This window comes from Lactuca saligna, chromosome 7, assembly GCF_052625555.1.
Source record: "Lactuca saligna cultivar CGN05327 chromosome 7, ASM5262555v1, whole genome shotgun sequence".
In the NCBI taxonomy this organism is placed as follows: domain Eukaryota; kingdom Viridiplantae; phylum Streptophyta; class Magnoliopsida; order Asterales; family Asteraceae; genus Lactuca; species Lactuca saligna.
Window position 1 is genome coordinate 178883346 of NC_136423.1, and position 68107 is coordinate 178951452.

General features: G+C 36.8%; 2 protein-coding genes and 1 pseudogene across 2 annotated transcripts; 2 read left to right on the forward strand and 1 right to left on the reverse strand.

Moving 5' to 3' along the window:
* Window positions 1–6715: 6715 nt before the first annotated feature.
* LOC145004497 (putative LRR receptor-like serine/threonine-protein kinase At1g56140) lies at window positions 6716–17590 on the forward strand. The gene is made up of 26 exons (XM_078963432.1): window positions 6716–7135; window positions 7534–7726; window positions 7847–7918; window positions 8053–8124; window positions 8210–8281; window positions 8393–8464; window positions 8653–8724; window positions 8821–8892; window positions 8976–9047; window positions 9158–9223; window positions 9308–9379; window positions 9507–9578; window positions 9671–9736; window positions 9815–9880; window positions 10030–10074; window positions 10824–10888; window positions 12998–13365; window positions 13943–14141; window positions 14243–14398; window positions 14497–14615; window positions 15317–15527; window positions 15599–15830; window positions 15895–16045; window positions 16478–16793; window positions 17029–17184; window positions 17289–17590. Exons 1-25 carry the CDS (start codon window positions 7051–7053, stop codon window positions 17115–17117), a joined length of 3075 nt encoding a protein of 1024 aa, XP_078819558.1. The 5' UTR covers window positions 6716–7050; the 3' UTR covers window positions 17118–17184; window positions 17289–17590.
* LOC145007644 (U4 spliceosomal RNA) lies at window positions 11554–11668 on the reverse strand (annotated as a pseudogene).
* Window positions 17591–21026: 3436 nt separating the features above from the next.
* Window positions 21027–50580, forward strand: LOC145004500 (putative LRR receptor-like serine/threonine-protein kinase At1g56140). The gene is made up of 23 exons (XM_078963434.1): window positions 21027–21246; window positions 31896–32091; window positions 32243–32314; window positions 38074–38145; window positions 38258–38329; window positions 38439–38510; window positions 38654–38725; window positions 39129–39200; window positions 39280–39351; window positions 39435–39500; window positions 39606–39677; window positions 39750–39821; window positions 39908–39973; window positions 40074–40139; window positions 44645–44733; window positions 45067–45470; window positions 46180–46378; window positions 46518–46691; window positions 46782–46903; window positions 48953–49163; window positions 49252–49483; window positions 49576–49726; window positions 50151–50580. The coding sequence occupies exons 1-23, from the start codon at window positions 21156–21158 to the stop codon at window positions 50424–50426; spliced, it is 2991 nt and encodes a 996-aa protein (XP_078819560.1). The 5' UTR covers window positions 21027–21155; the 3' UTR covers window positions 50427–50580.
* The last annotated feature ends 17527 nt before the right edge of the window (window positions 50581–68107 follow it).

A 68107-nucleotide genomic window follows, 5' to 3' on the forward strand; every position in this document is an offset into this window, starting at 1 on the left:
GGCACGCATGAGCCGATATTTGAGCGTTCTGAGGAGGGATATTGGGAGTTCGTATCGAACTCGACATACCGGACATTTGCTGAGCTACAGGAATTTTTCCGGAAGAGGGAGATTAAGTTGGAGACTCAGGCCATGGAGGAGGCTGAGTCTCAGGGGATGGATCGACAGCCGACACAGTCTTAGTTGGCAACCAAGCGGGCAAAGCCCGCCGATGCAAGATCTGGAGGCCAGAAGGGTAGCACTTACGGGAAGTGCGGAAAGGGACATAACGGGGTTTGTCAATCGGGTGCTTGCTATAAATATGGCAAGGAGGGGCATATAGGCAAGGATTGCCCCAAGGGGTTCATGATTTGCTTTCATTGCAACCAAACGGACCATCGAAAGGTCGAGTATCCGCAGCTACGGGGGATAGCATAGGGAGCACTGCAAGGATCTGCCCCTGCTATCGTGCTAGCTACTGAGGTTTGGCCGGTGAAGGCTGAGGCACCGAAGGCTCGCGGGAGAGCCTTCTAATTAACAACGGAGGAGGTCCGCGTAGCGCTCGATGTCGTGGATGGTACGTATTCTTTCATTTATTTATGTTGAGTTATGATATGATGCTTATTCTTTCATCAAAAAAGTCATTGATGCCAGGCCGCTCCAGTTCAGAGTCTGAGGTTATGTTACCATTGTGATTAGGTTGGCCATTTAAAGGCCAACTGCCCGTTACTCGCCGCCAAGCCGGCGCAGGCTCCAACGTCGGCTACCTTGAGGATCACGGATGGGAGACCAGTCAGGACTGAGCCTCCAAAGGCTCAGGGTCGCGCCTTCCAGCTTACGGCGGAGGAGGCCAGAGCAGCACCGGATGTGGTTGCTGGTATGTTTCTATCGTTATCTGGTTATTTTTATATCTGTTGTATTCTTATCTGTGGCACCTATGGTTAGGTACGTTTTTAGTGAACTCCTTGCCTGCTTTGGTTTTATTTGACTCGGGGACGAGTCGTTCTTTCGTATCTCATTCATTTAGTAGGGGGTTTAGTGCACCAGTGGACGAGTTAGAGTGTCCGTTGCGAGTGTCTATCGCCAACGAACAAGGGGTTTCTGCTTATTCAGTTTATCGAGGGTGTGACTTGGAAATTTTCGGGGTGTCATTTCCAATAGATTTGATTCCGATTCCCATGGGGGAGGTATGCGTGATTGTAGGCATGGATTGGCTCAATCGATTCGGTGCCATCATCGACTGTGAGGGGCAGCGTGTGGTAGTTCGAACCCCAAGTGGGGGAGAACTGATTGTTTATGGCGAGGGCACCAGAGTGGGATCAGGGTTTTGCTCAGCTGCCAGGGCATGGCAGTACCTTTAGCATGGGTGTACAGGTTATCTAGCGTACGTGGTAGATACACGAGCCAGGGACCAGATTTCAGTTTCTGACGTGCCGGTGGTCAGGGAATTTGCAAATGTATTCCCGGAGGAACTACCAAGGATACCTCCGGAAAGGCAGGTCGAGTTCAGGATTGACATGGTGCCAGGTGCCGCCCATATTGCTAAGGCGCGATTCCGGTTGGCACCGCCTGAGATGCAGGAGTTGTCATCGCAGCTGCAGGAACTGCTGGGCAAGAAGTTCATTCGGCCTAGCAGTTCTCCATGGGGAGCACCGATACTTTTCATCCGGAAAAAGGATAGGTCACACCGGATGCGTATCGACTACCGGGAGTTGAATAAGTTAACGGTGAAGAATCATTACCCGCTTCCGAGGATAGATGATCTCTTCGACCAATTACAGGGTGCATCTTGGTTTTCTGTGACATCCCCAAAATCTCGGCTAGAAAAGACCGATTTTCATTTATGCTTTTAAAATAAATTCAAAGTAAATCCTTTTTGAACTCGATGAGTGAGAAGGAGACCTCGGCGTGCAGGTCGAGGATTCCACGAATTCTCGAACTCAGGAAGAACTCGGCGAGTCGGAGACCTGCACTCAGCGAGTCAAGTCAACATGGACTGTTGACTCTAACTGTGGACTTTGACTTGGACCAAGGGGTTGACCAATTGAATTCTGTGGGATTGGGAGATTTATGAAAAAGGTTGTGTGGTACTTTTAGGTGGTGAAGTTCGTGTTGGACCCGGGAGTTGAGCTTTCTTATTTCCGATGACAGTTGCGAGGTGAGTTATCCTCACTATACTAAGGGGTCTAAGGCACCAAGGCCGACCCATTGGATTTGATATCCTAGTAGTTATTGTTATGTAGAGTTTGAGTTAGTAATGCATGCCAGTTGATGTGCTAGTCGGGTAGATCTGTAGGACTGCCTGTGATACTGATTGATTACCTTTGTGCGCATTTATCTGTTACATGTTGACATGTAATGTGGGGTGGGTTGAGTTTGTACTGCTCCGTGTGGTAGCCAACAAACCCGAGAGCATTCCAGATACGAGCTGAGGGCCCGGTAGGCATTCCAGACTCGTACTGAGGGCTCGATGGCATTCCAGATACGAGCTAAGGGCCCGGTAGGCATTCCAGACTCGTACTGAGGGCCCAGGGGTAGTCTAGCTTGTAAAGTTGTGGACCCAGTGCACGCTATTATGTTTTGATTGATATGATATGCTAATGTTGATATTGCTATGTGAACTGTATGTGTATTGGTATTTTGGGGGTAACTCACTAAGCTCTCGGGCTTACAGTTTCAGTTTATTGTTTCAGGTACCTCTGGGGATCCCGGCAAAGCTAAGGCTTGATCGTACAGCTCCTCCTATTGTGTTATGTTTTGGGAAAACTCTGATATAAATATATTTTGAAAACAAAGTTGTAATGTTTTGATGAATTTGTCGTGTTTTTAAAAAAAAAAATTAAATTTGGGTTAAATATTGAGCGTCACAATTTTTGAAAATTCACAATGTGAATCCGGATTCACATGGTGGATCCGAAAAATAATTTTCACATTCAAAATGTTAATATATGAATTTAGATATTTTTAGATTTTTTTTCGATAAAGAATAAGCTCTAGAAACTGAAAAAAAGATTTGGTTCCTTAAAGAACCAATAATTATGGTTCTCTATTGTACTTTTCCCTATATATATATATATATATATATATATATATATATATATATATATATATATATATATAGGTTCAAATGTTTTTGACAACTATTGTGTGCCTGTGTGCACCAATAGGAATTTAGGAATAATTAAATAATTAAAAATTGTAATAAGGGTAATTATGTAACTTTAGCATGCTAATTAAAATAAAATCCCTTAATTCATGGAAATTGCCATAAAAATCTGTTTGACCAACTATTTAACCCTAGCCTTCTATATCATACGTAATATGCCTCCTCCAATTTTCTTATGGACGAATGAACATCGTCTGATCAAAAGAGGTAGTCAAACCTCTTGCTGGAAATCTGTTTCCCCATTCCATTGATTAAGAAGATGTTATTCTCGGTGGCTCCATCTCCAATCGAAGCTAGCTTCAACATCAAGGCAATTTGGGAGTCACAAGAAGCCGGTGTATGTTTCTGCATCATTGTTACAGCTCCTTCGATGATCGGTTCTTTAGAGCTTTTCCAAATCGAGCAAACTTCATATGCCCTTATTTATCCGGTAACAACTCTTCAATTCTCATTAATTATGGATCGTTAACTTGTGATTCAAATTATCTATTTCTATTGTTTGCTGAATTGGATGGTTAAGTAAGGGAAAAGATAACGTGTTCAAGAAGAACGAGCTATGCATATAAGGTGCTCGACTAAATTCCTGAAAGAAGGACCAAATTGATGTCTTAGTGAACTGTTGGTGGAATTGAAAATATTCTGATTTGCACACCAACTGTTTGTTAAAATGTCTCAGTGAACTTCAGTTACTTATTCCAAAATTTGTTCTTTCTTGCTTAATGAGTCACTTTCAGTTAGAAGGAAGCATAGAAAAAGATGTTAGTTCGTATGGTTCCAGCTCTTGCATCAAGACCTTATAGTGTAAGTAACATTCTTTATTCATGTGTTCAAGTTGATGAGTTTCAATTTCTTTTATGTGGATGCTCTTCTTTCTTACAAAATAATTTTTTCAAATCTTATATGAAAACCACGTTTCTATGCTTTAATGGGTCTGCCATATATTTTGTTTTTCTTTCGGTTATGGAATACAATTCTAGGTTGTTTGTGCCTTTTTATTTTTCATCAACACAAATTAATTTACTCTTTGAACCTTGTGGTATGCATTCTAAATCATGTTGCTGGAAATTATGTTTATATGTAAACTATTGCATGTAAATCAAATATGGTTTTTGGCTTGTTTGATGATAATATCTAACAAGTGTTTGTTGAAATGCCTGAAAGAGTATTTAAAGAATTTAACCTTGTGGTATGCATTCTATCAGAATTACTAGCTGTAAATACAATACCTTTGAATGTATCCTATATATTCTATCAGAATTTATTCTATCAGAATAAAATCGATATATTCTGCCATAATGTATTATATGTATTATATCATATTCTATGTATTCTACCAGAATATATTAAGTGATAGATAATTGTAAGTAACATGTTTTTAACAAGTATTAGTTTTTGTTGTATTTGTGATAGGAATGGCTGGAAGAAGGCGTTGAAGACCTTGATATTTTTTTAGAATATGTATAATTATATTGAAAATGTAAGAATATGTATGAATTTGTATTAAATTTGGATGTATAAGAATATATTAGAATTGATTCAAAAATTTTGTTTTTCTTCAATAATATTCTATTAGAATAAAATTCTGAAAGAGCATCATTCTAACAAATAATATTCTGACAGAATAAAATCGGTAAAAAATTGAAATTGAATTAATTAAAAAATTCAGATTTTTTTTTTAAATTAGGAGAATTAATCATCCCTAAAAATCCGAAAATTTCCTTTTATAAATGTAGTTAATTGTCCAAAATACCCTTTTACTTAAAATTATGTGATTATATGCTACATGTTACCCCATTGTAATATCATACACCCTCAAATCATATCCATTGATTAATTTCATCCATTGGTCCAGATTTGTGCATTGTGGCACACAATACTTAGTAAAAACAAAATAACCTAAGCCTATATATATATATATATATATATATATATATATATATATATATATATATATATATATATATATATATAAGGAAAAGTGAATATACCCTTAAGTGTATATAAGCTTAGGTACCCAAAGTCACTATACTACATCGTTTTGTATCATTTATATACATTTTAATTGTCCAATGTTTTTATAATTCAACTTCTAACTTGATCGTACAGCTCCTCCTATTGTGTTATGTTTTGGGAAAACTCTGATATAAATATATTTTGAAAACAAAGTTGTAATGTTTTGATAAATTTGTCGTGTTTTAAAAAAAAAATTAAATTTGGCTTAAATATTGAGCGTCACAATTTTTGAAAATTCACAATGTGAATCCGGATTCACATGGTGGATCCGAAAAATAATTTTCACATTCACAATGTTAATATATGGATTTAGATATTTTTTAGATTTTTTTTTCGATAAAGAATAAACTCTAGAAACTGAAAAAAAAGATTTGGTTCCTTAAAGAACCAATAATTATGGTTCTCTATTGTACATATATATATATATATATATATATATATATATATATATATATATATATATATATATATATATATATATATATATATATATATATATATATATATATATATATATATATATAGGGAAAAGTGAATATACCCTTAAGTGTATATAAGCTTAGGTACCCAAAGTCACTATACTACATCGTTTTGTATCATTTATATACATTTTAATTGTCCAATGTTTTTATAATTCAACTTCTAACTTGATTTACTTCCAAGATGTTTATCAATTTCATATTTATATTCTTATTATATAATTTCATTTTCAACTATAATATATATAGCCGAGTAGGTGTTCGGAAAAAAGATGTGATGTAAGAGAGAGATAATAATGAAATTTCGAAAATTTTGAAAGTAAATCAAGTCAAGGATTGAAGCTTAAGAACATTATAATGAATATATTAAACAAAATGACGTATTATAATGGATTTGGGTATCTAAGCTTATAAACCCTTGAGGTATATTCACTTTTCCCATATATATATATATATATATATATATATATATATATATATATATATATATATATATATATATATATATATATATATATAGTTTTAATGTATTTTTTATTTAATGAAGTATTTGAATTATGCTAAATTTTATATTAAATTTGTTTTATTAGTTGTATTAAAAAATAATAAAAAGGGATAAAATGTGAAAAGAGGTATAAAATTTTGACCACTTCATGACCTACAAATGTTGAAAGTCCAAAGAGATATACCACCTAGGAAACGTACGAGAAGGCTTCCATAATTCCATTTTTAAGATGTCCAGTAGACTTTTGAGGTTATGGCATATCGTTCAAGCTATTTGCAATCCCACTTGTTCCACATGTCACATGGCATCTTTCAACGTGTTTGCAAGACCACTAGCTTGTATAGTATCTATATACCATGTCCATTTATTATTATTATTATTATCTTTTAAGTTTTGAAAGCCTTGAAAAATGTGTAGTCGACATGTATCGGTAGTTAATTACTTTATTTATTCAAATGCTTACGTGTATCGGTAGTTAATTGCTTTATTTATTCAAATGTTTTATATGATATTTTTTTGCAAGTTTTTAATGGGTGCTCTTAGTGGCTAAATTTCTTTGCAAACAATCTTTTATTCTAAAAACTTTGAACGAATTCCTACTTAACATGATTAATTTAGATTTTAAATTTATTTAAATCTGAAATTTAACATACATAAGTAGTTTAAAACATTCCGAAATCGCTTCAAAACATATTTGTAAATGAATAGTCAAAAAAGTCATAGTATTATCCGGTAAATGATAAAAACATTATTTTGAGTTGGGAAGAAGAAAAAATTCTGCTTACTGACAAGGACTCGACTTAAGTTGGTCGTTACAATATTACGCTGTGTATGCATTTATATATAATCTAAATTTAAATTAATGGTATTCTGAAACGAAGCAACACAGACGGAGGAGGATTTGTGCGATGGCATCACGATTGTGGTTGTGCTTCTGCTTGATGATCACCGCCGCCTTAACTCGAGCTCAAAACACCACCGATCCAGCTGAAGGTACTGCTCTCTCTCTCTCTCTCTCTCTCTCTCTCTCTCTCTCTCTCGCTCGCTCTCTCTCTCTCTCTCTCCGTGTTGAAGAGAGAGAACGTCGTCCTCTCATTATTCAGATTTCCATTTGAGTTTCATGTTCATTGAGTGACCAAATAAGATGCTCTAACACATCCAGCTTTTATCAAAATCTGCGAATGAAAAAATGGTTATTTTTCGTATTATCTTTTCGAACCATATGCAATATATAAAGGGAGTGGCTCGGATTCGACTTAACTTACTCAAATTGACCATTATTGAGCTCTTAAGCTGTACTTATTTCGATTATGGTACTTTAACGTCACTAGTAACAATGATTATGATCTCGGTGATGAATGAAACTGAAGAAAATTATATTGGTGATGCAGCGCGAGTTATAAATGCAATGTTCAGTCAATGGGGGATACCAGAAAGTTCAGCAACAGAGATGGGATGGAACATAAGCGGAGAATTATGCAGCGGCGCCGCCCTGAACTCTACGGCCTTCAATTCCCGGGCTTACAATACCGCCATCAGATGCGACTGTAATTTCACCGATTCCACTTGCCATATCACTGGACTGTGAGTCATGTTCTTTCCCCTTCCGTTATAGAAATCATCTTTTGGTCGTTTCCATTGTTACTCATTAATTTGCATTCTATTTTATCTTCTAACAATCATTATCTCCCTGCAAATCATCAGAAGAGTTGGTGGACTTGATGTTGTGGGGCCAATCCCAGAAGGACTCTGGACTTTGACTTACTTAACCCATCTGTACGTATGTTTGCAGCTATTTCTTCACTAAAGAAAGTTAATTAAAACCTAATTAAAAATATACTTACATCCGTGTTATGGATATCTATGCTTGTAATGATCATGCTAAATAATTAACTGCATGTTTGCTACAGTAACTTGTCCAAGAACTGCTTGACAGGTCCCTTGTCACCTTCCATTGGCAATTTAACCCGTATGCAGGTCATGTAAGTCATCCCTTTGTGCTACTTTAAGCTCAAATAATGATTTTGACATCTATAACGATGAATCTTAACTTAATTTTTTTTATAGGATTTTCCGCATTAATGCATTATCAGGGCAGGTTCCACGAGAGATAGGACAACTTACTGACCTTAGATATCTGTATAGTGTGTTTTATACTTTCTTTGTCTTTCTTCTTCCATCAAACAACAACTTTAGTTTAATTTTTTTTGTTGATTACATTCGTGTTTTCTATATTCTTTTATGTTGCAGGGCATTTGGCACAAACAATTTCAGTGGTTCCCTGCCATCTGAACTTGGAAATTTGAGAAATTTACAGTGGCTGTAAGAACACTCATCTTGGTTACTATCGTACCCACTATTACCTTTTGTTATATATGCATTGATTAAATCATCTAATATCATCTTTTTGTATCTATTTATATATGTTGTCTATTATCTTGCCCTCATGTACGTATTTTTTCCAATGTTGAATGCAAATCTTATTATGGGAAAATATCGATTACCTTCAGTTACATGGATAGTGCTGGAGTTGGTGGTCCTATACCTTCTACGTTTGCTAATTTACAGAACCTGGTGATAGTGTAAGAGCATTTAATTATCTTTAATGATGTTTCAAAGTTGCATTTTATCCATCATATAAGAATCGTGATAATTTCTTTTTTATAACGAATTCACAGATGGGCTTCTGATAATCCATTCACTGGAAGAATACCAGACTTTATAGGGAATTGGTCTCAGTTAGAAGCCTTGTAAGCAAGCATCCAAATTATTTACATGCTTTTCTTCATTATGAACTTTTAAAATATAAGTTACATGCTTAATATTCTCATAGGTGGTTAGAGGGGAACTCTTTTAAAGGTTCAATACCACCTTCATTTTCTAGACTGACCTCTTTGCAGAGATTGTAAGCCTTTATTCTCCTAATAATTTATACTTATACATTGCAAGTTGTTATTTTGATCTTTTAATCTGCATTCAATGAAATCAAACTGCTCGGGATCTATAATGTTACAGGGGAATAAGTGGTTTATCTAATGGAACTCTGGATTTTATTAGTGGTTTGACATCCCTGACTGAATTGTAAGCAAACACATTGATATTATATTAATTTATTGTTTTATCAAGTATTTGAATATAAGTTATAACAGATGTCATCTCTTGCAGAAAGTTGAGGAATAACAGAATTTCTGGCTCCATTCCGAATGACATAGGAGAACTTGCAAGCTTGACACAACTGTGAGTAATCTGGATTTTCATTGAAGTATTTGAATACATAGATTAACCTATAATTATAAGTCAAGCATGGATATTAAGTATTATATAACTACTATTAAAGAAAAGCTCCCTAATGTTATTTTCTCAGGGATTTGAGTTTCAACAATTTGAGTGGGGAGATTCCAAGAGGATTATTCAGCTTGAGACGAATGTCTTTATTGTAATATCCATATTCTCCTTTTATGATAAATAATAGTATTTTGCATGCAATTTGGTCAATAAATTTCAATGTTGACCAAATATACATGTCAGGTTTCTTGGAAACAATAGTTTAACCGGTACTCTTCCCGATGTAAAGAGCACAACTCTCCGGATTATGTAAGTAGTTATATATAGGCTAGTTAACTAAGAGAAATTGTGTCTTTTAATAATGTCCATACAATTTTCTTCATGCAGTGATGTGTCACACAATGGATTATCTGGGACACTTCCTTCTTGGGTCGATGACTCAGACTTACAACTGTACGTGCATGCTTCATTTTGGATATTGCTTCTAAATTCTCATTTGTACCTTGTATTTGAAATTTGTTCTCTATCAAAAATTACCAAAAATACTTAAGTTTTCTAGAATAGCTTTTGGAGCTAATACCATATTTCCAACATGTGTGCAGTAACATAGTCGTGAATAACTTCCCTGTAGACAGTTTTGAAAGCAGGTAATTATATTGAAGCCGCAACCGCAACTTACTTCTATATTTCTTTCTACACTAATTATCACAAAAATGACAAAAAATGGGAGGGATGTATCACAAATGACTAACTTTTTATCATTTATTACAAAATCGCCCCCTGATTTCAGAAAAAAAAAAACATCACGATATTGCTTTTTCAGCCCACCACAATATTTCATGATTTTTTTTCCCAAGGATTACATTTTTTACGCTGGGATATTCCTTTTCAATGTTTTTTCGGAAAAAAAGTACGATAAAAAAGGTTCACGAAATTGGCTAATATAAATATTTCTTTCAATGTAAACAAAATTAAGTTGAGCAAAATATGTGAAAAGGCGATCTGGCTCAAACCAGCATGCTTCGTTGAGAAGCCAAACATCTTAACCAATTTTGTTGCATATAATTTTGTTTGCATTTCAAGAAATACTTAAGTTGCCTAATTTCCATGAAAATAAAGTTTCTCAAAAATGGCATTTTTTGCGGAATAGAATAAAAATTCGCTAAATATGGTGTCAAAAAAAGTAATTTCTCTAATTTTCGAACTTCGATAGCAAAATAGGTGTGAAAAAGAAATTTCTCATATAAAGGAACCTTTTTATTCGAAATATGTGATTATTTTGTGATAAATTTTTAAAATGTGGTCATGTTGTGATACAAACATTCCCATTTTTGTGATGAACTCATTTATTTATCTGTTTATTTCTAATTATAATGCAATGTTTTTTTTGTCCAAGAGGTTTGCCTTCAGGAGTGATTTGTCTCCAAAGAGATTTCTCTTGTAATCGTGGATCACCGATATGTAAGTAAAAAACATGAAGATTCTTTTTTTACTACGTGGTAAATTCTATAAAAACAGTATATTTTAGATTTTTTTTCCTGTCTTTTTAACTAGCTAAAGATAATATTTAAATGTAACCACTAAAGTTTTTTTTTTTTTTTTTTTTTTTTTTTTTTTTTTTGGGGGGGGGCGGATTTTTTGAAAAATCCCTATATTATGGGTTAATTAACTGAAAAAGACAAAAATCCCTACATTTTATAATTTTTTTCCCTATTTAACCAGCTAAAGAAAATGTTTTTACATATTTTGGATTTTAGCTGACATTCTTTATAAAACTACCTATCTTTTGGGATCGTTATGATAAAATCATGTCTTTTTGACAAAAGATATTATCTTACTGCATTCTCTTTGTCAGACAGTGTGTCCTGTTTTGTCTTAATTACTATAACTTGTGAGACAGAAAGAATAAATTAAGATTGGAGTACTATAATATTATGCATAAAGAATATAGTTTCATAATATTCTTTGTTAGTCAGAAAATAGAGAAAATGCAGTAAGATAATAGTTTGTGTCATTGTCTGTTAAAAATCATGGCTTTATCATTAATGGTCCTTGAATATATAGAGAATTTTCTAAAGATTACCAAGTAAAATAAAAATATATAAACGATTGTCGGTTTCTTGTTCTTTTCTATAAAAATATAAATTCCTGGCTTTATCATTTGGAAAAAGTTTTCAACCATCAATTGATGTGCCTTGGTTATTACCTCATTAGTTGTTTCATTGCCCCAAGCACAAAGATAGTATTTTCTAAAGATTTCCCTTTTTCAGAAAGAAAAAAAAAAAAAAACAAAAAAAAACACCTTAACCAGGTATAAGGGATTAAGGGTTTCTCGGAAACCATAAAATTTTGAATTCTATAAAAACCACTATAGTTTGAAATTTTTTTTATTTAACCCGAAGAACTCTTTCGGTTCAATCACTAGAGTAATTATTTTTATAAATTAACCACAAAAAAGTTGAAAATTTTTATTTAAAAAATGCAACCTTAACCGGGTATGATAACTAATATAAAAATGCACTATCGGTGAATCACTCATTCTTTCTTTCCAATATCTGATTTGCATTTGAGCGTGTTTTCCTAATTGAATCCTCATCATTTTGAAATTATGTGCTCCACAACCCTAGATTTTGAATGGATACTTCATCAAATATTCAGTTTTTTGATATTTGATTATAGTTTTAAATGGACACTTCATTATATACTCAAATTTTATTTTAAATTTAGTTGTGTATTAAATTTGTTCATCCAAAATGTTACAATACTTTTATGTACGATTAGATTTTAATTGTATGTGTTACTAAAAGGATATTTAATGTTATATTAATAATCAAATATCCTTTTAGTAACATTAAACACCATCAATTAATATAAGGGTATTCACAATGCATTGAGCTTCATAGAGTTCAATGGATTTCCACATTATCTTTCTACAATCCATATACCTTTATAATTTTTTCCTACAATGCATTGAACTCTACAAAGTTCAATAAAATGTAATTTATAGTAAATATTTAAGATTTAAAAACTTTCATTTTTCCTATTGAAGAGTTTAATGGTCATTGAACTCCAAATCTTTTGAATGTCAATGTGGCATCTTACAATGGTAGAATTTCATCCATTAAATGACACATAAACTTGTCACCTCATTCAACTCTTCTTTGAATTCACCATTGTGGATGTTCTAAGTGGAAAAACTTCTTAGTTAAAGTTGTTTTAGAAAAAAAACAAATAGAAGTTTTGGTGGTAAAATTATTAAAAATATTTTTCGGGTATTTAAACATATATATATTTTCATGTGGTTAAACCAAAAAATTTAATATCATAGTGACTGTTATATATATATATATATATATATATATATATATATATATATATATATATATATATATATATATATATATATATATATATATATATATATATATATATATAAGTCATGTGGTTAGATAAAGAAAAATATTTTTGAAAAAATTTCAAAGTGCACTAATTAATAATGGTTTTCATGTAATATGGGGTTTATTATAACATCTCAAATTTGGCATCTTTTCACGATTTTTTTTTTTTCAGATGGTAGCATTGGAATCAACTGTGGTGGTCCACAAGTTAGATCCTCTGGAGGAATAGTCCACGAGCAAGACGATGCACTTGTTGGACCAGCAACATATTCTTTGACTACCGATAGGAGGTGGGGTGTCAGCAATGTGGGACTAAGCGAGTACCCCAGATACAGAAGCTTCACTAATCGCGACTTCACAAACACTTCAGATCCACAACTCTTCCAAACAGCAAGAATCTCTGCTGGATCTTTAAGATATTATGGTTTAGGCCTTGAAAATGGTAACTACACTGTAAACCTTCGCTTTGCAGAACTTGAGATACAAGATGGTCCCACTTGGAGAAGTCTTGGAAGACGTGTATTTGACATTTATATCCAGGTCTGTGTTAAAATACACATTCATAATTACAATATTGGTCCCTGTGGTATATTGTTTTACACTTTTACTGGGTTGTTGTTAAGTTGTTAGATTGAACGACATAGGGACTAAGTTTGCAACATCAGTTGAAATTTGACTGAACCAACTATCTCAACTAGCCCATTTCTGTAACTTACATTTTGGCCCCTGATTATAGCCGATATCTGCAATTTTGGTCCTAAAAAATTCTCTCTTGCAATTTTAGTCCTTGTTTAAGGTATTCATATTGTTATTGTTTTGGTTCCTGTAACAAGTAACATGATGACTCTATTTGTGGGACCAAGTTTTCAAAAATCAGTTCTACTTAGGGGCCAAAAGTAATTGGTTTAGTTGTAACATGGAGTAAAATGATATAAAAAACCTCAAATAAGGACCAAAGTTGCAAGAGAAAACTAATTGGAACCAAAAATTAAAAAAATCAACCGACCAAAAACATAACATCTTCAAATTAGAGTAATTTACATTTTTGGTCTCGGAGTACAACGGACTGTATGCTGTAACTTCTTTAACTTTGTTTCTGAAATTTTGTGTTTTTTAGGGAATTCGGGTGTTTGAAGATTTTGATATAAAAAGGGAAGCAGGGGGAGCTTCATTTAGTCCTGTTTCAAAGGAAGTAACAGTCCAGGTGTCAAATAACTACCTAGAGATAAATTTTTTATGGTCTGGAAAAGGGACTTGGGCTGTACCTAATGATGGAAGTTTTGGACCTCTTATCTCAGCAATCACTGCCACCCCAAGTAAATATTTTTTCATCAAAAAAAAAAAAATTTCTCTTCATTTTCATGACAAAATGACACGACCGCCCTTTACCTTTTTTTTTTTTTTTTTTTTCCTACAGATTTCGTCAACCCTAGCGCGAGCAACAATCAGAATGCTGGTTTGATTGTGGGGATTTTGGTTCCAATTTCAGTTGTGAGCTTTTTGATATTATTAGCTTTGTATATTCTTCGTCAGCGCAGGAAAAGGAGGGATACATATGGAAATCATGATGAAGGTGGTTTTTCTGGATCTTTCTTTATGACGGAGGAAAAATGTATTCCATTTTGATTTTTTTTTATTTTTTTATTTTTTTTTACACTTGCTTATTTGAAGAGTTTCTGGGAATTGACCCCAAGCCATGTACTTTTGGTTATGGAGAATTGAGAGATGCAACAGATGATTTTAGTCCTGCAAATAAACTTGGCGAGGGTGGTTTTGGACCTGTTTACAAGGTAGTTTTTACTTCTTTTTTTTTTGTTTTTTTTATCAAGAATCCATTTTTTCTACTTAGGTAGCGTTTGGTATGCAGACTTCAAAGTAGGAATGGAGTGGAACATTAAGGGGGAATGAAAAAAAAATCATGTTTTGTTGTGAATAAAGAATGGAATGGAGCATTTCTCTGTGAATGTGATTCCTTCTCTTGGGTTGATTCCCATTCCATGGGGAAGAGAGCTTTTTTTTTTTTTTTATTTCTTTAGGGAGTGGAATGATATATACTATAAATTTAAATTACTTTTATTCATATAATCTTCAATAATTATTGATCTTTTTAAAATTTTCGAACCTTCAATTAAATATATCTTATAGTTTTATAAAATAAATAAAACTATTTTAATTATAATTTTCATGTTATATAGTTCTTTTTATTTTGTAATTTTCTTTAAATTATATATAATTATTTTTTTTAACTAGTATAATATATATTTTGAATGGAATGAAATATGTTTATATGGAGTTTACATAACGATTTATCTTTATCTTTATTCAATGAAAATTTATTTTTATAAAATAACACTTTTTTCTTTATTTATCATTTTTACATTATTTCTTTTCTATTTAATAATAACAAACAAAATGTTTGAATGATTCATTCCATCGTACCAAACAGACCCTTAAAGTCGAACTGAATCTCTTTGATGACAAACACAAACAGGGAAAACTTGCTGATGGGAGACTAATAGCCGTTAAACAACTATCCATAGCCTCCCAACACGGTAAGCGTCAATTTGTGGCAGAGATTGCTACAGTATCTGCTGTCCAACACCGTAACCTCGTGAAACTCTACGGATGTTGCATCGATGGAGAAAAACGACTCCTTGTCTATGAGTATCATGAAAACAACAGTCTTGACCAAGCATTATTCGGTGAGAAATTACATATTTTGACATGATCAAAGTACAATGTTATAATGTTACGTTTCGGTTCTGTGATGCAGGAAGCAAAAGATTATCACTTAAATGGTCCACTCGTTTTGATATATGCTTGGGAATAGCAAGGGGTCTCGCGTATCTCCATGAGGAATCACGGATAAGGATTATACATCGAGATGTGAAATCTAGCAATGTTTTACTTGATTCTGAATTGACCCCAAAAATATCGGATTTCGGTCTGGCGAAACTTTATGATGACAAGAAAACACACATGAGTACTCGTGTTGCTGGCACAGTGTAAGATTGCTTTGTCGACATTTGAACTTGTTCTCATTTAAGTCTTTACTGATTCACTGTGTAGTGGGTATCTTGCACCAGAGTATGCACTGTGGGGACACCTTACGGAGAAGGCTGATGTGTTTGGGTTTGGAGTTGTGGCTCTAGAGATTATCAGTGGGAGGCCCAATTCTGATTCAAGTTTGGAAGATGAGAAAAAATATCTTCTTAATTGGGTATGTTTTATCTTCTTCTTGTTCTTGTTGTTCTTTTTCTTCTTCATAAATGAATTTATACTCTCGATCTACTCTTACCAAGCCAAAAGAAGGAATTACATAATAAACAACTAGTTAACGAGAAAATTGTATAGAAAGGTAATCTAACTTTGGTAATAATTGTTTTAAAGTATGGAACTTCTTTTGATAAACTTTTAAAAAAGTTATATCTATGTATCGAACTTCTAAAATTTTCTCAATTAAGGTAACCAACTTTTATGTATCATGTATGTATATATGTATGCATGTGTACATGTGCGTGTGTGTTTTTGTCTCTATCCCTATCTGCATCTGTCCTGTTGCTGCTGAATAAGAAAATTGAAGATGTTGAAAATTGATGACCGACCGATGATGCAAAATTTATAATTTTTATTGGCCTTTGTATAAACTTAGGCATGGAAGTTACATGAAGCTAATCGTGAAGTAGAGTTGGTGCATGAAGAATTGTCTGAATTTGATGAGACCGAAGTGAAAAGGATGATCAGAGTTGCTCTTTTATCCACTCAAACCTCAACACAACGACCATCAATGTCACGTGTCGTGGCAATGCTTTCAGGAGACATAGAAGTAACCGGTGTCATTACTCGACCTAAATACCTGACTAATTTCGAGTTTGACGATTCTACGACATGTATGAGTGCTAGTCCAATTACAATAGTTTCACCACATGATTCTTCCCTACCGATGCTTCACAATATCATGGGAGAAGGTATGTGACTTCGTCACTTGAATGACCTTCATGATCTATTTGTAAAGTCACTCGATTTTGACTAATTTACTTTATTTATTTGGAAAATGGTTGAACGCAAATGTAATTGTTATAATTGTTGATGGTATAAATTTAGAAGTGAGTTTTCCTTCATTGTATCCGTAAGTCGAAGGCAGCAATGTCGGCCGACTAGTTTATGATGTAATGTGATGATTGTCTTTGTGTCAATTTTCAGTTATGCATGTATTTCTTGATGACTCTAATATTCTTGTAACGATATTACGTGGTAGTAGTAAGGGTGAAATAGACTCAGTATCCGGCTAAGATAAACCGAATAGGATTGCAAGCACCCAGATATACTTAACAATATCCGGTTGAAATAGACCGAAGGGTAGGCAAGAACGCATATATGATTAGCTATATGTTTGTTTAGTATGTGGTATTTTGGGGGAACTCAATAAACTTTGTGCTTACAGTTTTCGGTTTATGTTTTAGGTACTTCCAGTTTGAAGGGGAAGGGTCCGGCCTGATCACATCGCATCACCCTATGGTTTTCCGTATTTAGAGATGTTGGGAATTTGTACTCTGATAACATGTTACTATGATACTCTTTTGAATATTTTGATATTAGTATCATATGATTTGACATGGAGTTTGAAAGTTAAGAACCCGTAAGGGCAGTCAGTTTATAAGGTAGGTGGTTGTGAGATCAACTTCACCCCAGAAGTGTTTGGGAACTTGAGTAGAAAACATGAGAGATCAACCAACTTTAAGGAGATGTATTTTTCTTTCAACAATTCCATTTTGCTCAGGGGTGTTTACACAGGATCTTAAGTGTAGGATACCGTGTTGAGTGAGATAAGGACTAAGAATAGAATTGAAGAATTCTTTGTTGTTATCCGTCTTAAGGATTTGAATCTTGGTGTGAAATTGAGTTTGAATCATAGAATTAAAGTTTTTGAAAATTTCACCCACTTCTGATTTAGAATTCATGAGATAAACCCAAGTTAACCTAGTGTGATCGTCGATAAAAGTTACAAACCTTTTTTTTCGATTATAGTATTAACTCGTGAGGGACCCCCACACGTTGCTATGAATTAATAAAATTGGTTTGGAAGGTGTATATGGTATACTATGATAAGTTTTTCGAGTATGTTTTGCGAGTTGGCAAATTTCACAGCAAAGAGAATCAGGACGTTTATTAATAAACAATGAGGGAAACATTTTTGACAAATAGCAAAAGTTCGAATGACCGAGACGATAGTGCCACCACATGATATCACTATTTTTATTGGAAACGAGACTGGTTATCTAAAGAGAACAAGCTAAATTTTTTAGATGTCCCGACAGAAAGAGCGTCATTTTGTAAGACATAGAGCTCATAACACGTCTTAGCACTGCCAATCATCTTCCTTAAACCCAAGTCCCGAAACACACAAATATCTAGGTAAAACGTATCCATATAATTGAGTGCACGTGCAAATTTACGAACATATCATATATTATTTTCCAATTTGGGTACATAAAGAATATATTTGAGGGTTATATTTGGGTTTACTTTGATTGAACCCACACCCGCTACTTTGGAGGATGTGCGATCTGCAATTTTTACTGTTTGATGTTCTGAAGTTGCATGAAACTCATAAATAATGCTTGAATTTCCTATCATATGATCTGATGCTCTAGAATCAAGAACCTAAGGGTTAATATTCTTTTTATTGACCATAAGGGCTAATGAATGGTTACCTTTAGTGGTCAACAACCCTATACTAAGAGTTGTTCTTGGTTGAATGGACCGACTTAGAATTTTTTGAAGTGCCTCCAATTGCTCTTTGGTGAAAGGAGGTGAATTAGATGTGTCCCCTTTTCCTTCTGCAACATTTGAAAGAGTAACAACCATATTTCCATGAGTTTCTTTTGTCTTTACATGATTTTGGTTTCTAATCAACAAGTTTTCCATGAAGTTTCCAACATGTTTCTCGATAATGTCCAGATTTACAACAATGTTTACACCAAGGTTGTCCTTTTTGTTGTCCTCGGGCAGCAAGAGTAGAAGAATATTGAGTTGATGGATTAAGGGAAGCACCAAGCATGGACTTTTTCTTGCTATCTTCTTATCGAACCTCTGAGAATGCTTCTTTGGCATGAGGAAGAGGCTTGATACTCATGATCCTACTCATGACTGCATCAAGTTCTTTATTGAGTACATGAAGAAACTTGAAAGTTCTCCTTTTCTTAACGATATTCTAGTATAGAGTAATGTTATTAGTACACTTCTAGGAATATGGTTCAAATAGATCTAACTTATGCTAATACCGAGTAAGAGTGTTAAATTATTGTGTGATAGAGGTGTCTTCTTGGTGGAGGTCATAAAGGGCGACTTTAATATCGAAAAATTCTGATGTATTCTTAGAATTGGAGTAGGATTCTTTGATAACATCCCAAAGCTCTTTTGCAGACACACACACACACACACACACACACACACATATATATATATATATATATATATATATATATATATAAGAAAGTTTTCTCCTAAGTCATTATTTATAGAATTAATCAACCATGAAATAATCATGTGATTATCGGCCTTCCATGTTTTGTACTTTGGATCATCTGACTTTGGAGTCTCGATCTCTCCGATAAGATATTCCTCTTTTCCTTTTCCACCAATATACATCATCACAGATTCTGACCATTAAAGAAAGTTATGGCAATTAAACTTGTGACTGATAACAAGAGATACTGCTTCATTATCGTGAGAGGATGAACCAGATATGTTGAGGTTATTGAGGGTAGAAGGATGTGAAGAAGCATCTAATGTGAGACTGATTTTGTCATTAGCCATGAGATCTGTTGAAGAAAGTGAAGGCTAGAACAAAGATTACTAGAAGAGATGAAGGTGAAAAATAGGCTTCTAATACTAATACCGTGAAGCTTTTGGAATGAACTGATACTTTATTCACCAGAGGAAAAATGCCTATTTATAGACTAATTCCATAGGATATCCTAGTTGTACAATCAATGTTAATTACTATAAATTAATGATTCTACTTATAATTCAAGGATTTATAATAATTAAGATTATTCTTTAATTAATACTCATAAATCATTCTACAACTTCACCATCCTTGGTGCAAATGGATGGAAAAAAACTAGGGTTCACTATTTGGATAAAACAGAATTGTCTAATTAGACAATTTAGATTGAACTATTTGGTTCGGATATTTGGATTAGTTTTCAACAAACCAAATTATTATTTTACATTTCGTATTGATTTTGGTTTATAAAATAATAACTGAATAGTTCAAAAAAACCGAATAACAATTTATTATTTATTTAATATATCTATAATTATTTATTAATTTTATAATTTATTTTTTTCAAATAGGTTCAAAAAGTACCGTCTAATAAAAAACATAAATATGTATTTTCTCTCAATAGTTTTTTTTTTTTTTTTTTTTTTTTTTTTTTATCTATAGTATATTAAATTATAATATTACTTCTTAGTAGCTGTTTATAAATTTCAAATCAAAACTAAATAATTTGTTTTTGTTTCTTCTATAAAATGTTCCGGTTTTTGAAAACCTAATTTTAAAGTTCGATCCAGCCGAAATTTAATTGGATCGAATCAGATCAAATTTGAATTTGATTTGGACTATTTGGATCTATGTTTTGAAAACCAAAATTATTTTGGGTCGACTTGATTGGATTGGTTCAAATCGATCCATCCAAACGAAGATTCATACAAAAAAACCATCATACTCAATGGGAAACCCGAAACCTACACCCGGTTTGACCGGGAAATCCCCAAATTGACCGGGGATAAGTATGGGGGTAGTCCCCGTTCCTCGACAATGCCCCGGTAGATATTAATATATAAAAACCATACAAAATATACATTTATTGTAAAATATATAATACCTAAAATTTAAACAAAGTCACCTTAAAAACCTGATAGTAGTATCCTCTTAAATCTACCACACGAAATATCATTTAATTCAAACAATTATAATACTATTTTAATAGTTTATATATTTTTTTTATTTAATGAAATATTTTGATTATGTTAAATATTATATTAAACTTATTTTTATTATTATTTGTATTATACCATAATAAAAAAGGAACGAAATATGAAAGAGGTATAAAATATCGAGTGAGAATTAAATGACGACTGCATGACATACAAATGTTGAAAGTTCAAAGATATATAACACCTATCTTACTAGCTAGAAGGCTTCCGTACTTCCATTCCCCAGATATCGGATGACTTTTCAAATTAGTGGTTAGATTTCTTTGCAAACAGTCTTTTATTCTAAAAACTTTGAAACGGAACACAGACGGAGGTTTTGTGCGATGGCATCACGGTTGTGGTTGTGCTTCTTCTTCGGCTTGATGATCACCGACGCCCTAACTCGAGCTCAAAACACCACCGATCCAGCTGAAGGTACTCTCTCTCTCTCTCTCTCTCTCTCTCTCTCTCTCTCTCTGTGCTTACGTTTTCATCCGTTCAGTACTTCAGTTATCTTATGATCTCCGATTATGCACAGCTGCCATAGCTTTCTGCTCAGTGTGTGTTTGTGTGTGTTTTGTAGGAAGAGAACATCGTTCTCTCATTATTCAGATTTCGTTTTGAGTTTTATGTTCATTCGTATTAAAAGAACTTACTCAGTAGATTACCTAACAAATCCAGCTTTTATCAAAACTTTCGAATGGGAAATTGATTACTTTTAGTATTATCTTTTTTCGAACCTTATAGGCAAATATATAAATTTGATCAATTTAATTAGTTTGTATTATCTTTATGAATACATAAGTCTGAGTTATGTTTTATTTTTATTTGGTCGAGTAAATCTTTAATAAAATAGTTTAGACGAAAAGTGTGAAATTTGTTAATACGTAGTTATATACAAAATTGTGATAACGTGGTATTATTATTTGCATTTAACAAATTAATTATTTTCAAAAATTAAAAATAAATAGAAAATATGTGTACACCAACCTAACCAGGCCATATTATTTGACCAATTATAATGTAGAAAACTTTTGTACGAATTCTAGAATCGACTAAAACAAACAAATTGACTTGTGAGATCCGTCAAATATGTACCAAGTGTAATGTCGCAACTGCATTCTTGAACGCTTTGTATGATAGTTCTTTCTAGATTAAATGACCAGAAACACTATATAAAGTTAGTTGTTTGTCTTTTTTAATCCAAAATGTTTGTAGTCTGCGTACTTCAAGTCTTTGCAGCAGAAGAGGTGAATCAAACATCTGCAGTCTGCAATAAGGAATATGTTTGTTTTTTAACGTCTACATACTATTAAAATAAATTGAATTTTAAGTCAACTGATTTTACAAACTTAAAATGGTTTTTCAACACCAAAAATTTTGTTTTTAAATCATTATTAAAACCATAATATCATCGTCATAGTATAAAATGATAAATCATGTGTCTCAAAATATCATAATATCTGTCAACATATTCAAATCTCATATCAAATATCAGAGTAAATCTCTCAGGCAAAAGATTGTGGTGTGTCATGCGATCATCCCAAGCCCTTCCTACCACATACCGTACAAATAACATACAACTAGGATATATGGGCCCCACCCACTCTCATGGAGATTCGGTCCCCGCCCACACTCCGTTGTCTAGGAGATTTGTGCCCCGCCCCTTGTAGGAGATTCGAGCCCGACCCACACTTCGCTGTCTAGGAGATTCGGGCCCCGCCCACTCTCGGCTACTAACATGCGTACAAACATCACATAGACAACAAGTATATCTATCAAGCAATCACATAACTATACTCAAATAATACTATGAGATTCGCGCCCCGCCCACACTCAACTACTAACATAACATATATATATATATATATATATATATATATATATATATATATATATATATATATATATATATATATATATATATATGGGCTGGTAACACATATACGACCCGGCCTTGGTGCCTTTGACCCGTTCCTACTGAAAGGGAACTCACCTCGCAACACTGACTGCTAAAAACTCGAGTGAGAAATTCATGTCTGCTGCTCTGACGACTCCCCGACTATCAATTCCATAACAACAAACTTAATCAAAATCAGATAATCCTTCTTAGGGTAAAATGACCATTTTACCCCTGGTCAAAGTCAACATCATGGTCAAGGTCAAAGTCAAAGTCAAGATCAATTCCCAGTCAACCCCAACTCGTCGAGTCATCTCCCAACTCGGCGAGTTCACGAACAACTCAGACACGTGGTCAACTAAGTTAACTCGTCGAGCCCCTTAACAGACTCGTCGAGTTCTTCCTGTCATAAGGATCATCATAAGGATCAGGACAACCCACTTCAACTCGTCTAGTCCTTTCCTAGACTCATCAAGTTCCCCTGTCTGTTCGAGCCATCTTAATAGATTAAGCCCTTATCTTCCGGATCTAAGGCCCTTGGTTCGTTTTCTCACTGGAATGGCCTTTCTAAGGGTAAAGTTTCCAACTTTACCTGTTCATAACTCTTCTTAAAGGGTTTAGACAAAACCCTAATTCCTTTAGGACATGGATCTTGTCCAAAGCCTTAGAATCACAAATCCACACATGCAAACCTAGATCTAGGGTCTAGCTATCAGATGATCACTAAAAGTGTCGAGCCTGCTTCCATGCATGACCCTTTTTGGGCTCCAAAGGCCATAAATATTTCTTTAGTACTTGCATGAGGACTCTAAGGGCATAAAGTTTGCACCTTTATGTCCTCACAGCCTCTCAAGGCACTAGATCTGGAAGAGTAACTCATAGGTTAATCCTTACCCACAACTTAGCAAATCTTAGACCAAAAACCCTCAAAAGATGTTATAAATAGATCTAAGAAGAGGATGATCAAGCTTGAGGCTTTATTACCAGAAAGTGTAGCTAAAGGAATGAAACTTTTGGATCTACATTCTTTCTCTTGAGTCCTCCAACTTCTTCTTCTTCTTCTTCTTCTCCTCCTCCTCCTCCTCCTCCTCCTTGCTTCTGCTTCTTCTGCTCCTGCTTCTGCTTCTGCTTCTTCTGCTTCTGCCTTCTTCTGCTTCTTGCGCCTTCTTCTGCTTCTTCTTCTTCTGCTTCTTCTTCTGCTTCTTGCTTCTTCTTCTGCTTCTTCTTCTTCTTCTTCTTCTTCTTCTTCTTCTTCTGCTTCTTGCTTCTTCTTCTCCTTCTCCTTCTCCTTCTCCTTCTCCTTCTCCTTCCTCGTCCTCGTCCTCGTCCTCGTCCTCGTCCTCGTCCTCTTCCTCTTCCTCTTCCTCTTCCTCTTCCTCTTCTTCTTCTTCTTCTTGCACAAATAACACTCACAAGTGGCTCACACACTCAAAGAGCACTTTAGGGTTTCTTCTTCTTCTTCTTCTTCTTCTTCTTCTTCTTCTTAAGGCACAAATAACACTCACAAGTGGCTCACACACTCAAAAAGCACTTTAGGGTTTCGTAGCTGAGGGTTTGGGACAAGGAGGTTGCAAATGAGGCTAAGGGGTGGGGATTAAGGTGTTTAAATAGGGTGCATAACCCTGAAATTAGGGTTTCACCCTAACTGAGCTACTCGCCGAGTAGACAACTTAAACTCCGCGTATAGTCAATCTTCTACTCAACGAGTTAGGGCTACCAACTCGTCAAGTGTTTCTCTCAAAATAAATAAATAATTAAATTAAATGCGTACCAGGGGACCGGGTGTTACAATAATAGTTGTATTTCATACACATTTCAACAAAAAAATCAACATATAATGACTATCTTCAACAATAAGGAGTACTTTTAGCAACATTATGGAATTTCTAGCACTATTTTCATATTTTCAGCACTAGTTTTCATATTTTCATCAACAAAAAACTTGATTTTTAACAAATTATAGAATTTCCAGCAAAATACAGTAAGGAATATTGATTTTCAGTAACATTTAACAAAAAATTTAAGCAAGAAAAGCTATTTTTAATAATTTTTTCGGATTTCCAACATCCAACAACAAATTTAAGCAACAAGAAGCAATTTCAGCAAAAGTAAACAACAAATTTCAGTACATTAGAGAGTTTGCGTGCAAGATTAAGTATTAATTTCAAGTTAGAACTAAAAAATGAAGCATGAGGTTCAAACATCTTCATTTTCAGTGGAAATCGAAAAGAGTTTTTTTCACCCCTGATCTGATCGGAGAAGAGGGTGGCGATGCCCTTGCTTCTGACCAGAGATGAGGAGCGGTGGTGCTGGAGCGAGGCAGGAGGCATGGGGTTAGGAGGCTTCGATGGGAAGTCGGAAGAAATAATGAGGCGTCGATAAAACAAAAGGGCGTGTTTTTTTAGGCTAAAATCCTTCGCAGACCTTAGAAGTGGCTTGTCCATGTCCGTGGTGAAGACTTCTTTTTAGATCTTCACACTTCGAAAAAACAAACACACTATGAGGTTGTATGTCTGCATGTGGTTTGTGTGGCGTAGACAAAAGTGATTTTACAGATCTGCAGCTAAAAAACAAACAACCCCTTAATATAGTTCTAATTAGGGATGAGTATTAGAACCACTGGAATTGAACCGAAACTGGAACCGGATTTAATAAAATGGTTTAGTTAGTGGTTCTCTATTTATAGCAAAGTCGGTTCAGTTCCATAAAAAAAAAAATGGTTAAAAAACTGGAATTGGTTTTTATAATTTCGTAACTTACTCATATTAAGTCGAAATAACTTGATTTTTTTCAATAATGTAATTTAGTGTTTTTACTTCATTTTAGACTATAAAAAACATATTTAGAGTAATATTAAATCATATACAAGCCCTAGAAGACAACATATCAATGTTGTGTTTTTTTTTTATATTTCAACATGTTTTTTTTTTTTTTTTTTTTAATTCTGTCCCGATTTTTACAATATAGTAACTCATTAATATGAAGTCGGAATTACTTGATTTTTTTACAACATATAATTTAGTGTTTGTACTTCATTTTAGACTATAACAAATCATATTTTGATTAAATATTGAATCATATACAAACCTCAGAAGACAACATATCAATGCTATGTTTTTTCTGTTTCAACACTTTTTTTATTCTGTCTCGGTATTTAAAATACCTTAATTCACTCATATGAAGTCAGAATTACTTGATTTTTTTATAACATGTAATTTAGTGTTTGTACTTCATTTTAGATTGTAAAAAAATATATTTTGGTTAAAGCAGGACCGCATCAACCCAACAAACCATATCATGTCGACATATACAATATCAATCAAAAACCAGCAAGTACAGATAATCAGGCTGATCTACCAATCTAGCACATGATCAGTAAACACAGGTAATCATACAAATCTACTAGTCTATTGCATGGCCAACAGGACATCAATCTAGTATACCACGATACATGATCCAGTTGGTCGGCATTGATGTCTTCGACCCACAAGTACAGTGAGGTAAAACTTAGCTCACAATCTGAAATGTAGCTGAACATATCATTGCTCCAACTGCCGACTCTACCGGCCACCTAAACAATAAACAGTGATATAAACTCAAACTACTACTCAAAATATCCCAAATGTCCTTAAGTCAAACTTGATCAAAGTCAACGGTTAACGATCAAAGGTCAAAGTCAACTACAGTTGGTCTTCATGTCGTGGCGATCCCTAGCCACACCGTGGGCGCTGAGTTCCGAACAACTTAATTGGTTAAGTCAAATTCTTCGATTCTAAGAGCTGCACAACTCAGATTTGGTCCATTTCATGGTCTAAATGGATAAAGTTTTCAACTTTATCTCTTAAGACCTTCCATGAGGCAAAGATCTCACCCTTAGGTCTAAAAAGGGTGAAAACACATCATGGCTTAATCATTGAACACTTAATCTTGAAGATCTCATGACCAACGATTACCTAAAGGTTCCTAGTACCAAAAATATCATAAAAATCCATGCTTTCCAGACATCCATGTCTAATGCATGTCTTGAACTCCTAATAGGTCAAAAACTAAGGTTTAATGACCAAAACTCCATGAATGACACCCAAACTCATTTATAAATAAGACCCAAGACATCAAATACTATATTTAACATGGAGATTCATAAAGTTGCAAACTTTATGAGATCCTACTACTCAAATCCATCAAGACACGAAGAAAAGGGAAAAATCAAGAGATCTAGTAACATGGCAAGTAAAAGGTTGGATCTTGGACACTCACCAAGGTCCAGGAGATATGCTACCTGAAGAAAATAATGCTTGCTAACTAACTACTACACGAAGAGCTTCCTTCTCCTTTAAAATCACGAAAAGCACCAAGAATGAGCTCACAACTTCAATGTAGTCTAGGGTTATGGTTTCTGAGTTTGAGAGGGAGATGGAGGCTAATGATCATGAAACCCTATCCTTAATGTTCTTTATATAGGCCCAAAGCCCGAAATTAGGATTTTCATTAAAAACACATGCATGTCGTGCCGGGTCATTTAAATCCCGCAGTTCAAAACATTCTGCCACGTTGTGGTGATGCTCCACCACATCGTGGCCACCCAAATTAAAGTTAATACATAAAAACTTGATTTATACATGGAACGGATGTTACAATATCTGTTTTTTCAAACTTCAAAGAAACCATCTTCTCTCTCTTTCTCTGTCTCTGTCTCTCTCTCTCTCTCTATATATATATATACACACACACACACATATGGTTAAGTTGTTTTGAGAACTTGAAGATGCGTGAGAACTAGAGAACTTAGAACTCATAATTTGCTCAATATTTTTCAAAATGAAGACCATGATTAGTCTCCAAATGTTGCGATGTCTAAACGATATGTAAGCTCAAAACAAAAAAACTTAACGATTTTGCCAACGGCACCATCCTTATTTTCACTCTTATATATATATATATATATATATATATATATATATATATATATATATATATATATATATATAGGATTAGGTTATTTTGTTTCTAGTAACTATTGTGTGCCTGAATTCATAGGATCATCGGATGAAATATAATCAAAGGTCATGATATGAGGGTCTATGATATTAGAATAGGATAACATGTACCATATAATCAATTAAATTTCAGCATAAGGGCATTTTAGTCAATTAAAATATATTAAAAAAAGGAAATTTTCAGATTTTTGGAGATAATTAATTCCTTTATTTTTAAAAATTTGAATATTTTAAATTAATTCAAATTTAAAAATTCGATTTTATTCGGTCAGAATGATAGAATGCCAACCATAAACTAGTAAATATATTTTTCGATTTTATTTTGTTAAAATGACAGAATGTCAACCATAAACTAGTAAAATGCATTCTGAAAGAATACACAAAATCAATTCTTGAAGTAATAATATATACCAAATAATTACATTGTATGATTGTGATTCATTGAATAATAACAACATTTTGAAAGAAAAAACAAAACATCAAAATCTAACAAAAACACTAATCTATTCTGAAAGAGTATTATTTTTAAGCAACACTTTGTACATTGTAGCATAACACATTCTGGTATAATACACTCTTGTTTTCTATGTTTTCTTCCTTCTCTACATTAATGTTAGCCTTTTCAAAACCTAAATCCACAAAGAAAACATAATTAAGTTTCACAAATTATAAAATTCAATGCATTCTAAGAGAATAAAAACTATAAATTATGACAGAATGTATTAAAGACTATAAAGTTTGACAGAATATAGTAGAAAATAAAAACTATAAATTCTGACAGAATGTAGTAGAGACTATAAAGTCAACCATAGAGTATCATAAATTCATTACCAGTTAAACAAATATACTTGTTGTTAACAATTATTCTCAAATATTCTAACAGAATACATTTATATAACTAAATTCTAACAGAATACATTACATAATTCAAGACCTGGGATTGAATCATCAACACATATCTGCATTCATTCCCAGTCATGAATTCAAGAAACAAACACACATGGATTCCCTTGTCAAATACCGAAACCCAAACAACCATGAGTTATATCCCATCCATAATCATAAAATTTTTCAGGAAAACCTAAACATCCGAATTTCCATGGATTCAAATCAAAATAAGATGAAGAAGCAGATCACCTGTTGGCCATGGATGCTTTCGTTAACGTCCTCTTCTTTCAATTAGTCAAGAATCGAGACCCTTGTCCCCCTCAAACTTGTTGTTTTGCTGCTTCCTTTCTCCCTTCTGTGTCAATGGCCAACAACCCCATTTTTGTGTTTTTCCTATCCTGACAAACAAATAAAAACAAACACTTCCCAATTTTAGTCTTTTGTTGCCATTCTCTCCCCTAGTTGTTGGATTATCGGACCGGAGGAAGAAGAGGAAGAAGAACAGTAGGCTGTCGGAGCATACCTCCGTCCACGTATCTGCAATTGCTGTGAGTGATGCCCTCCTCTGCCTCTTCCCCATCAAAAGACATCGCCAAACACCGACCATCACAAACACCATCGGATTCCCTCACGTTCGATGCTCTCTTCTCACTTGCGTTCACAGACCCCACAGCAGTACCACTGCTCCTCCACATCCCCTTCTTTAGCCTCATCGAACTCCAGAGTCCATCATCGATTGCGAGACCAGAGTTTGTCCTCCCTTTTGGATCTGTCGACTGTAGAAGAAGCAGAAGCGGTGGATCAGATTTAAGGCTAATGTTCTAAATTTATCATCGTCCCTTGCGTGATATCAGGAATATTAATTATCTATCATAATTAATTATACAAAGATTACTATAATACCCTTTTTGATTTAATTAATCATGTAATTATTTGCTAAATTATGATTGGTGCATTTAGGAACACAATAGTTGCTAAAAACATTTAAACCTATATATATATATATATATATATATATATATACACACACACACACACACACCATAATTTTTTTATTGGTTTAACCAAATATATTTTATGTTTAAGAATATATTGTCAATGGTTAAATCAAGACAAAACTGCACAAATGATCCCTGTGGTATGCTGAAAATTGCCACTTTGGTCCAAAAAGTTTTGGACTAGCACAACAAGTCCAAAGTTTTCATTTTCTTGCGAGTTTGGTCCAATTTACTTTAATAATTTTTGTAATGACAATCTTACCCTTCTTTTTTGTTTTTTTTTTTTTCAGTTTTTTGTTTATTTAAATATTTTCTTAATTAAAAGAAAATAATTCTCTCTCTCTCTCTCTCTCTCACATCTAAATTTTTTCTGAAAATTAATTACCACCATCGTTAATGAACTCGAACATGTCATAAACTCAAGAACATCTTCCCCACCGCCATTGTTGGACCACCATCCATCACCACCACTGTTTTCCACCACTACATTCCGATGCCACCACCGTCCACTACCACCATCTTCGACTAGATGTTTTCTACTTTTACAATCTAAAATGAAATTAGGGCTTTTAATTTCATTCTCGTGTTCAATGTATGATCGGGCAATGGATAAACACATATGAACACAAGGCAGCAGAAGGAACGGAAGCGTCATTGCAAGTAGAGGAGAAATCGAACACCAATTTTGATTTTGGGGGGTTCGATCCTTGGTTCCTTGCTCGTCGCAGGCCAGAAAAGGGACCAAGGGAGGTATCGGTGATTGCAGATCGTGAGGAGGGAGAAGTCTCCAGGTCGACGAGAGCGAAGTGACGCAGGTGGGAAGAAGCAGCGAGCGGTTGTGATTTCGGAGTTGTTGGGTTGTGGATGAGTAAGGGGAAACACGCTCGTTGTTTGAGTGAACTGAAGAAGGGAAGAAGAACATGGCAGTGAGGCTGTTGTCGAACTTGGTGGGTTCAGCGAGGGCTGTTAAAGCAGCTCTTGGTTGCTTGTTTTTGCTCCAGCTGAGGATCACGAGGGGGAGGAGGGAAGGAGTGATGAGACATCGGTGCAAGTGGGGAGGCTCGTGGGTTGGTCGAATGCTCACAGGTTGTTTACTTCTTCTTCTTCGTTTTTTTGATAAAAATTGATAGGGTTAAGCAGGTGTTTGGGATTGATTCTTGATAGAAATTTATGAACGGAAATGATTTTTAGGGTTAATGTTTTACAGGGGATCCATGGGTGTTTGTATGTTTTTCTTGATAGAAATCGATGGGTTTAAATCAATAGCTTTAGGTTGGTGTTTCATTTTGCTTGATAGAAATCGATGGGTTTAAATCAAATTTTGGTGTTTGGGATTGTATGAAGTTTGAAGAACATCATCCGAGTTTCCAAGAAACAAGATAGGGAAGAGTGAATCTTGGAAGTCTGGAACCTTTGAGAAAGAGAGAGAGAGAGAGAGAATTATTTTCTTTTTTAATTTTCTTTTAATTATCAAAATATTTAAATAAATAAAAAACTGAAAAAAAACAAAAAAGAAGGGTAAAATCATCATTACAAAAATTGTTAAAGTAAATTGGACCAAACTCGCAAGAAAATGAAAACTTTGGACCTGTGGTGCTAGTCCAAAACTTTTTGGATCAAAGTGGCAATTTTCAGCAAACCACAGGGACCATTCGTACAGTTTTGTCTTAAATCAATAAAAAACCAACATTTTTGACTCTTTTACTTTTTTAAATATTAATGTTTAACCCCTAAATTATAGACAATATGATTTTCTTATTGTTATCACCCCTGAACTTTGTTAAATGCCACTTTCACCTCTTCGACTTTCTAAGTTTTTGCGTTTACCCCATATACTGACAGTGTTGTCAGTGGTACAAACCTTGTATATTTATCTACAAACACTTACTTTTTATTTACAGAATCGTCAAAATTCATTTTACAAAACGTATTGGCCCCGCTACGCACCACAGTCAAAATACTATAAATACTAGTTATTATAGTTATTATGAAATTCTGAATTTTGAGAACTCCTTTAGAAATAAAATCATAATCCTACTTTGGAATTTGTTAATTGTTAGGATGAGGATGGGGCTTTTAGTGTTTACCTAAAAATAAAGGATTGTGTTTGACAATTTGTGAAACAAATATCTGCCGATTTTTATCCCATATTCGTCTGCTCGTTTTACCCCTTGAGCGAGCATAATTCCTGTGGTAGCACGAGCTCGCTCTGTCTTTAATTAGCGAATTAAGAATAACATCACTTGTAACAATGATTATGATCTCTATTATGAATGAAACTGAAGAAAATTGGTGCTGCAGTGCAAGTTATAAATGCAATGTTCAGCGAATGGGGTATACCAGAGAGTTCAGCAACAGAGATGGGATGGAACATAAGTGGAAACCCATGCACCGGCGCCGCCGTGGACTCTAGCGACTTTGGTGCCGATACCTACAATCCCGGCATCAAATGCGACTGTAATATCCCAAATGCTACTACTTGCCACATTACCCAACTGTGAGTGTTTCTCTCCGTTCTTTCCCCTTCAGAGATACGACTTTGTCATGTCGGAATAAACATTAGGAACATGATCTTTGATTGTTTCGTTTGTTACTTATTTGTATTTTATTTATCTTCTAACAATCATTCTCTCCCTGCAAATGATCAGAAAAGTTGTTGGAATGGATGCTGTGGGCCCAATCCCAGAAGGACTTTGGACTTTGACTTACCTCATCGATCTGTATGAATGCTGCTATTTCTTTACTATACAGTCATTATATTAGGCCCTGGTTGACAACACTAGCTGAAAAGCGAGTGTGTTTTTGGTAAAAATAGCAATGTACTTTAAATCTTGAAAAACTTGAACAAGTGTGCACTCCTACACCATCCTAACTTGTTCAATATTCAACAAGATCACTTTTGGTCAACAAATTTAATCCTATTACACTTAAATAATATTTGATGATATAAAATCACCAACAAACCTCCCCCATTTAAGTGTAATCCTGATTAAACTTAAAAACAAAACATAAACAATAACAAACTGATGCATAAATGAAATGTCGTGACGATTGAATTTCATATTAGTATATTACTCAATCCAAATATTCGAATATCAGGGTGTCTCTAAGGATTGAACCCTTTCTATTCAAAATGAATACATGAAGATAATACACACACCAGTTTACATTCTCATAATTTCTAACTTGACACTATATTTAACTAGCTTGTGTCCCATCCTTCAATAAGCATATCAAAGTCAAGTCCCAACTTTTTGAAGCAGCTAAACTTCATGCTTATATAGGTAGTTCTTTTATTCTTGCACCTGCAAATGCAATTTTTCAAAGAACTATTAAGAAATAAATTTTCAACCTCCTTAACTTGCAGTACTGAACACATACCTTGGGATGATCATAAAATGTGTTCCAATCTTCAAGTATTAAGCTTTCCACATTGAATTCAACATCTAATATTGCATTAGATGGGAATTAGGTATCTTAATATAAAAGATTTTAAGTGGACTTTAAACCCATCCCTATAGCCGCCTTGTGCACAAGATCTCTTGCTAACCCTTTGGTTAGATGATCGGCTAAATTCAACTGAGTTCTTACAAACTCCACAGATATCACACCAGTCATGATGAGCTCACGAATCATACTATGTCTAACACCTAAATGTCTAGACTTTCCATTGTACACTTGACTATAAGCCTTAGCCAAGGTTGCGGCACTATCACATCTGATAGAAATGGTAGATATCGGTTTGGGCCATAAAGGAATTTCATAAATCAAATTCCTTAACCACTCAGCTTCTTTACCAGCAGCAGACAATGCAACAAACTCAGACTCCATGGTTGAGTTAGTAATACAAGTTTGTTTCTTAGATGCCCAAGAAATGGCACCTCCTCCAAGAAGAAACATCCAACCACTTGTAGAGGAGTGATCCTCTAAGTTGTTAATCCAGCTGGCATCTGAATAACCTTCCAAAACAGAAGGATATCCACTATAAGTTAAACCATAATTAATGGTCCCTTTCAAGTACTTGAATACTCTACTCACAGCTTGCCAATGATGTGAACTAGGATTACTAGTATACCTACTAAGCCTTCCCACAACATATGCTATATCAGGCCTAGTACTAATCATGGCATACATTAAACAACCAATAGCCCTAGAATATTCAAGTTGAGACACTGGAGATCCTTTATTTGGCAAAAGCTTGAGACTAGGATCTATAGGAGTGCTAACAGGAGAACAATTCTCAAAGTTAAACTTTTTCAATATCTTCTCAATATAATGAGATTGAGAAATTGAAATCCCATTGTTTCCTTGTTTAATTCTTATACTAAGAATTACCTCAGCCTCCCCCAGGTCTTTCATTTCAAAACTGGATGATAAGAATTTCTTGGTTTTATTAACTTCTTCTAAATCAGTACCAAAAATTAACATATCATCCACATATAAACAAATCATGACTCCTTTTCCAGAAGTATCAAATTTGCTATATACACACTTGTCAGCTTGGTTTAATGCAAAACCATTAGACAAGACAACATCATCAAACTTTTGATGCCATTGTTTTGGTGCTTGTTTTAAACCATATAATGATTTCTTTAACTTGCACACTTTATGTTCATTTCCAGGCATCACAAACCCTTCAGGTTGTTTCATGTATATTTCGTCATCCAAGTCACCATTCAAGAATGCAGTTTTCACATCCATTTGGTGAATCACAAGATTATGTATAGCTGCAATAGCTAATAATAATCTAATAGTAGAAATTCTGGCAACAGGAGCATAAGTATCAAAGAAATCAATACCTTCCTTTTGTCTAAAGCCTTGGATAACCAATCTGGCTTTATACTTATCAATTGTGCCATCCACCTTCATTTTTCTTTTGAGGATCCATTTACATCCTAATGCCTTGCAACCAGGAGGTAAATCAGCCAATACCCAAGTATTGTTATGCATAATAGAATCAATCTCATCATGAATTGCCTCTTTCCAGAAATGAACATCCCTAGAAGCCATAGCTTCATTGAAAGTCTTTGGATCCTCTTCAATATTAAAACAATATTGATGTTGAGAAATAGTTTCATTCCTTGTTCCTTCAATATTAAAACAATATTGATGGTGCTTTTCCTAGGTTCAGGTACAGAAGTTGCACCACCAGAAACATCTTCAGCTTGAGTAATACTCTTGTTGGAAGATTGATGAATCATATCCCTTGGTCTAGGTATAGATGTAAATCTTTCTTCATCAAAGATAGCATCTCTTGACTCTATCACTGTGTTTATAGACACAGAGTCATTAGATTCTAAGACATAGAATCTATATGCTTTGGAATGCTCAGCATATCCAATAAAGATACAATCTATACCTCTCTCACCCAATGTTTTCCTTTTGGGTTCAGTGAGCCTTACAACTGCTCTACAACCCCAAATTTTGAGATAACTCAAATTTGGTACCTTTTTACACCAAAGTTCATAAGGAGTATTCTTACTCCTTTTATTTGGAGTTCTATTCAAGATGTAACATGCAGTTAACATTGCCTCACCCCAAAACCCTTCACTTAAGCCAGAATATGACAACATGGAATTAACCATTTCTTTCAAAGTCCTATTCTTCCTTTCAGCTACACCATTTTGTTGTGGTGTATATGGAGCTGTGGTTTGATGTATTATTCCAGTTGATTCAAAATAAACTGGATCATAATACTCACCACCTCTATCAGTACGCAATACTTTTATTAATTCATTTTTATGAAGCTCAACTTGTTGTTTATAAATTTTAAATTTATCAAGTGCTTCATCCTTAGAATGTAGCAAATAGATATAACAATATCTAGATGCATCATCAATGAAAGTAACAACATACTTCTTGTTTCCAAGGGAAGGTGTTGCATGGAAATCACATAAATCACTATGTATAAGATCCAACACCTTGCTTTCCCTAACAACATCTTTGAAAGGTTGTCTAGTGATTTTAGTTAGCATGCATGTTTTACATTTTTCATTATTTTGCATATCAAAAGCAGGAATCAAACTCATTTTAGACATGTCTTTTAATCTCTTGTAATTAATGTGTCCTAGTCTAGCATGCCATAAATTAGATTTATGAAAATTATTGCTAGTACTACTAGAAGCCATGAAAATAGAATTACCACTAGAAGGATAATTAATATTAAGCCTAATCATTCCATTACATATATATCCAAATCCCATAAAAGAACCATGTCTTGACAAGATATACTTGTCACTTTCTAACACTTGTTTGTAACCAGAATTATTTAATACAATTTCAGACACGATATTCTTACGAATCCCTGGAACATATAAAACATTGTTCAAACACAAACATTTCCCAGAAGTAAAAGTAAGTAAAACAGATCCTATGCCCTTGATTGGTTCAGTTGCAACATTTCCCATCTTAACAACAGATCCATCTTCAATTGGTTGAAAGTCCTTGAACCAATATAGATCTTTGCAAACATGACTTGTTGCTCCTGAATCAACCCACCATGCAACTTTATCATCCTGCACATAAAATGCTTCAGAAATCACAGAAATATAATTCTGAATATATTTAGAATTCTGCAATGAAACAGATATTTGACCTTGTTGCTTTTCTGGATCCTTGGATCCACTGGGTCCAGCACCATCCTTATTCACTTTGCGAAGACGACAATCTTTCTTGAAGTGACCCGGTTTGTTACAATTCCAACAAACCAACTTAGCCTTCTTGTTGGAAGACTTGTCATCCTTTCCTTTAAACTTCCTTTTTCCATTAGACTTCTTGGGATTCTTTGAACTTTCTCCTTCCACCATGTTCACAGAAGAGGAACCAACTTGGTTCTTGCCTTTAGGATTGTTATCAAGTTCTTGAGTCCTTAAGGACTCTTCAATCCGTAAATGACTTCCAAGTTGAGTCAAAGTTAATTCCTCTTTGTTATGTTTTAGATTATGTTTGAAATCTTTCCAGGAAGGGGGCAGTTTGTCAATTATCACAGCCACAGCAATGGCTTCATCCATTTTCAGATTGTGTTGAACAAACTGTCCCAAAATCCTTAACATTTCATGGAATTGTTCCATAACAGGCCTGGAGTCAGTCATCTTGTAACCCATAAAATTACTGACAAGAAACTTCTTGCTAGAAGCATCTTCAGCCATGTATTTGGATTCAAGAGAATCCCAAAGTTCTTTTGCAGATTCGAAATTTTGATAGATATCAAAAAGAGAGTCAGACATACCATTGAGAATATGACCACGACATATGTAATCATCATTTTCCCACTTTGATCTCCTTCTTGTTGCCTCCAAAGGTTCATCTTCAACAGATTCTGGTAAGACTGGCATGGGTGTACTAAGAACATACACCACTTTCAGAGTGGTAAGGAGAAAGTGCATCTTCTTCTGCCATCTACGAAAATCTTGCCCTTCAAACTTGTTCAATTTGTTAAACTTGCTTGTCATATCCTTCACAGAATCACCACTTGCCATGATTACAGAATACTTCAATTTTTGTTAGAAAAAAGGATTAATAGATTGCTTGGATTCTCTGAAAGTCGTGATTCACTATCAAATTGAAGTATTTCGATGGTACAGATCGAACACTCAATTGGATGAAATTCAGAGAATGAAATCTGAGAATGTATATGAAAAATGTTCTTCAACATGTACCAGAATATTGACCAAAAAACGGATATATCAATCCTGTCTGAAAACTGTCAACAGACAGTTAGAAACTGTCATAAAACTAACAAACTGTCATTAAACGGATGTCATGGAATAAAGGGTCAACTTTCTAAAATTGGATTTTTGATGCAATTTTTAATATAGCAACATAGTCCAAATAAAAAATTTCCGCGCTGACTTGGCAGCTCGATCCCAGCCAGGGGCTCTGCCCCTTGGACCCCGCCAGGGACTGCCGCCCCTGGGACCCCGCTCCCAGGGGCGCTGCCCCCGGACCCCTGTTCGTTTAGGGGCTTCGCCCCTAAATAGCAATGTACTTTAAATCTTGAAAAACTTGAACAAGTGTGCACTCCTACACCATCCTAACTTGTTCAATATTCAACAAGATCACTTTTGGTCAACAAATTTAATCCTATTACACTTAAATAATATTTGATGATATAAAATCACCAACACTACATTGCAATGTAAAATGACATAAATAGACATTAGATATATAACTAAAAAAAGAATATATATAATTGAAGGCATATTTGGAATATTTTTTAAAAATTTTCATAAGCTTTTCAAAAGCTATCTCAAAATAACTTATCAAAAACTAGCTTATATGCTAGTTCATAAGCTAAAGTAAGCTACTTTTGTGGTTTAACCAAACATTATAAGCTAGTTTATTTTTGCCAATCAGGGCCTTAGTGTTACCTACTTAAATTATATATATATATATATATATATATATATATATATATATATATATGTTTTTTTGAATATTTATGCTTGTATTATGCTAAAAAATGAATTGTTTGCTACAGTAATTTAGCCCAGAATTACTTGACAGGTCCCTTTTCACCTTCCATTGGCAATCTAACTCGTATGCAGTACCTGTAAGCCATCCCTTTTTGCTACTTTAAACTCAAATAATGATTGTGACCTCTATATCTTTAAGAATACATATGAGATTTCAGATATATGATGATGAATCTCAACTTTTTATAGGAGTTTCGGGACCAATGCATTATCAGGGCAGGTTCCACCAGAGCTAGGACAGCTTATTGACCTTAGATCTCTGTATGTTTTTTTTTATGCTTTCCTTTTCTTTCTTCTTCCATCATTCAGTAACTTCTGTTTAATTGTTTGTTGATTATATATGTGTTTTCTATATTCTTTTATGTTGCAGCTCATTTGGCACAAACAATTTCACTGGTTCCCTTCCATCTGAACTTGGAAATTTGAGAAGATTGGAAGGGCTGTAAGAACTAAGAACACCCATCTTGAACTCCTCTTTCAATACTGTCGTACCCATTATTGTCTTCTGTTGTGCATATATGTAAACAATATATATTATTAATTACCTCATCTAATACCATCTTTGTTTATGTTCATTTTTGTCAGTTACATTGATAGTGCTGGAGTTGGTGGTGAAATACCTCCTTCATTTGCTAATTTACGGAACCTACAGATAGTGTAAGAGAGTTTATATTTAATGATGTTTATGGCACTTTATCCATCATATAAGAAATCGTGATACTTTCCTCTTGGGATGTTTAATAAATGCAACATTTCCTTCTTGGAATGTTTTTATGTAACAATGACCTACTTCTACATTGTGCTAAATGAAACATTTGGTCCTTTGACCTACATACAATCATACTGTTTTATAAAAATTCATCTCATTTCCATCAACAACATTTATAAGTCCTACAAATAAATCCACAATACTATTTATATTCCAAAATAATATTTATTGCAACAAAATCTAAAATTTAGGATGTTACACAATATTCAAGAAGGAGCATCATATGTTTATTCTTATCAGTCTTCAATAATTTGGGTCTTCTGTTGTGGAAAATAACTCTCGGTTTCTCAGAGGGGCTTCTGATAATGGATTCACAGGCAGAATACCGGACTTTATAGGCAATTGGACACAGTTACAAGAATTGTAAGCAAGCATCTTAGATTATTTACATGTTTTTCATTTGGTACATTTTCACTATAAGTTATCCTTGATGTTTCTATAGCAGGATTGAGGGAAACTCTTTTGAAGGTTCAATACCATCTTCATTTTCTAGACTGACCTCTCTGCAGGACTTGTAAGCCTTTGTTTTCCAAGTTACTATATGATCTTTTAACTTGCAAACTAAAATCTTACTGCTTTGGTTTTATAATGTTACAGGAGGATAATCGGTTTATCTAATGGAACTCTCGACTTTATTAGGGATTTGAAGTCCTTGAGTGTTCTGTAAGCTACTATATTGATTTTTTTTTTTTTTTTTTTTCGATCTAGTCTCCATGCTCCCTTTATTATCCTGAAGCTAAGTATATAAAAAGATGTCATCTCTTGCAGAACGTTGAGGAATAACGGACTTTCTGGTTCTATTCCTAATGACATTGGAGAATATCTAGACTTGGTAGCACTGTAAGTTATCAGAATACATAGATTTACCTACATAATATAGAAAAAGCTCTCCAATTGGGTGTCTACTTTCAGGGATTTGAGTTTCAACAATTTGAGTGGGGAGATTCCAAGAGGATTGTTCACGTTGAGTGAAATGTCTTTCTTGTAATACACATATACTCCTTCTTTGATAAATAATATTTGGTCAATAGGTCTCGGTATTGACCAGATTTACATGTGATCATTCTCAGGTTTCTTGGAAACAACAGTTTAACTGGTACTCTTCCTAATGTAAAGAGCAGAACTCTCAACAATATGTAAGTGGATTTTGGATTTGCAAAATTGATTATAGGTTGGTTAATCAAAAAGAAAATGATTTTTATTTTTCTAATTATCATACAATGTTCTATCATGCAGTGATTTGTCATACAATGAACTATCTGGGACACTTCCTTCTTGGGCCACTGATCCTAACTTACAACTGTACGTGCTTCATTTTTTATATTTCTTTGAAACTCTGACTTGCACCTTGTCTATTTTCTGTTAAAAAGTAGCATACATACATTACTTTTTAGCATAATTTTCAAAGCTAATATCACATTTCTAGTTATTAGATATATACCTATCTGATTATGTTGTAATAATCTAATTATATTAGATATTTAAATTAGGATTCTACATCCCAATGGTAGGTCTCATCTTGTGTATATATTGAGAGGTTGAGATTATAAATATCAAGGAAATACACTCAACCCTAGCTGCCGATCCCTACTTCCTTCTTCGGCGATCAGCTTTTTCCCATTCTCGTCTCTCTTTTTCTCTATTCGGTATTAACTCTTGTTCCCTGCTAATCAATGGTTAACGTAACCAAATTTCACCCAGATTTCACCGTTTAAAATATCAAGAATCTCACACCTATCAGCTTGGAGATGGAAAAGAGTTTGACATACTTCCTCATCCGAACTATTCAAGATTCACTGTCTTGCCTATCAAGTCATCAATCATATCATTCCTCCTATATCACCGCCACTGTTACCCTCCTAGATGTCGTCGTCAAAGAAACATGGACTCGTCTTGATGCTACTGTTATTAGTGGATTACGATATGATTTCAAACTATGTGCTCCATACCATTATTCCACCCGACTCCACCGCTTAGCAAGCATGGGAGCGCGCCTACAAAACATCTTTCAAGATTTCACGTGTAGTCATCTTGCAACTTATCCCTAGTCTCATCAAGCCTTATGACGGGGTTGCAACTCTTATCCTTTCCCTTCTTTCTACGAAGTCTGATCGAAATTTGTCGTTGAGGAAACTTGAAAAGCACGATACCACCTAAAAATAGTCTCATCAATCCGCCTCCACCGCCTTATACTACTCCACTGGTTGCTCTGTTGCTATCCCATCACCAAACACCTCCAACCTATTGCCACCACCACGATACCACCTAAAAATAGTGTTGGTGTGTGAAGTCTTGTTCAAAGCGTGCAAAGTGTGATTAAAGTGTGCTCCTGGTGATCAAAGTGTGCTCTTAGGAAGTATTGTGTCCCCTGAAGCATGATGTGCCATTTTGAAATCAAGATGAGCCATTTGGAGCATGATGTGCCACATTAGAAGTACGGTACGCCCCATTGGAGCATGAGGCATCATCTTGGAACCAAGATGCTCCCTTTGGAGCATGATACGCCACATTGCATGCAATATGCGCCTTGCACATTCATGATGCACTCCTATACGCATGGTAGGTGGCCATGCACATCCCTTAAGATTGAAGATTCAAAAAGCACCTATATGGCGTCCCAATATTGGTTGACAATTAGGGCATCCCTTTTCATGGACTAGTTATGGATGGCTTTGGCCCATCAGAATTAAGATTTCTCATGCTTGCTTATAAATAGACACATACCCCCTTCATTATTCCTTTATGCAGAAAGTTCAAGAGAGAAATCATTATGGTTGAGAGCACATCCTGTGGAGTGGTTAGTCAGCAAAATAGACTCTTTTTGTTTGAGATCTCAAGTGAGATGTAACCTTTGTGAGTGATTGTAATTGTTCCTAGAAGTTTAATAAAATCTTTTCTCTCTTGTTCACCTGTGGACATAGGTATTTGGACCGAAGCACGTTAATTACTTTTTTTAATAGTTTTTAGAGTTTTATTCCGCAAGTTCTACCAAAATTCATTTATTGTTTGTTTGAAGTTCTTAACTTGTTTTTTTTTTTAGTTCCCAACAAATAACACTACTAACACCGTAAACCGAAGCTCAAGCCTTTAGCTCGGTTTCTTAAGATTTATGGCATCATTGCCTTGGTCACCTAGACGCCTCTATTTTAAATTCTCTTGCTTGTAATAATTTCATTCGTTGTAAGAATTAAACAACTTCTAGCATTTTTCAATCATGTGTTTTTGGAAAACAAGTTACCTTTTTATTATGTGGTTTACTTCATATCCTTTCGATATTAATTATACTATCTTATGAACATCACCAGTTTTTAGTGTCGGGGTACACCGATACTATTATTTTTTTTCTTGACGACTATGTATTTTCAATGGAACTTACCCCTCAACCTTCATAGTGTTCACTAATATTATTTTATTTGAACACACTTTATAAAACCAATCAACGTATTCAATGGTACCGAATATAATATTCATTTGTTTTTACAATTTTTGTTCACAAAATGAAGTGGTCTTTCATTTTTCTTTCCCAAAGTTCTTTTTGAAATAACAAATCCGGATGGAAAATCCATGCCATAAACATCATTAGAGCTCTCCTTTCTCATTCTCATGTACCCATAGTTTTTTTTTGGCACCATTCCCTTCAAATGACAACATACCACCTCAACCTCCTTCCTAGCAAACTATTAACTTTTACAACCTCCACCCAACTACTCTATTAAATACTTCTCTTTTATCACCACCTTCGGGTATTCAGATACCCATTATACCCTCCCATACCCTCCATCACGGTCAATAAATTCCAATCCCGCTCTCTATATATTGCATTTTTCTTTGCTATCTCGGTAACCATCGATGATTTAAATGTTATAACCTTGCCACTAAAAATCATTCTTTTTCTTCATATAAATCTGGATGAAACAAAATTCCCTTTTGCGAACATAACATACCCAAAACCACCAAACTATACCCTTCATGAACATTAATCCCATTTTTCACTACCAAAACCACTTCCAACCACCTATGTCCCCCTACTTACCTCTATTGGCCATGGACTCAAGCAACCCGCACCGCCTACCTATACGCAGTTGCCAGCCCAATTCAACCTCATGCTGGCGACATTGGCCCTTTACCGACTGCCTGCCAAAACCTTCACCTTCAGCCCACTCTACACGCAAACATGCCACCATGCTAGCCCCTATTCCATCCGACATACTACATTGGCCGTTCCTACACGGACAATCTAAACCCGCCATATGTTGCATACCTCAAACACCCGACATGAATATTATAGGGTCCATGCAAAAAATTTTTGACACAAAATAAACTTGGATGGGTCCTTTGAAAGATACAAGGCATGTTTGGTTGGGGTGGATGCTCACAAAAAATGGGCATTGCTTTTCATGAAACATTTAGTTGGGTTATTGCTACCATATGTATGGTCCTCAGTCTCGCAATCTCTAAATCATGGCTTATTTATTAAATGTATGTAAAAGGACTTTCTTACATTGCAACATACGTGAGACCATCTACATGTACCAATCGGTTGGTTTTAAGATCCATCATGGACTCGATTTTGTATGCTTACTAAGGAAGTCACCATATCTATACAGGTTCAAACAATCCCCTCGAGTTTGGTACAAGAGATTTGCCTAGGACGTTTCCTCAATTGGATTCAATCATAACAAGTATGACCACTCGCTTTCCATCTACCAACATGGTGTTGGCTACCTAGTTTTATAAGTTGATGACATAATCCTCACCACATCCTCTCATTCACTTCATCAATCATTCATGACACTCTTGGCTCGTGAGATTTCCATGAAGGACCTTGTTCCCCTAAGTTATTTTTTAGGGCCGTAAACTGAAGTGAAAATAGGATCTTTCTCCAACAAATACAATATGCCAAGGACATCATTAACCGGACTATGGATACAAATGCAAAACTCGACTCCACCATTAGCGATCCTTTTTTGGATCCAAATTATTTTCAAAATTTAACCGGCACACTTCAATACCTTACCTTCACCCGTCTCGACATCTCGTATGAAGGCCAATAAATTTGTCTCCACATGCACAATCCTCATACGTGTCACATGAATGCTCTCAAACATATTATTCATTACTTGCAAGGCACTACCTTTAAGGCTTACATTTATCCAAAACAAAATCAGATAACCTACTTTGTTACACGGAGAGTTCAATACAGATTAGGACATGTGCCTCGATACACGAGGATTTACTTCCAACTATTGTGTTTTTTCTAGGAGACAGTCTTATTTTGTAATCATCTAAGTGACAACCTATTCTCTCTCGTGTGGAGGCCAAGTACCATGACATCTCTAATGTTGTTACTGAGCCTTGTTGGCTCGGTAACCTACCTCTTAAGTTGCATTGTCCTCTCACAAAAGCCACTATAGTAAATTTTGATATGTTAGTGCCATTTTCGGGGGAACCTGGTTCAAGTTCAAGTAACTAAACGTATTGAGATGGATATCCCTTTCGTTCTGGAAAAGGTTACTTGTGGAGAGGTTTTCATTTTACATGTACCTTATCAACATCAAATTATCAATGTGTTCTACAGAGGATTCTCTTTGATGATTACAGGGATGGTCTTAGCATCTTGCCACCTCTAGCTTCGACTACGGGGGACTATTAGATGTACCTATATGATTATATTGTAGTTATCTAGTTGTATTAGATTAGGATTCTACTTTCCATAGATATGTCTCATCTTATTTATATATTTAGAGTTTGAGATTGAAATATCATTAAGGAAATTAACTAACTCCTACACAAATGTGTATTTGCAGCCACATACTTGTGAACAACTTCACTTTAAACGATTCAGGATTAAATTGTCTCCAAAGGGATTTCCCTTGTGGGCGTGGATCACCAAGATGTAAGCCAAAAAATGAACTTTCTCTTGTTAAGATTTTACATTTTTTTTTCCTGGTTGTTTGATCCTTATTTGAGGTTATTGTAACGTTTTTGGTCATGTTCCAAGTAAAATGATTATATATTTGGGAGCAATATTGCCTAAAAAAATGTTATACCTTACTTAGAAGAAGGACTAAATCATTACAAGGATCGAAAAGAAGGACCAAAATTACGAGAGAACTTTTTGGGATTAAAATTGGAAAAATCAGCTATGCCCTGGGACAAAAAATGTTATTTACTCTAATGTTTTTTATTAAATTGATTTGTGGAGTACTCTTTTCATGTTGATTTACAGATAGTAACCTTGGAATCAATTGTGGTGGCCCACAAATTACATCCTCAAGTCAGATAGTCCACGAGCAAGATAACAACCCTCTTGGTCCAGCAACATACTATTTGACCCCCGAAAGGAGGTGGGGTGTCAGCAATGTGGCACGAAGGGACATCCCTTCTAACAGCATAGATCCCACCCAACGCTATTTCAACAACACAATAGCCTCCGGTGTAAACCAGTTCACAAATACTATAGATTCAGGACTCTTCCAAACAGCAAGACTCTCTGCTGGATCTTTAAGATATTACGGTTTAGCCCTCGAGAATGGTAACTACACCGTAAAACTCCAGTTTGCAGAACTTGTGATTGAAAATGGTCCCACTTGGAGAAGCCTTGGAAGACGATTATTTGACATTTATATCCAGGTCAGTGGTAAATAACACTCTTAGGGGCTGTTTCGTTTTTACTTAATCTGGACAGGATGACTTAATGGATGAAGCTAAAAATCTATTTTAATTTATCAAGACACCAACTCTTTACCTATTTGTCATTCCTCTTTTTCTTCCCCGGTTAAAATTGATGAATGTAATGTGAAATGGTCATATAATATATATCATTAACACGATTTATTTGGTCAAGAAAACAAACAAATTTTATGTATACAACGCCTTTTACTGTTAGATGCATAAACATAAGCATTGTTTACTGTTATATGCAAAAGTCCAAGAATTTCCATAAATTTGTAGTATTTAAGTATTCATAGTAACATTTGTTCAGATAGACACAAGAACCGTTGTAATGAACTCTTGAGGAGAAAAACCAATAATAATTTATCTCTATTAAATTGAAAAGAGAGGGAGGGAGGGAGATCCCTAATATGGGGGAAACTTTTGTGAAGTTTTGTGAGGGTATTATTGGAAAAAATAATATGAGATTACCACTTAATGTTAAGTACATCTATTTCCCAACTTAACCTTAACATTAAGTAAAAAAGCAACAACCACACATTTGGTGGAAATAGCAGATTCAGTCTAGTTTCAAATTTTGTTGCACGGGTGGTCCTCATGGTTTCACTTTGTTGCAACCTTCGTCCCTGGGTCATTAACTTTTTTTTTCTTTTTTTTCTTTTTCCAGGGAAACCAGGTGATTAAAGATTTTGATATTAAAAGGGAAGCAGGGGGGGCTTCATTTAGCCCTGTTACAAGGGAAGTGACAGTTGAGGTTATAAATAACTACCTTGAGATTCATCTATTATGGACTGGAAAAGGAACTTGTTGTGTACCTGATCAAGGAACTTTTGGACCTCTCATATCAGCAATCAGTGCCACCCCAAGTATATATATATATATATATATATATATATATATATATATATATATATATATATATTCTTTCTTGAAGTTTGTTGTTAATTCTTGTCCTTGATACTTTGACAAAATAACAACATTTCCCTTTACTATATTTGTGTACAGATTTCATCCCTACTGTGAGAAACAATCCACCTTCCAACAACAAGAACAATAATACCGGTTTGATTGTGGGGATTTTAGTTCCGATTGGAGCTGTGAGCTTTTTGACATTATTAGCCCTGTATATTCTTTGTCAGCGAAGGAAGAGGAAGGATACATCCGGAAATTATGATGAAGGTTGTTTTTCTGGATCTTTCTTTATGACAGAGGAAAAATATTTTAGATTGGTACATTTGGATTTCTTTTTAACTTTTCCTTACTTAGCAGATTTTTTGGGAATTGATCACACAAGGCCATATACTTTTGGTTATGGAGATTTAAGAGATGCAACGGACGACTTTAGTCCTGCAAATAAGCTTGGTGAGGGTGGTTTTGGACCTGTTTACAAGGTAAGGTAGTTTTTTTACTTTTTTATGAAGAGTATGTTTTCGCTTCTTAAACTCAAAGTAAACTTTAGTTGGCCAGATGGAATGGAATAACAAAAAATGGGATGACAAGGTTATGGAGTAAGTGAAACAAATGATGAAAATTTTAAGTTGTAACAACATAGGAAAGAGATAATATACTATAATTACAAGATTAAGGACTAAAATACAGCTAACATAATAGCTAACTTAAGGTTAATTTAAAGCTGTTAGTACAACAGCTATTAGCTGTATAAGGCTGTAATATTTTCAACACTAGCTCCCGCTCAAGTTGGTGAATTTTTATCAATCATTCCTAATTTGGATACATTTGACTAAAAACTTACCCTCTGTAACAGTTTAGTAAGAATATTGGCTTCTTGATTGTTCGAGGGCACATATGAGAGTTTTATCTATTCGCTTTTAATCTCTGACTTGATGAAATTATATCAATAAGAACGTTCTTCATCCAATGATGTTGTATAGGATTATGAATATTTGCAATCATTGATTGACTATCACTGTATAGATATAGTTGACAATTAACATCCATTTTCAATTCTGTTAATAACTTGTCCAGCCATATTATTTCACAAATTTCCTGTGCAATAACACGATACTCTGCTTCTGCACTACTTGTTTACATGACTGATTGCTTTTGCTTCTCCAAGTGAACACATTTCCCCAAAACTTGGTATAGTACCCTGTTGTCAATTGTTGTCAATTATCAGACCAATCTGCATCATCAAAACCCTCAATCTTTCGGCCCTCAGCTTTTTAGTTTTATTTTATAGAGCAGTCCTTTTCAGGTGTTCCTTTCATATATCTAAGAATTTGATTAACTGCATTTTGATGGAGAGCAGTTGGAGCATGCATAAATTGACTTACCTTGCAAACACTGTAGGCAATGTCCAGTCCGGTGAGTGATAGATAGATCAGTTTTCTCGCTATTTGTTGGAATTTCCATTCCAAGAAAATATAGTTGATGGTCCAACGATTCCTTCATTTAAATTCTCCCCTGAAGAAAATTACGAGAGTAAAATGGTTGATCCATGAGAAATGTGACTTGATAGGGTGTACATAACGTTTTCATGAGGGGTTTGAAACATTTGTACACTTTTTGTGTAGACGTGCATCCTACAAATACACACTGGGTTGATTTTGATCAAGTTTTCCTCTAATAAGACTAATGTTGTGAATAAAGGCTGAACACCAAAAACTTTTGGAGGAAGGGAATTAATTACTCTGGACTCGGGAAAAGTTTTTTGAAGGACACTGATTGCACAGTCTGGAATTCTAGAGGTTATGAGGGAAGCCGGTTTATGAGATAGGAAGCAGCCAAGATTGATTCTCCCCAAAAAGAATATGGGACATGACTAGAAAACATTGATCGAACGTGATACCTCTAAAAATGCATGTTTTTTTACACTCGACAATCCCATTTTGTTGAGGATTTGATGCAAACGAACTCTGATGTGAAATACCATTTTCTGTGAGGTAGCTTCCCAGGTTACTCGAGAAACATTCTCCCCCTTTATCTGTTCGGAATATATGAATATTGCTTTGGAATATGTTTTTTTTAATCATTTTGCGAAATTTTATAAACTCTTCAGCAGCATCCATTTTTTTTAGAATAAAAAATCTATCATACACGAGCATAGTAATCTATGAAGGCGATGATACAGCAGTCAGAAAGGCCTGTATTTATAGAGTACAACCCTAAATATGCACTAACCTAACCTAGATCTGATACGATGTGAGAGAATCAGATATCTTGAAAATATTTCACTCTTTTCATAACGAGTAGAAGCCTTTATATATATTTACAAACTACATAGCAAACTAGGAAACTAGAAAAAGATACTTTAAGAACTGATAAACCCTTATTCTACATATATGGTCCATTCCATTCCATCGGGCAAAACGAACAAGATTTCATTCGTTCCGACAGAATGAACCATTCTATTCCTTCTCCTGATTCCATCATACCAAGCACTACCACCACAATGTTAAAATCTTTATAATTTAAAACAGGGAACAATTGATGATGGGAGAGTAATAGCTGTCAAACTACTCTCTGTAGCCTCACACCAAGGCAAGTCCCAGTTTGTTGCAGAAATCGCCACAATATCCGCAGTCCAACACCGTAACCTCGTGAAACTCTATGGATCCTGCATCGATGGAGAAAAACGACTTCTCGTCTACGAGTATCTTGAAAACAAGAGTCTTGATCAAGCATTATTTGGTAAAAAAACAAATTACATATTTAGACATCAAGTGTAAAGTACTAGAGTATAATGCTAATAATGTTACATTTGGGTTATGTGATGCAGGAAGCAGCAGATTGTCGCTTAAATGGTCAACCCGTTTTGATATATGCATGGGATTAGCACGGGGTCTCACGTATCTCCATGAGGAATCACGCATACGGATTATACATCGAGATGTGAAATCTAGCAATGTTTTGCTTGATTCTGATCTGACCCCTAAGATATCGGATTTCGGTCTGGCTAAACTTTATGATGACAAGAAAACACACTTGAGTACTCGTGTTGCAGGCACATTGTAAGATTTAATTACTTGACATTTCAACTTTTTCTCATTTTAAGTAACAGACTAACAGTGAGTTGATTAATTCTTGGTGATTCATTGTGTAGTGGATATCTTGCACCAGAGTATGCAATGTGGGGACACCTTACGGAGAAGGCCGATGTGTTTGGATTTGGAGTTGTGGCTTTAGAGATTATCAGTGGAAGGCCCAACTCTGATTCGAGTTTGGAAGATGAGAAAATATATCTTCTTAATTGGGTATGTTTTATCTTCTTCTTCTTCATAAATGAATTTATGCACTCGATCTACTCTTACCAAGCAAAAAGAAGGATTCATATAATACACTAATTAAAGAGAAAATTACATAAAAAGGTAATATAATTTCAGTCATAACTCTTTTAAGGTATCTAACTTCTTTTACAACACCAGACTAAAAACTTGAAAAAAAATTCTATTTAAGGTAACGAAGTTCTGAATTTTTCTCAATTAAGGTAACAAACTTTCATGTATGTATGTACGCCAGTCGGTTGATACATACGCGCGTGTTGTGGAATAAGAAAACTTGAATACAAATTTCCCTAAAACTCAAACATGAAAAAAGTCATTCTCAATGATTTTGAAAGTTGACGTCCAACCCGTGATGCATTTTTATAATATTTACTAGTCTTTGGTATGATTTTAGGCATGGAAGCTACATGAAGGTAATCGTGAATTAGAGTTAGTGGATGAAGAATTGTCTGAATTTAATGAGACCGAAGTGAAAAGAATGACGAGAGTTGCCCTTTTATGTACGCAAACCTCGCCGACACAACGGCCATCAATGTCACGTGTGGTGGCAATGCTTTCCGGAGACATAGAAGTAACCGGTGTCATTACTCGGCCAGAGTACCTGACTTATTTTGAGTTTGACGATTCTTCAACATTTAAGAGTGCTACTCCAACTTCAACTATGAATTAGGTATGTGACCTAATATCCTGTCTTGATATATATTTGTAAAGTCACTCGATTCGGATGTTACTTTTTTTTTTGAAGATGTTGAACGCAAATGTTATTGTTATAATATTGATGGTATACAGGACTTATATATAATTTCTACAAAATAGGGTTTTATTTTGGCACAGTTAAGTCAGCCCACATCGTTTCTTCCCAACATCGTATAAGATCTATATTATGTACATAGTGGCACGTTATGTAGATGACATAACTCCTGGTTACCAACAAGGAACCTAATCCACATTAGAAATAGAGCCAGGTTGTAACGGTTGAAACTCAAAACCTTGGTCGTTTCTACAACTTTAGCATCCTAGACCCAGACGACGTAACTATGCCCTTGGTCGGATAGTAACCTATTAAATCTACAACTTCTTGGATCATTTAATTTGGAAAACTAATTAGTACTATTTTATACACGTTAAAAATGTAGAGCATACACAAAATGGTCCTGTGACATACATGTTAGAAAAATAGAACATAAGATAAAATAAACTCATTTTTTTATGGAATAGATATATTGTATGGAAATAAATAATGCAACGCTATGTCCCATTGTATAACTCCTCATGCCAACTAGCCCATTGACTTATTTATTTCTGACGATCAACATTTCCAAGAACCAACACAAAAACATCCCACAATCCCCTCTACTGTCAATTAGTTTTGGTTTGTCCGAGGTCTTTTCGAAGGTCATTTTGAAACTCTCAAGTGGGATTGCATCAGTTGGTTCGGTATCCCAGTAGTTGATACCAATGAACAGTCTGTGAATGCGGCTCTCATACCTATAAACCAATCCTCATTTTCTGAGTAGTAGTCACTCTTCTAATGACTATCATATATAGTTATTTTGAATGTATTCAAATCCAAAGCACCTAAAAACCAACGAGCACTTGGTATATTGATTGGGATGTAAAGCTACACAAAAGGTTAGAAATAATTAATCAACAAATAAGATTATATTATAAATTACTATTACTTAGTTAATGTAATCAAAATACAATTATATCATATCACAGTCTGTCCAACTTGGTAAACAAAACTGTCAGCCATATCACCCTAGTCAAATGCATCAGTGTTGAAAGTTGACGGCACCACCATCCACGAAGCACCATCTACTCTACGCGCTATCAACAATGAGATCAACATCATGATGTGCTGTCAATCAAAAAATTTGCAGAGTAAAGTAAGTATTGTTATTAGAAACGTAGTTCACAATGAGCACATAAGTATATAACTTACATCACATTCCAACCAGCCTATGTGACTCTACATATAAGCGCATCCAAAATTCAATTCTCCAAATACCAATAAAAAAATGGTGAGTAAACAACAACGAACCACCCCGTTCTTTATATAGACCGTGTATGGTAGGTTCTCAAAGATTTTTCAACAATGATGGTTGTTGGCGTGCAACACCTTTCCTATTCAATTGTATCCATGGTGACTTATACCATATGGACATAACTTTTTGGCGAATAAAACGCCTAAGAGGTGTTGTCGGTGGCGTTTTGTATTCATCCTGCGAAATCTATTTTACATCTGACGATTGAATACATGCAGACAACTAGTGATACATCCTAAAAATATAGTCCAAAAATTTCGTTTTTAATTATTAAGTAAACAATAGTTATCAAACATCATATAAAATCATAAGTCGTGTATCTCATAAATATCATAAACATCTGTCAAATATATATCAGAGTATAAACATCCCATGCAAAACAAATGGTGTGTGCACTGCAGTCATCTCGAGCTCATCCCTTTGCTACCAGAAGTACTTGAAACCAAAACTGAAATATGTAAGCACGAAACTTAGTGAGTCTCCCCAAAGATATAGGGGATGCGGCCCACACTCACCTCCCTACCAGGAACATACAAGTGTCACAAAGACAAGTATAACTAAACATGCATTCCTTCATCAGGTACCACCCGCCATCTAACCGTAGTTTGGAAACATACATATAAAGCTTCCTCGGGCCTCGCCCGACATCGGGCTGAAATCCGGAAGCATACAAACATTCCTCGGGCTTTCCCCGGCATCGGACCGAAGTCCAGAAACATATAAAACAAGCACATGCAGGAATCACGAAGACATCAAGCATACAAACATTCCTCGAGCACCGCCCAACATCGGACCTTGATCCGGAACATACTAGCATACATAAATGGACTGGCATTGGTGCCTTCGATCCGTTCCTACAGGAGAAAACTCACCTCACAAGTTGACTACAGAATCTCACGAATAAACCTCTCGCTGCTAGCTGGCAGATCCCCGAACTGCTGATCTCTCGACTCCCCGAGCTACTGATCATCATACAAATTAAATAAGTCTGAGATTCTCATAACTTACCCATAAGTCCTAACCGGGGTAGAAGACCATTCTACCCCTCACATACTCTTATCCAAATATGGACTCTACTCAACCCTTTTGAACCCTTTCCATACTTCATAATCCTCCAGGTCAACCTTGGTCCAAGTCAAAGACAATGTCAAAGTCAACGCCCAGTTAAAGTCAAAGTCAACACTCTGACTCGTCGAGTCATCCCCCTATCTCGCTGAGTTCCCTTGCTACTCGTAGTTATGATAAAACGAGTCAACTGGTCGAGTCCCTCCTCAGACTCGCCGAGCTCTATCCTTTATAGAATCTAGACAAATCGACTTAACTCGTCGAGTTCCTCTCTGGACTCGTCGAGTTCGTCAGTCTGTTGCAACATCTTAGTGGATTAAGCCCTTACTCTTCAGATCTAAGCTTCATACTTCTCATGTACACTGAAAATGTCCTTGTAAGGGTAAAGTTTCCAACTTTACCTGTTAATACCCTCACTTAACGAGTTTAGCTAAAACCCTAACTCTTTAGGACCTAGATCTTGATCCTAAAGCAATCAATACTCTAAACCAAGGCATGTAAACTAAGATTTGGACCCTAGACACTATAATAACACGTAAAGCTTCCACCTTTCTCTCCACTCATGGCCTTTTGGAACTTAAAAGACCAAAATGACATCCTATAGCTTGCATGGGGCTTCAATGGCTATAAAGTTTGCGCCTTTATGCCATGAAAGCCCTCCATGATTCCAGATCTATGGTTTACTCACTTGGGACGTCCATATCCCAAAGATCGCTTCTTGGACCAAAAACCCAATAAAATGATACTTAAGAGATCTAAGGAGTTACTAAGAAAGTTTTAAACTTACTTACAAGAAAATGACGAGAATAAAGTGGAGTCTCTGGATCTACTAGCTTGTTCTTGAATCCCCAAGCTTCTCCTTCCTTTACAAGCATCACACACACAAAACTTCACTCAAAAATGTTTTATAAGCTTACAAAGGCATTAGGGTTTATGGATGTAGGGTTTAGGCAATGGAGGTTGTAAATAAAGCCAAACCCTAAGTCATAAGGTGTTTAAATAGGGTGCAAAATCCTAGATCTAGGGTTTCCCAAACCGCATCCAACTCATCGAGTTGGTCTTCCAAAAACACGCGTAACAAAATTCCCACTCGTCGAGTCCTCACCCTTGAACTCGACGAGTTTCCTTCTTGATTGGAGGTTTTCTTTCTTTATTTGGCCTTCTAGTTTCTGGGTGTTCCAACTAGTCGTGATTCAGCAGTTGTTCGAGTGTGCCTAACCCATAATCATGCTCCCATATTTCATTGTCATTGTGCTCTTTGGTACTAGCATCTTGCATGATAAGTGCCTCTAGGTTTCAATAGTCTTTGGTTATAAACAATGCAAAAACATAAGGGCCATAAAGTTAAATAAAAACTTGGGAGTGAAATAATTAACAAAGTACCTCCACCCCCTTCCAAGTACCAACATTGTATTCGAGAGTCTTCTTGATAAGTTTTAGAAGCATGGCTAAGATAGTGTCATGCTCTGCTAAAAGATTATCCTATGACCACATATGCTTGTGACATGCACTGAACGTGTTTTTCAATTAAGGAACCTCATTTTACAAGACCTGGCAGTTGATGGTTCAACGAGTGGCAGTGGTGGTGGTGGCGGTGACATGGAACATCAATGTGTGCCTTCTTTTGTCGAGGGTCATGGGTAGGGGAGATTTTAGGTGATGGTGTAGGGAAGGTGCCATGTGAACTTCTATGTCAGGAAAATCAAGGAGATCAATCCACATTGAGCTAACTATCTGCCATGTAGCATGGCTCTGAGCTTCTGTTGGCTCCAACTTCTGTACAAGTCTATCATCCTGCTAACAAAATTATAAACTATAAATAAACATAAATTATAAATATAAAAGGTAATCTTAAAATATATAAGTAAACATACGTCATCGATATTTATAAACTGGTTGCACCGTGTCTTTTGTAAAGGTATCAGTTTCTAGCATGAAACAATCTAAGGGATCACATTCCCTTGTCGGGTACCAAACAAATTGCTCTTAGTAAAAGTCTAAAGAATCCATATCTAAAGAAATCATGTATATTAGCAAACAAAAATAATATTATATCATTAATCATGTACTTACCTTAAAAGCGTATAAAAAGCCGCTTAGGGTTTAGGTCGTTTTTTGCGGTTGTTTCTCTTTTGGTTTGACTAGATGTATATGCATATCAACCTTATTGAGTACAATAATTAGCTATGAGTACAATTGATCCCAAATTATCCTCCCCCATGGATATATGCGACATAAAAAAATTTACAATTAAATTTCTAAAAAAGAATTAGTAATGATAGTTAATTACCCTTAATTACAATTCATAATTATAAATTAACGACATGATACATGTTGCATTCATCAAAGTTGGATACCAAAGCGAATTACTCCTCTAAAATGGATTGTTTAGCCAACTGCCCATTGAACCCCTTCTCTAACAGATATAAAAGACATACACGGCCTGCATCCTCGTCCAATAAGCCATTAAGAGAATACTCAAATACATTCTTCACATCGTCTAATTTGACGGAGATAATCCTCATGACCATAGAAACATAAAGGGATGGAAGGTGATGCCGAAACCGGAGGCAGGAAAATAATCTCCAAAGTAGAAGCTGGTGACAAGACAAAATTCTTTGTTCTCAAAAGACAGCTTGTGACCCCCAATCTCAAAAGCCTTTTCCTCTACGTCGCTTTGGAGGTCCATGATAACTTCATGGCAAAAGATGTAATGTAGAATCAAAAGATCCCCATCTACATTAGGAATGTTTAACCACCTCCCAAAACATGAATTTCGGAACATTGTTTCACATGTCGGTCTGTCTTTGAATTCCACAAGAATATCACCCCCCCTCCCCGATTTTTCGTTTACGAGACAATGTAATTGATGCATCAAAAACCATGTCATGCTGAAAATAAAAGGTTGTTTATTACCAACTCCAGAATGCAAACTGACCAACATTCCAGACATGTTCTTAGTGTTTTGGATCTGTTCCCTATGTTTTTGTAACATCCAGAGTTTCGGGTATGATTTAATTTTAATTATTTATTCAAGAAAAGGAGGGACTCGACGAGTTGGTGCCACGACTCATCGAGTAGGTGAGGAAGTTTCCGCGAATCTTCGCGGCCAGACTCGACGAGTCGGGCATATGACTCGCCGAGTCTGTGCTGGCAATTGAAACCCTAAATCCCGGGTTTTGGAGCCTATTTAAGGGCACTCATAGCCTCCCATTGCGGCTACTAGTCCCTTGAGAGAAACCCTAAGTGAGCTAAATCGTTGTGAGGAAGGAGAGGCCATATTTGATCTTTCTATCATTGGTTTAGCAAGAAGAAGGTGATCAAGATCAAGAGAAGGATGAAGGAGGTGCTATTTGGAGGAATTCTGAGCTCAGGAGTGCTTATTTGAGGTATAATCTCGATCCATCTTCTGTTATGGTGATTGTTTATAGAGTTAGGGTTTTCTAGACCCTTTGGTAGATGGTTTTGTTGAGTATATGGTTCCTTTTCATATTATGGTCTTGGATCTGGATCCATAGAGGTCCAGAGACCTTACTCCTTTGAGATTTATGAGGATTGTTGGTGAATATGAACTTAGGATGCCATATTAGAGGTCATTTCTTCAAATAGAACCTTGGAGCCTTTGCATAGGCATCAAGCTTCGAACTTTACGTGATTATTAGGACTAGAAAGGATAGATATATTGAGTAGAGCATCAGATCTGACCTCAGGAAGCCATTTGAAGTGAGCATGGATTGGACTCGCCGAGTCCATGAACAGACTCGACGAGTCGAGTCGAGTTGTGCTGAGACTGTGAGTCTAGAGGGTGACCCACCGAGTTAAGTAAGTGACTCGGTGAGTCAAAAGAGAATCAGAGGAGTAGAGTTCACGATTGGACTCGCCGAGTCGTTGATACAACTCGACAAGTCTGGTCAAGGTTGACCGTTAACTTTGTTGACTTTTAGGGTTTTGGTCAACAATTGTACTTTTGGATCAGGAAGGGGTAAAATGGTCTTTTACCCTTCTGTGGGATTGTAGAAAGGGGTGTAGTCTAGCCTTGAGAGCCGTTAATGATTGAAATAATTACTTTATGTGATTAGGTGGGGTGAGGTCGTTGTTTCGAGGATTAGAGATACCGAGTTGTGATTTTCTGATACATTCCTAAGGTGAGTCTTCTCATTATACATTACCTAGTGTGGTAACCATGAGCAGACCGGAGGGTCTTATATGTTATGTGCTATTTGTGTATATGTGTTTGTGATATATGTATTCTATGTGATATAGACCGGACCGGAGGGTCCAATGATATAGACTGGGCCAGAGGGTCCAACGAGACAGACCGGGTCGGAGGGCCCAACGATACGGAACTAGAGGGTTCCATTGAGACACATCGACCAGAGGGTCATATTGTAGCCTTGAGTGGTGTATTTGTTGTATGCGGTATTTTGAGGAACTCACTAAGCATTTATGCTTACCGTGTTGTGTGAAATGTGTTTCAGGTACCAGCGAGGATTGCGGGAAGGCGTCATCTTGGTTGTACACATTGTTGGAGTATTTTGATGAGATTCTGGGGAGATGTTTTTGGATACTTATATTTTGAGATGGATGTATATGATTTGAGATACATTTTGATTTTTATTATGAATTACAAAATTTGTTTTTTTTTTAAAATCAGTGTTACAAGTTGGTATCAGAGCATTGGTTTGAGGGATTCGGATTCACCTTCGGTTGTATTTGAACTCAAACTGAGGATTTGAGAAAAAATTTATAAAACAAACAATTTTTCTAAAAGTAAAGGAATATGTAAGAGATGGAAAGAAGCAATTTGTACAATCAGCAAGCGCCTGAAAGGTGATTTCCTAAAATACCCTTACATTTTATATTATGAGATATTATGTGATGAGTTATACATGCTTGAGTAGGCTAGGTAATCATGATAGGACTAGGTGGCCTGATTTGTGATGCCTTAGCCTAGGAGATATCTACTACTAAGAGAGTACTTGTGAGTGAGTAGGTAGCAGTGAGGAGCTTATGAGAGGCTGATTAGGGTATAACATGTATGTGGTATGCTTGTGATTTGGAATTTTGGGAAGAAGACTGGGAGTGAGTACTGATACGATGTGGAAGGTAGTATAGGGCCCGTACTACTGGAAACATCGGATTGGTAATCAGTCCGAGTAAGATTCCTTAGGAAACCAAAGAATCAAGTAGGGTGAATGATCGAGTGTGAGTGATCTCGATTGAGTCTCTGATGTTTTGTGATTTTATTTCAGAGATAGCATGGTGGTTACGAGATGACATGATGGGGGCAGTGGTACTAGTGATGAGGAGATTCGGAGGATCATTCAGGAGGAGGTAGCTACGGCTATTCGGGCGGAGATTCCCGAGATGGTTGGGCCTATTAAGACCACATTGATTGAGACGTTTGACGAGCGTTATGCTGTTTTGACTGATGTTGTTGTTTCCGCAGCCATTGCAGCTATTGCTGCTGCGAGACCCCAGGGTGGTGATTCGTTGTTGTACCGAGAGTTCAGCAACATGAAACCACCAGAGTTCGATGGTACGCAGGATCCGATCGCTGAGATAAGGTGGATTTCAGACATCGAGGGATGTTTCTATACGTGTTCGTATCCGGAGCACTTGAGGGTTTGGTTAGCGGTGAACCAGCTTCGCTTGGGGGCGAAGGACCGGTGGAAGTTTGTGACGACGGACTTTTCGATGGTAGAGCTGACTGTAGTGACCTAGGAAAGGTTTACTGTGATGTTCCGTGATGTGTATGTTCCCCCAGTTGAGAGGGAACGTCTAGCCCAGGAGTTTCTAACCCTCAAGCATAGGACTGAGTCGGTGATAGTGATTACGAGGATGTTCCATGAGGGGGCGTTGTTTTGCCCTAAGCAGCTGTCTACCGAGCAGGCTCGTATGAGCCATTATCTGAGCATACTGAGGAGGGATATCCGTGAATTCGTGGCAAACTCGACTTACCGGACATTTGTTGAGCTCCAGGCAAATGCCCGGAAGAGGGAGATCAAGCTAGAGACTCAGGAAAGGGAGGAGACTGAGTCTCAGAGGGGTGATCGGCGACCGGCACAGTCGCAGTCGGCCGCCAAGCGGGCGAAGCCCGCTGATTCGAGGTCTGGTGGTCCGAAGGGCCGCACTTGTGGGAAGTGCGGCAAGAGCCATGATGGGGTGTGCAGGACGGGGGTGTGTTACAAGTGTGGGAAGGAAGGTCACTATGCGAGGGATTGCCCTAAGGGGTTTTCGGTTTGCTTTCATTGCAACCAGACCGGCCATCGGAAGGCCGAGTGCCCCCAGCTTCAGAGATCAGCGTAGGGATCTGCACCTGCTGCTAGAGTTACTGACACCCTGCCAGCGAAGGCCGAAGCACCCAAGGCTAGGGGGAGAGCCTTCCAGTTGACTGAGGAGGAGGTCCGCGCAACGCCTAACGTCATTGATGGTATGTATTCTTTCATTTATTTATGCTGAGATTATGTTATTGTGCTTATTTTATGATTTGCGTAGGTACTTTTCTTGTGAGTTCTGTACCTGCCTTGGTATTGTTTGACTGGGGTGCGATTCGTTCCTTTGTATCTTTAGCTTTTAGTTAGCATATCAGTATTCAGAGAGAGGCGTTGAGTCGACCTCTATGAGTTTCCATAGCAGATGAGCGAGTGGTGTATGCTACTGATGTGATCTGTGGGTGTGTACTTGAGATCTTCGGGGTGGAGTTTCCGATAGACTTGATTTCGATTGCTATGGGGTATGTCTGTGTCATTGTAGGCATGGACTGGCTGAGTAGATTCGGGGCGGTTATCGATTGCGAGCGACAGTTGGTGACCATTCAGAACCCTAGTGGGGGAGAGCTTACAGTGTATGGTGAGGGTACTCGATCGTGGTCGACATTTTGCTCAGCTGCCAGAGCGAGGTAGAGTCTACAGCAGGGTTGTATGGGATTTGTAGCTTATGTGATGGATGTTCGAGCCATCGAGGGGAGATCGAGATCAGTCGATGAGGTTCCGATTGTGCGGGAGTTCCAGTAGGAGTTGTCGGGGGTACCACCAGAGAGGCAGGCGGAGTTTCGTATTGACCTGGTTCCGGGGCCACGCCGATTGCCAAGGCGCCGTATCACCTTGCCCCCCCCCCCCCAGAGATGCAGGAGTTAGCCTCGTAGCTTCAGGAGCTGCTGGGGAAGGGGTTTATACGACCTAGTAGCTCACCGTGGGGAGCGCCGATCCTCTTCGTCAAGAAGAAGGATGGTTCACACCGGATGTGTATAGATTATCGGGAGTTGAACAAGTTGATGATCAAGAACCATTATCCGTTGCAGAGGATCGACGATCTGTTCGATCAGTTGCAGAGCGCATCTTGGTTCTCCAGGATAAATTTGAGATTTGGATATCATCAGATGAGGGTGCGAGATGAGGATATCCAGAAGACTGCGTTCAGAACGCAATATAGGCACTAAGAGTTTGTGGTGATGCCTTTCGGCCTCACCAATGCACCAGCAGTGTTCATAGATCTCATGAACAGGATATGCAGGCCGATGTTGGATCAATCAGTGATCGTGTTTCTCGATGATATCCTGGTGTATTCGAGATCCCGAGAGAAGCACGAGGAGCATTTGAGGGAGATCCTCAGAGTATTGAGATCGGAGAGGCTATATGCCAAATTCTCCAAGTGTGATTTCTGGTTACGAGAGGTTCAGTTCTTAGGACATCTCGTCAATCAGAATGGGATATTGGTCGATCCGGCCAAGGTTGAGGCGGTGATGAGTTGGGAGGTGCCAAAATCTGCCACCGAGATCAGGAGTTTCTTGGGGTTGGCTGGTTATTATCAGAGATTCATTAAGGATTTCTCCAAGATCAGAGATTGACTCGGAAGGGTGTTGTTTTCTCTTGGGGTCCTGAGCAGCAGATCTCATTTGAGACACTTTGCCAGAAGTTGTGCGAAACCCCGGTGTTATCCCTTCCCGAGGGAGTGGAGGATTTCGTGGTGTACTGCGATGCGTCGATATTGGGTTTGGGTGTGGTGCTTATGCAGAGAGGGCACGTGATAGCATACGCATCGAGGCAGCTGAAGCCTCATGAGACGAGGTATCCTACCCATGATTTGGAGTTGGGGGCGATGGTGTTCCCTCTCAATATTTGGCGCCATTACTTGTATGGGGTTCAGTGTACCATATACAACGACCACAAGAGTTTGAAGTATTTGATGGATTAGCCCAACCTGAATATGTGTCAGAGGAGATGGTTGGACGTGGTGAAGGATTATGATTGTGAGATCCTATATCACCCGGGCAAGGATAACGTTGTAGCCGACGCCCTGAGCTGGAGAGTGGAGTGTACTCCGATTCGAGACGTGTGTATGAGGATGACAGTGATGACTCCGGTACTGGACACCATTTCTGAGGCCCAGGCAGAGGTTGTGAGGTCGGAGAATCACAAGAAGGAACGGGTGGTGGGTCAGGTATCTGAGTTTGTCACCGATAGTCGAGGGCTAATGACCTTTCAAGGTCATATTTGGGTGTCGTACGCAGGTGGCTCGCGTACCCTTTTGATGGAGGAGGCCCATAGATCGAGATTCTCGATCTATCCTGGGGCCACTAAGATGTATTTGGACCTGAAGAGAGATTGTTGGTGGCCCTGTATGAAGAGGGATGTCGCATGGTTCGTTGAGAGGTGTTTGACTTGTCGTAAGGTCAACGCCGAACACCAGAGACCGCACGGTAAGTTGCAGGCGTTGGAGACTCCCCAGTGGAAGTGGAAGCAGATTTCTATGGATTTCATCACCAAGTTTCCGAGGACCGCGAGGAGTGTCGATGCAATTTAGGTGATTGTAGATCGGTTGACGAAGAGCGCTCACGTCCTTGCTATCAGTGAGAGCTCTTCTGCGAAGAGATTGGCATAGATTTATGTGCGAGAGGTAGTGGCGCGGCATGGAGTGCCGATCTCGATTATGTTTGATCGGGATGTGCATTTCACTTCCAGGTTCTGGAAGAAGTTTCACGAGGAGTTGGGTACGAGATTGCACTTTAGTACCGCTTACCATCCGCAGACCCATGGTCAGAGCGAGCGGACTATTCAGACACTCGAGGATATGCTCCGCGCATGTGTATTGGATTTTGGAGGAAGTTGGGACACATACCTACCACTAGCTGAGTTTTCATACAACAACAGCTACTATTCTAGTATTGGTATGCTCCCATTTGAGCTGTTGTATGGTAGGAGGTGTCGGACACCTATCTGCTAGGGGGAGGTAGGGCAGTGTGTGCTGGGTAGTACAGAGATTGTACTTCAAACCGCCGATCAGATTTAGCAGGTCGGATAGAGGTTATTGACAGCTCAGAGCCGTCAGAAGAGTTATGCAGATAGACGTCGGTCAGAGCTCGAGTTTCAGGTGGGAGACTTTGTTCTCCTTAAGGTATCTCCTTGGAAAGGAGTGATCCGATTCAGGAAGAGGGGCAAGTTGGGACCCCGATTCATTGGTCCCTTCAGGATGATTGCCAGAGTGGGCAATGTGGCATACCGCTTAGAGCTGCATGCAGAGTTGAGTCAGATTCACGATACCTTCCACGTGTCCCAATTGAGGAAGTGTATCGCTGATGAGTCGGCAGTGGTTCCATTAGAGGATATGCAGGTGGATATGGGTCAAAATTATATTGGGAAGCCGATTGAAATTCGAGATCGGAGGGTAAAGGTTCTGAGGCACAAGGAAGTGCCTATGGTTCAGGTCCAGTGGCAGCACAGAAAAGGATCCGAGCTAACGCGGGAAGTGGAGTCGGAGATGATTGAGCAGTACCCCGAGTTGTTTGCAGCGCAAGACTTCAAGGGCGAAGTCTGATTCTAGTGGGGGAGAATTGTAACATATAGAGTTTCGGGTATGATTTAATTTTAATTATTTATTCAAGAAAAAGGAGGGACTCGACGAGTTGGTGCCACGACTCGTCGAGTAGGTGAGGAATTTTCCGCGAATCTTCGCGACCAAACTCGATGAGTCGGGCATATGACTCACCGAGTCTGCGCTGGCAATTGAAACCCTAAATCCCGGGTTTTGGAGCATATTTAAGGGCACTCATAGCCTACCATTGTGGCTACCAGTCCCTTAAGAGAAACCCTAAGTGAGCTAAATTGTTGTGAGGAAGGAGAGGCCATATTTGATCTTTCTATCATTGATTTAGCAAGAAGAAGGTGATCAAGATCAAGAGGAGGTTGAAGGAGGTGCTATTTGGAGGAATTCTGAGCTCAGGAGTGCTTATTTGAGGTATAATCTCGATCCATCTTCTGTTTTTGGTGATTGTTTATAGAGTTAGGGTTTTCTAGACCCTTTGGTAGATGGTTTTGTTGAGTATATGATTCCTTTTCGTATTATGGTCTTGGATCTGGATCCATAGAGGTCCAGAGACCTTACTCCTTTGAGCTATATGAGGATTGTTGGTGAATATGAACTTAGGATGCCATATTAGAGGTCATTTCTTCAAATAGAACCTTGGAGCCTTTGCATGGGTATCAAACTTTGAACTTTACGTGATTATTAGGACTAGAAAGGATAGATCTATTGAGTAGAGCATCGGATCTGACCTCAGGAATCCATTTGAAGTGAGCATGGATTGGACTCGCCGAGTCTATGAACAGACTCGACGAGTTGAGTCGAGTTGTCCCGAGACTGTGAGTCTAGAGAGTGACCCACCGAGTTAAGTAAGTGACTCGGGGAGTTAAAAGAGAATCAGAGGAGTAGAGTTCACGATTGAACTCGCCGAGTCGTTAAGACAACTCGACGAGTCTGGTCAAGGTTGACTGTCGACTTCGATGACTTTTAGGGTTTTTGTCAACAATTGTACTTTTGGATCAGGAATGGGTAAAATGGTCTTTTACCCTTCTGTGGGATTGTAGAAAGGGGTGTAGTCTAGCCTTGAGAGTCGTTAATGATTGAAATAATTACTTTATGTGATTAGGCGGGGTTAGGTTGGTGTTTCGAGGATCAGAGATACCGAGTTGTGATTTTCTGAGACATTCTCGAGGTGAGTCTTCTCACTATACATTACCTAGTGTGGTAACAATGAGCAGACCGGAGTGTCTTATATGTTATGTGTTATTTGTGTATATGTGTTTGTGATATATGTGTGATATGTGATATAGAACGGACCGGAGGGTCCAATGATATAGACCGGGCTGGAGGGTCCAACGAGACAGACCGGGTCGGAGGGCCCAACGATACGGAACTGGAGGGTTCCGCTGAGACACATCGACCAGAGTTTCCTAGAGGGAAAGAGTGGCTTTTGTGTATAGATCTATATGGGACTGACTATCCCGTACCTGGCTGCTAGCTACAGTCGCACCAACAGGTCTACGGGTGACAAATGTCATAAAGGATAACGGCGTTCGATTCACGTCGTATCAAGTTTAAGTATGGTCATAAAACTCGCCAATAGTTACGACACTTTTACGTATTAATACACTGTTCACGAACAATTGCTTTAACCACATAAATATGGATTATATTTATGCCTTACCGTCTCGGAAACATTAAAGCAACAACTTACACATAAGGGAAAATAAGGGATTTTCCCGGTTAAACCTCAGTACTTTTCATACTAACAGTAACCTGGATTTTCAAACAGAACGTACTTTACATACTAGTAGTAGCCATGGTTTTCAAAACGAATCATATTTACTTACAATAGCAGATAACATTTTATACAAATTCAGTGACTAGTTTCTATTACTAAAACATTCTTATGAACTCACCATCTTTATGCTGATACATTTTCAAACCTCTTGTATTCTCAGGACAACAATAGACAAGTACTCTTGCCAGCTTTTGGAGAAGACGGAGCATTTTGGAGTCTCGCCTTTTACTTTTTCCATATACTAATGTATACAAACTATGTTTTTCAAACATATGTAAATATTCATATGCAATTTTATCGTTGTGTTTACTTCGATTACTATGATGCAATTTTTGTGATACTACTCGTGACGTCATCCACCTCTGAATGTTTCTGCCGTCTGTTAAACGGTTTGGGGTGTGACATCCGATCCTGGAAACAACGGTCTTAGACATCTTTGGCACCGGTTGTGACTGCGTCGGGTCCTGCCTCTACTCCCATAACTGTAACTCGATCTCAAGCTCACGCCGCCTAGTGGCCTCCTATAACTCCAGCAGTATATCACATGACTGGGTAGCAACAAACTAACGTATGTCAGTCTTGAGCATTCTCAGATAATGTGTCATCTGAGGCTGCTCGGAAGCATACTCCGGGTAGAACATCGCCCTCTCCGTGAACATACTAGTGATCTCTGTCACCGTCTCAACATCATGTTTCAGTTCCAAGAACTCCTGAGCTAAACCTTCCTGCTTGACCCGCAGAATGTAGCAAGCATGGAACATATCTCTGAACTGCTCCCAAGTAACTGCAGCTCTCTGATCATCGACCTAAGATCTAGTCATCAACCTCCACCAGTCCTTTGCCCCAGACATTAGCAAGTTCAAGGCACATCTGACCTTCTGGTCAGTAGGACATGAACATGTGACGAAACACCCCTCCATGTCAAAAATCTACCTCATGGCCTTGATGTGGTCTTGACTCCCATCAAAAGTAGTGGGCTTCATCTTATTGAAGTCCATGTACTGAAAAGCCTGACCGGCTCCTCCCCATGTCGTCGTTACAGCTGATGTAGCTGGTGTGGCAGCCGTCTTCGCAAGAGCTACATAGCACTCATCAAAGTACTCAACCAGGGCGGTCTTAATAGAACTAAACATCTTCGTTAGTTGTGCCCGGAATAAAGTAGCAACCTCATAATGCATGATCTCTCGAATCCTGGCGTCCAGCTCATCTGACCTCATCTGACCAACAACCTCAGGCACGGTCGGTCCCTCCTAACCGCCATCTCCTGATCCTGATCCGGATCCAGTCACAAAGCGTCTCGTAACCACCATACTTAAAATATACCGGGAGAATATTAAATAATCTGCATAAATGATGGGGAACTTACTCTCAACCAAACCCTAGGGGTTATGACTTCCTTGCTACGGATATGGGTCATGTGCTTTCAGTACTACGTGCCCATACTACCTTCCACACCTACCCATATTTGTCTCAAGTATCATCACAACGCCCTAACAATATATATACAAACATAGCGAGCGCTCAATTGTCACTCCTAGAGGAATGCTAAATATCTCATACTAGCCTACCGACCTCGCACAACCCATCCATCCACCAACTGCCACACGACCCTCCATTGGTGCTAGTTAACTATTGCATGAATACAATAACATATCGCACGACTTAAACAATCTTAGACTAAAAGATTTAATCCCACAACGGTTGGACTCAGACAAAAGTTGCGCAGCAGGACCAAATTTCTTACCCTAAGACCATTTAACCCATGTAGCATGTGACTTGGAGTATTCACCCAATAGTTAATTCACACACGAAAGAGTCATACAATAAGCAATGAGGTACTCTACATAAGATTAGGCATCAAAGTACAGGTAATTTTATCATACGATTCCTGAGGATCCCTATCTTATCACTAGCATGTTGTTTTAACATATCACAAAATCAAATATTTCGTAAGGTATTTTGGGGTCTATTCGCGAGCTCCGGTTGATCGTACACTTGCATCCTCCTTTATTATTTTGAAAACCATTCAAAAAATCATTTTAAAATTCTTGTCCTTAGTTTGAGACTAGAGACACACGAGTGTTTCCTCCAATTCACTCAAACCAAGGCTCTGATACCAACTTGTAACACCCATAAAAATTCATGCCAATTTAAAACTTAAAAAAACATTTAAAACCTTTTTTTTATTACAATTTGTTTTCAAAATCGTTTAAACATCAGAGTATCCCCAGAATCAAGTCATGAAAATATCATGAGGTGTACGATCATGCCTTCGCCTTCCCGCGATCATTAGAAGTACCTAAAACAATAATCGATAAATGTAAGCTCAAAGGCTTAGTGAGTTACTTCCAAAATACCAACGACATACAAATATAACCATATCACATAAACAAACACAACATGCATGATGAGCCATCAGCCTGACTGGACCGCCTTGCAGGCCTTCAGCCTATTTGGATCGCTCTTTGTGCCTTCAGCATGTCTGAACCGCCTCGTAGGGCCTACAGCCTATCCGGACCGCTCGTCGAGCCTTCGGCCTGACGAGTATACCCTAACCGGGTCTTCAGTCTACCTGGTCTGCCCTGGGTATCTTGGCCTACAGCACAAAGCAGGACATGCCTCAACCCATTCCCCCAAACCAATAAACATGTGCACATACATATCATACGCTAGCTAGCAAGTACAGATACTCATACAGATCTAACATATCACTAATCATGGCAACCATCCTATAACCAGGATATCGATCTAACCGATCACTAACATAGAAACCATCCTATAACCAGGATACTGATTTAACCGATCTCTAACATAGAAACCATCCTATAACCAGGATACTGATCTAATGGATCACTAATATAGCAACCATCCCATACCCAGGATACAAATCATAAAGGATCGGCCTTAGTGCCTTAGACCCTATTCATATAGTGAGGAGAACTCACCTCACAATGTCGATCTGAACTGAAGAATCAAATTCCCGACTTGCTGTCTCACCAAAAATCCCGAACTATCCAAAATAACGAATAATAAGTCAATAAATTGGAATATCAATCTTAACCAAGAGCCCCAAATAGAATAATGGTCCATTTGCCTTTTCTCTAATTTAGTATAAGGCCCAATACCAAATCCATGATCCAAAAGTCCATATATACAAGGCCCATCATTGGCCCAAATTTCCAAATTGGGCCTAACTCCCTAATTAGGCCTCATTTAAAGATTCAGTACCAAAACTAGCCCAAAATACTCTTATCTAGAGAGTCCAGCAAGGCCCAAGTCTGACTAGCCCAAAGGTGGCCCAATCCCGAAGCCCAAATTGCAAAAGCCCAACAGGGGGGCATACGCTGGGCATACTCCTCTAGTACACGGGGCGTATTCCGTCTCGCATTGACTGAAAAATGGGACCATTGACTCGGTACACGAGGCGTACTTCTCTCTATACTGGGCGTATGTGAGTCTGTACCAAAACTCTCATAAGTGCCTAATGGCTTAAGCACTTAAGCCCAAACTTCAGATCCACTGACCAAATGTGCCTAAGACTCATAAAGTCTTGAACTTTAAGACTTTGGACATCTAGAAAGTTCTTAATACATGGTATTAACCCATTAAGACCTTCCTACTCCATGCTTGGGACAC

What these genes read in the sequence shown, in the direction of transcription:
- LOC145004497 (XM_078963432.1), top strand. Translation starts at nt 7,051, where the DNA reads ATGGCATCACGATTGTGGTTGTGCTTCTGCTTGATGATCACCGCCGCC. An exon ending in ATATGGAAATCATGATGAAG is followed by an intron (nt 14,399 to 14,496) that starts GTGGTTTTTCTG and finishes GCTTATTTGAAG; the next exon opens with AGTTTCTGGGAATTGACCCC. An exon ending in AAAAATATCTTCTTAATTGG is followed by an intron (nt 16,046 to 16,477) that starts GTATGTTTTATC and finishes GTATAAACTTAG; the next exon opens with GCATGGAAGTTACATGAAGC.
- LOC145004500 (XM_078963434.1), top strand. Translation starts at nt 21,156, where the DNA reads ATGGCATCACGGTTGTGGTTGTGCTTCTTCTTCGGCTTGATGATCACC. An exon ending in ACTTGCCACATTACCCAACT is followed by an intron (nt 32,092 to 32,242) that starts GTGAGTGTTTCT and finishes GCAAATGATCAG; the next exon opens with AAAAGTTGTTGGAATGGATG. An exon ending in ATCCGGAAATTATGATGAAG is followed by an intron (nt 46,692 to 46,781) that starts GTTGTTTTTCTG and finishes CTTACTTAGCAG; the next exon opens with ATTTTTTGGGAATTGATCAC.